General features: G+C 38.6%; 1 protein-coding gene across 1 annotated transcript; it reads left to right on the top strand.

Moving 5' to 3' along the window:
• The first annotated feature begins 19,208 nt into the window (after positions 1-19,208).
• TBX18 (T-box transcription factor 18) lies at positions 19,209-59,095 on the top strand. The gene is made up of 8 exons (XM_075864173.1): positions 19,209-19,593; positions 21,598-21,787; positions 23,670-23,771; positions 29,352-29,523; positions 37,183-37,350; positions 42,622-42,686; positions 46,150-46,244; positions 58,169-59,095. The coding sequence occupies exons 1-8, from the start codon at positions 19,398-19,400 to the stop codon at positions 58,885-58,887; spliced, it is 1,707 nt and encodes a 568-aa protein (XP_075720288.1). The 5' UTR covers positions 19,209-19,397; the 3' UTR covers positions 58,888-59,095.
• The last annotated feature ends 12,994 nt before the right edge of the window (positions 59,096-72,089 follow it).

Below are 72,089 nucleotides of genomic sequence, written 5' to 3'. Positions count from 1 at the left end.
AATCTCCTCTCTCCAGATAGACAGACACATTCTGTCCTTTTCACATGGCCTCCTCAAGTGCACAAAGTGCACACTTTTTATGGCTCAGTGATGAGCTGAACTTCAACACCTTAGCTGCAGAGAAAAAAAAAAACACCCTGGCAGAAATGGAATCATATGCCCCACTACAACCTGCCTATCATTTCATAAAAATCCAGGCCCAAACTTGGAAATAGCAAAAAAGAAAAAAAGAAAACTATTGAACAAAACCAGCACACTTTGGGTAGAAATTAAGAACAAAGTACAAAGTATTTAAACAAAAATACAAAATTATTTAATTATTTAAAAATATTTTTCAATTGTCATAATTGTGAAGTAACATTACACATAGTATCATATCATTGACATTAATACGGGTGCTATTTAAATAAGCCGACAATTAGATGCATGCATCCAAATATATGTTTTAGCACTATATCATAATAACAACATATAATTTCGGGGAGATAGTCATCCCATAGTATTTAAATATAATTGGAAAAGGCCAGATATTCGCTGGTACCTTGGAGTTTCAGGTATAGTCCAGGTTACAAGATGTCTTTTAGGATTGGATCCAGCTGACCAAAGGTCCAGAAAAAGCTTTTCTATCAGGATGTGCCGAAAAATAGATGCATGTATCCAACATTATGTTTAGGCAATTGAATAATGAGCTATTTATAATTCCAGGGAAATATTCATCCACATCACATCCATATGTACGGGAAAGACATAGAAGACACTCCCAAAGTATGTTTGGAGAAAGTTTATTTATAAACTTGGCTAGAGGTTCTTTCACTGGTACCTTTGTATTGTAAGTGTAGTCCAGGTTCCAATACCTCTTTCAGGACGGGATCCAGTTAGCAAAAAGGTCCAGGAAAGCCTCTCTCCTCCATGGTGTTTCTCACCAATTACTAATCTTAGGCTGCAATGAGCTAAGTCGTGCCTGCACTACACCTGATCGTGAGGAGGCACGAAGGGAGACAGACCTGGACAAACCCGCAAAAAGCCATGAGAAACACCATGGAGGAGAGAGGCTTTCCTGGACCTTTTTGCTAACTGGATCCCGTCCTGAAAGAGGTATTGGAACCTGGACTACACTTACAATACAAAGGTACCAGTGAAAGAACCTCTAGCCAAGTTTATAAATAAACTTTCTCCAAACATACTTTGGGAGTGTCTTCTATGTCTTTCCCGTACATATGGATGTGATGTGGATGAATATTTCCCTGGAATTATAAATAGCTCATTATTCAATTGCCTAAACATAAGGTTGGATGCATGCATCTATTTTTCGGAACATCCTGATAGAAAAGCTTTTTCTGGACCTTTGGTCAGCTGGATCCCGTCCTAAAAGACATCTTGTAACCTGGACTATACCTGAAACTCCAAGGTACCAGCGAAGGAAACTCTAGCTGAGTACTAGATACAATTTTCCTCAAACATATTTTGGGAGTGTCTCTTTTTTTCTCTTGCAAACGCATGAAGTAAATTGTATGTTGCTGAAACTTAGGAAGGGATTATTTGTCTCGTTATATTTTTGTATAAAGCCTCTAATATCTGGCCTTTTCCAATTATATTTAAATACTATGGGATGACTATCTCCCCGAAATTATATGTTGTTATTATGATATAGTGCTAAAACATATATTTGGATGCATGCATCTAATTGTCGGCTTATTTAAATAGCACCCGTATTAATGTCAATGATATGATACTATGTGTAATGGGCCCCGGTGCTAGCGACAGCCACATTCACTTGTATCTGCGTCCTCAGGACTCAGATACAAATGAATACTATAGGCTGCAGGCCACATTAGGCCTTCAGCCAATATGGCGCTGGGAAGACTCCCTGCTCAGGCCAGCGTGATGACGCCACTGCATCACGGTGGTCTGCGTAAGCGTCCCGTCTGGAGGATTATGCAGCACTCAGACAGTCACGGGAACGGGGCAAGGTAAGTACAATAAAAAATATATTTTGTAGGGAGGGCTATGTTGCAATATATGGGGGGATTGCTGTGTAGCGTTATATACAAGGGGGGCTGTGTGGCACCATATACAAGGGAGGGAGGCTTTGTGGCACTATATACAAAGGAGGGGGGCTGTATGGCACTATATACAAGGGGGAGCTGTGTGGCACCATACACAAGGGAAGAGGGCTGTGTGGCACTATATACAAGGGAAGGGGGCTGTGTGGCACTATATACATGGGAAGTGTTGTGTGGCACTATATACAAGGGATGGATCTGTGTGGCACTATATTCAGGGGAGGGGGTCTGTGTGGCACTATATACAAGGGAGGGGGGCTGTGTGGCACTATATACCTGGGTGGGGGTCTGTATGGCACTATATACAAGGGGGGCTGTGTGGCACTATATACAAGGGGGCTGTGTGCCACTATTTACAAGAGGGGGAGGGCTGTGTGGCTCTATCTACTGGGGTCTGTGTGTATGCGTTATCTACTGGGGTTTGTGTGTGGCGCTATCTACAGAGGGTCTGTGTGGCGCTACCTACAGGGGGCTGTGTGTGGTACTATCTACAGGGGGCTCTGTGTGGCGATATCTACTGGGGGATTGTGTATGGCGCTATCTACAAGGAGGCTGTGTGTGTGGCGCTATCTATAGGGGCTGCGTGTAATGCTGTCTACAAGAGGAGATGTGTGGGGCCATCTATAGGGGGGGTGTGATGCTATCTACAGGGGCTGTGTGTGGTGCTATCTACAGTGGGTGGGATCCTATGTACAGGGGGCACTGTGTATGTGGTGCTTTACAGTGTTTGACACAATTATATTCAGGGGCAGAGTGTTTGGTAGTATTTTATGCAGGGGCACAGTGTTTGGTGATATTTTATTCAAGGGCGCAGTGTTTGGTGCTACTTTATTCAGGGGTGCAGTGTTTGGTGCTATTTTATTCAGGGGTGCAGTGTTTGGTGCTATTATATTTAGGGGCACAGCGTGTGGCACCATGATAATTTTATCTTCATTTATAGGTGTAGAAATGTTGGAAAAGTAAGGTGCCGAAGACATCTGAGTGGCAAAGTCTGCAGAAATGGGTCATGGCCGGGAGAAGTTGTCATGAAGTCTGGACCGGATGGAGCAGAAAAGAGGAAAAGAAACTACTAGAATCTGAGGTGATGTCACCTGTGAGTCACTAGATTTATAGAGAATCTGTCACCTCTCCTGACATGCTTATGATAGGAAATCCTTGTATTTCACAAAAAGTCTTTGTGCAGTCCAGGACTGATAGACAAACGGGGGTTACCATTCCCCTTGTCAGAAGGATGTGTCTCTGCACAGTGTGATACTGTCAGTATGTAGGGACACAGCCCTTTGACAAGGGGAATCACAACACCCAATTGTTAATGCTTGCACAAAAGGGTAGTGTTAACAATAGTTACGGTGCAGCAGGGCGGCGGTGGGGAAAGGGGGCCCAAGTTTGGGTAACAGCCCAGGGCCTATGGTTTACTTAATCCACCACTAGTTTGATGGGCTCTGTATCTAAGCCTATCACATAGTAGGCTTAGATACAGGGCCCCAGCAGACAGTAATATTATACTGTATAAGATTACTGTATGCTGGGGCCCTGTATCTATGCCTAACATGTGGTAGGCTTAGATACAGAGCCCATCAGACAGGTGTGATCCTGTCTGCTGGGCCCTGTATCTAAGCCTACCACATGGTAGGTTTAGATACGTTGTCCATGTGTGATTCTGTCTAATGTGCCCTGTATCTAAGCCTACCATATACTAGGCTAGATACAGGGCCCCAGCAGATAGTTATCTTAAATAGTATAAGATTACTGTCTGGTGGGGCCCTGTATCTAAACCTACCTTGTGGTAGGATTAGCTACATGGTCCAACAGACAGTATCACACATGGGCCCTGTATCTAAGCCTACCACATGTGTTACTAATGGGGTTGTTTGTGGTTTTTTACAGGTTCGGATTCGGGGACTACTTCGATCTGGGCTTTTTTATTTTCAATAAAATGGTTAATGAGGGTTGTTTGGGTTTTGTTTTTTTATTTCAATAAAATATTTTTCAATGTCTTTGTATTTTCGTTTAAACTTTATTACTACCGCCTTAATAATGGCTGCTGGCTGATTGACAATGTCCATTGCTAAAGCGGGGCTTAGTGTTAGCTGTTGAAAAGGCTAACACTAACCCCCAGGGGTAACGGGAAGAGCCGAGTACGATCCACTATCCGACCATCGCCCAAGTGTAGCCGCCCCAGTGCCGGGCCATCACTACAGATGGTCGGATACTGGATTGTACCCGGCTCTTCCTGGTAAGCCTGGTGGCGGTGGGTACCAGGATATTAATGGGGGTTAGTGTTAGGGCACATTCAGACGTGGCGGAATTGCTGTTGAATTCCGCTGTGGACAGTCCGCGGTGGAATTCTGCAGCAGCTGTTTTTTTCATTTCTTTCTATACATTTTTAGGAAAGTTAGTTCAGACGTGCAGGAAATAACTGTGTGGAAATTAGGCTGCGGTGCAGAATTTTCCCTCCGCAGCATACTCTTTCCATTGCAGAGAAGAAGCGGAATTTCACTGCAGATTTCAGCCTTTGCGATGCAAAAACTGAAATCTGTGGCAAGTCCGCAGTGATATCTGCAACGTCTGAATTACCTTTCAAATATGCAAATGTTGGTGCAGATTCGTTGCGCAATTGCCCGAAATCTGCACCATGTGCAGCGGAAAAATTCCGCCACGTCTGAACATGGCTTTCGGGTTTAACGGGCTAACATTAAGCCCCGCCTTAGTAATGGACGCTGTCAATCAGCCAGTGGCCATTACTAAGGCGTTAGTAATAAAGTTAAAAAATATACAAGAACATAGAAAAAATATTTTTTTTTTAATAAAAAAAACACACACACACAAACCTCATTAACCATTTTATTGAGAATAAAAAAAGCTGTCATTGAAGTAGTCCTCGAATCCGAAGTAGTCCAACATCCGAACCTGTAAAAAAATACAAAAACAAAAAACTCCATTTGTAACACATAAAAAAGCTAAACTATTACTATACTTAAATTTCCTGGGTCCAGCACTGGCGCCAAAATGTCAGCGATCTTGGCCCTATATCTTAACCTATCATATGTGATAAAGTCTGCTGAGCCACTGTATCGAATCCTATCCATAGCTATAGTGTCAGAGTGCTACAGATATGCTGGCTCATATATACAGTGAAGGAAATAAGTATCTGATCCCTTCCTGATTTTGTAAGTTTTCCCACTGTCAAAGACATGAACAGTCTAGAATTTTTAGGATAGGTTAATTTTACCAGTGAGAGATAGATTATATAAAAAAAAAAAAAAAAAAATCACATTGTCAAAATTATATATATTTATTTGTATTGTGCACAGAGAAATAAGTATTTGATCCCTTTGGCAAACAAGACTTAATACTTGGTGGCAAAACCCTTGTTGGCACGCACAGCAGTCAGACGTTTTTAGTAGTTGATGATGAGGTTTGCACACATGTTAGATGGAATTTTGGCCCACTCCTCTTTGCAGATCATCTGTAAATCATTAAGATTTCGAGGCTGTCGCTTGGCAACTCGGATCTTCAGCTCCCTCCATAAGTTTTCGATGGGATTAAGGTTTGGAGACTGTCTAGGCCACTCCATGACCTTAATGTGCTTCTTTTTGAGCCACTCCTTTGTTGCCTTGGCTGTATGTTTCGGGTCATTGTCGTGCTGGAAGACCCAGCCACGAGCCATTTTTAATGTCCTGGTGGAGGGAAGGAGGTTGTCACTCAGGATTTGATGGTACATGGCTCCATCCATTCTCCCATTGATGCGGTGAAGTAGTCCTGTCCCCTTAGCAGAGAAACACCCCCAAAACATAATGTTTCCACCTTCATGCTTGACAGTGGGGACGGTGTTCTTTGGGTCATAGGCAGCATTTCTCTTCCTCCAAACACGGCTAGTTGAGTTAATGCCAAAGAGCTCAATTTTAGTCTCATCTGACCACAGCACCTTCTCCCAATCACTCTCAGAATCATCCAGATGTTCATTTGCAAACTTCAGATGGGCCTGTACATGTGCCTTCTTGAGCAGGGGGACCTTGCGGGCACTGCAGGATTTTAATCCATTACGGCGTAATGTGTTACCAATGGTTTTCTTGGTGACTGTGGTCCCAGCTGCCTTGAGATCATTAACAAGTTCCCCCCGTGTAGTTTTCGGCTGAGCTCTCACCTTCCTCAGGATCAAGGATACCCCACGAGGTGAGATTTTGCATGGAGCCCCAGATCGATGTCGATTGACAGTAATTTTGTATGTCTTCCATTTTCTTACTATTGCCCCAACAGTTGTCTCCTTCTCACCCAGCGTCTTACTTATGGTTTTGTAGCCCATTCCAGCCTTGTGCAGGTCTATGATCTTGTCCCTGACATCCTTAGAAAGCTCTTTGGTCTTGCCCATGTTGTAGAGGTTAGAGTCAGACTGATTAATTGAGTCTGTGGACAGGAGTCTTTTATACAGGTGACCATGTAAGACAGCTGTCTTTAATGTAGGCACCAAGTTGATTTGGAGCGTGTAACTGGTCTGGAGGAGGCTGAACTCTTAATGGTTGGTAGGGGTTAAATACTTATTTCTCTGTGCACAATGCAAATAAATATATATAATTTTGACAATGTGATTTTCTTTTCTTTTTTTTTATATAATTTATCTCTCACTGGTAAAATTAACCTAGCCTAAAAATTCTAGACTGTTCATGACTTTGACAGTGAGCAAACTTACAAAATCAGCAAGGGATCAAATACTTATTTCCTCCACTGTATATTATATACGTATATACATACACAAATATACACACATACATACACACACACATTTTTTTTGTGGGGTGGACATGTGTTAGTACAAGGATACTTACTGCTGGGACCCTGTATCTAAGTCTATCATGTGTAATACTGTCTGCTGGGGCCATGTATCTAAGCCTATCATGTGTGATACTGTCTGCTGGGGCCATGTATCTAAGCCTATCATGTGTGATACTGTCTGCTGGGGCCATGTATCTAAGCCTATCATGTGTGATATTGTCTGCTCGGGCCATGTATCTAAGGGTATGTTCACACGCACAAGTAAAAACAGCTGAAAATTAAGAAGTTGTTTTCAGAGAAAACAGCCTCTGATTTCCAGCCGATTTTGAAGCTGAGAAAGTTTTTCGAGGCATTTTTCTAGACCTTTTTGGAGCTTTTTTTCCATTGACACAGCTCAAGAAGTGATATGCTCCTTTTTACACAGCAGGTTTTTTACTCACTGTTTTTTAAAGCGGCGGTGTAAAAAAATGCCCCGTCTGAACGAACTCAGTTTTTCCCATTGAATTCAATGGCAGATGTTTGTAGGCATCTAGCTACCTTTTTTTCAGGCATATTTCAAGGTGTTTACGCCCCGAAATACACCTGAAAACTCTGCGTGTGAACATACTCTAAGCCTATCTTGTATGATACTGTCTTCTGAGACAATGCATCCAATTCTATCCGGCAGTGTAGCTCTAGGAGCCTTAGTCTTATAGATATGCTATCTCCGTTATGTATGTAAAAAAAAAAAATCGGTTGGAGGGTAAATATATGTCTCGAAGTTGTGTCCCTGATCTATTAAGATCCTAGCAACGTCCCTGCCATACAGTGCCTATACATTATGGTGCTCAAATAACAGTGCCATACATTTGCAAATTATACTTTGCAGTGCCACCAACAACATACATATATAAATACTATACTGAACAGAGCAGTAAACAATCCATGTGCTTCTAGGCGACAACATCACTGTAAAACGGCATCGAATCGGTCATGCCACAATTCTGCATAAATCCAACAGAAAAAAATCTCCATATGTCTTCCGTGTGAAATCTGAGGCACTCCTGTTCAATTTGGAATTTGTGCGCCGCTTCAGGACACCCGCTGTGCAGGCAACTGCTACAAAGCTCCATTCAAGTAAATGGGGCTGTGTTGTAGTTCCCTTCACAACGGGTGACAGGGAGTGTCACTGTGCAGGCAAAATCTACGAAGAAGCATTTATTCTGAGGATCGGTGAGGGTTCCAGCAGTAAAACCCACATGATCAGTAAGTGATGGCATATCCTAGCAATATGCCATCATTTACTATCATGTGAATACCCGTTTATTTGTGGTGACTAAAAAAAATTATTGATGAAGATGTCATAAGAAAATTCCTAAACTTGATATAACTATTTTTTAACACTGTCCATTCTGTCACTCAGTGATATAAAGAATAGAGTAAGGGCATATTCAGACATGGTGGAATTTTTCCGCTGCAAATGTTTCAGAAGATTTCTTGCGAATTTGCAGCAACGTTTTCATATTCAACAGGTAATTCAGACGACGCGGCTATTACAGCAGACTTGTCGCAGATTTGCGTGGCAAAGGCTGAAATCCGCAGTGACAATATGCCGAAATCTTCACTCCGTAGCATGCATAATGTGCATGCTGCGGAGTGAAAATTCTGCACTGCAGCCTAAACTCAGCACTGTTATTTTCAGCATCGTCTGACCTAAGTTACCTAAAAATGGATAGAAACCAATTAAAAAACCGTCTGCTGCAGACTTCCACTGTGGACTGTCCGCAGCGGAATTCAGCAGCAATTCCGCCACATCTGAAGCCTAAGGGCTCATAAGCATTAACTTTAGTTGCTGAATGCCTTTTGATGACTATAAACTGGTGCAAACGAATACACTTCGGTAGCGGATTGAATAGGATACATAATGTTAACTATCATGATCAGATAGCATGGATGTATCCATACTGCAAAAGACATGTAGACGTATCCTTATACGTGGATCATTATGGAGCACAAACTGACAAAGGGAGAGGTCATGTATCAAGTATAATGGGAACCAAAAATGATGGTAGAAATGACGGCAGTTCACAAGTCATAGTTATCAACATTCTGCTTCATTTCATACCTAGCATGTTTTTTTTTATAAATGGGATGAGTCTTAGGGTATGTTCACACGACCTATTTTCAGACGTAATTCAGGCGTTTTACGCCTCGAATTACGCCTGAAAATGACGGCTCCATTACGTCTGCAAACATCTGCCCATTGCTTGCAATGGGTTTTACGATGTTCTGTGCAGATGAGGTGTAATTTTACGCGTCGCTGTCAAAAGACGGCACGTAAAAATACGCCAGTGTCAAAAGAAGTGCAGGACACTTCTTGAGACGTTTTTGGAACCGTTTTTCATTGACTCCAATGAAAAACAGCTCCAATTACGTCCGTAATGGACGCCGCCAAAAATGCGAGTAATTGCAAAAACGTCTGAAATTCAGGAGCTGTTTTCCCCTGAAAACACCTCTGCAATTTCAGACGTATTTTGCGTTTGCGTGTGAACATACCCTTAGCAGTCTATATGCCAATAAATGAATAAACAGTGTCAGCAAAATACAGGTGTATATATGTGACAGACTAGATTCATAGGCATCATATTTAAAACAGAGGTGTCTTAAAAACACTATTGATACATGACCCCTTATGATCAGTAGAAATGATAGAACATGTCCCATAAATTCTCCTGATGATTCAGTGATTCCATGTTTATCACTACTATAAGGGCATGGCCAGACGTGGCGGAATTGCTCTGGAATTCCGCTACGGACACTCCGCAGCGGAAATCCGCAGCGGACCCGTTTCTCCATTGCCTTCCACAGCTTTTTAGTAGGGTTTGTTTGCATGTTGCGGACAATTCCGCTGCGGAGCATAGGCTGCGGTGCAGAATTTGGTGTTCGCAGCATACAATGGTTGTTGCGGACGTGTGGCGGACTGGTTGCGGACTCATTGCAGAATTTCTCCATTGACTTCAATGGAGATTCAAAATTCAGCAATGAAGTCCGCAGATGTAATGTACATGGTTATGTGTGCTGCGGAGCGTATTGGTTTTACTAACATGACATTTCTTCATTCTGGCTGGACCTATGTGTATTTCTAGGTCTACAGCCAGACTGAGGACGTCAATTGGGCTCTCGTAATTACGGGTGACTACGTGTGTGCACCCATAATTACGGGTGACTACGTGTGTGCACCCATAATTACGGGTGACTACGTGTGTAATTATGGGAGCGTTGCTAGGCGACGTCAGTAAATAGTCACTGTCCAGGGTGCTGAAAGAGTTAAGCGATCGGCAGTAACTGTTTCTGCACCCTGGACAGTGACTACCGATCACAATATACAGCAACCTGTAAAAAAAATAGAAGTTCATACTTACCGAGAATTCCCTGCTTTTTCCTCCAGTCCGGTTTCCCAGGATGACGTTTCAGTCTAAGTGACGGCTGCAGCCAATCAAAGGCTGCAGCGGTCACATGGACTGCCGCGTCATCCAGGGAGGTCGGGTTGGATGGCGAAAGAGGGACGCGTCACCAAGGCAACAGCCGGGTAAGTATGAAATTCTTTTACTTTCACTAGGGAAAGTGCTGTCCCTTCTCTCTATCCTGCACTGATAGAGAGAAGGGAAGTACTTTCACCTCAATACGCAACGGCCAGTCCACATCAATTTACTGCACATTTTAGGCAGATCCGCAACAGAATCTGCAACGCAGATTATGTGCGGCATTGATGCGGACAGTTGCGGAAGAATTCCGCCACGTCATGAGTTTTTCTGCTGCAAATATTGGTGCAGATTTGGGGCAATTAAGCAACGAATCTGCACCAACATTTGCATATTTGACAGATAATTCAGACGTTGCAGAAAACACAGCGGACTTGCCACATATTTCAGTTTTTGCATTGCAAAGGCTGAAATCCGCGGTGAAATTCCGCTTATTTTCCGCAACAGACAGTGCATGCTGCGGAGGGAAAATTCTGCACCGCAGCCTATGGTCCGCAGCGGAGTTTTCCGCAACGTCTGAACTAACTTGCCTAAAAATGTATTGAAACAAATGTAAAAAACGGCCGCTGGAGAATTCCACTGCGGACTGTCCGCAGCGGAATTCCACAGCAATTCTGCCACGTCTGAACCTGCCCTCAGTCCTCTATGTTTTGCTGAACAAAAAAAAAAAACATACTGCTAAATCACAAGTGTAGATGCCCCTAACATTTCAGCTGTATTACTATTCCTATAGTAAACATTGTTCCTCCCTATGAGAATGTTCCCTTATCAGTACAACCTGGGGACCATTTGTTTGGCAAACTGCTCACATTTGCTGCTGTGAATGGTGTCCTGGTGTCTCTTCTGCTGGAGAAAGGACATGATCCCAGCTGACAAATGTATAGATAATTGACCAGACTTCTCTGCCTCTGCGGCTGCCCTGGGAAAATAACAAATTGTGCCCACTGCATACAAGTCACAGCAATACCAGAAGATTGCAAATATTGACCTTTCTAGGCAGATAATGTCATCATATTAATGCCATGAAATCATATTGTCCATAAATGAAAATAAGATGTATTCAGGGAAATATTCACATCCATCAAAATATCTATAAATAACTGTATTTTTGCATCTGGCAGGACCGCTGGTGTGTGCTGTGATTTAAGCATTTACTCATATGGAGAATAGTCAAAATTACCTATATAGCATCTTACTTGTAACTTTATAATAACATATTGTAACTGTAATATTTAGAATCACATATATTATAGCTGTAACATGTATTATCACATATATTATAGCTGTAACTTTATAGTCACCTATATTATAGCTGTAACATGTATTATCACATATATTATAGCTGTAACATGTATTATCACATATATTATAGCTGTAACTTTATAGTCACCTATATTGTAGCTGTAACGTATTATCACATATATTATAGCTGTAACTTTATAGTCACCTATATTGTAGCTGTAACGTATTATCACATATATTATAGCTGTAACTTTATAGTCACCTATATTGTAGCTGTAACGTATTATCACATATATTATAGCTGTAACTTTATAGTCACCTATATTGTAGCTGTTACGTATTATCACATATATTATAGCTGTAACTTTATAATTACCTATATTGTAGCTGTAACATGTATTATCATCAATATTGTAGCTGTAACGTATTATCACATATCTTATAGCTGTAACTTTATAATCACCTATATTGTAGCTGTAATATGTGGAATCACATATATTATAGCTGTAATTTTATAATCACCTATATTGTAGCTGTAACGTATTATCACATCTTAGAGCTGTAACTTTATAATCATCTATATTGTATCTGTAATATGTGGAAAAAAACATATATTATGGCTGTAACTTTATAATCACTTACATTATAGCTGTAATATTTAGAATCACATATATTATAGCTGTAGCTTTATAATCACCTATATTGTAGCTGTAATATGTGGAATCACATATATTATAGCTGTAACTTTATAATCTCCTACATTGTAACTGTAATATTTATAATCACATATATTATAGCTGTAACGTGTATTATCACATATATTATAGCTGTAATTTTATAATCACATATATTATAGCTGTAATTGTTTTATTACATATGTTATAGTTGTAACTTTATAATCACATATATTATAGCTGTAACGTGTATTATCACATATATTATAGCTGTAACTTTATAATCACCTATATTGTAGCTGTGATATGTAGAATCACATATATTTTAGCTGTAACATGTTTTATTACATATATTATATCTGTAACTTTAACTTTATAATCATATATAGTAGCTGTAATATTTATAAACACATACATTATAGCTGTAACATGTATTGTCAGATATATTGTAGCTGTAACATTATAACCACATATATTGTAGCTGTAGCATCATAATCACATATATTGTAGCTGTAACATTATAATCACATATATTGTAGCTGTAACATTATAACCACATATATTGTAGCTGTAACATCATAATCACATATATTGTAGCTGTAACATTATAACCACATATATTGTAGCTGTAACATTATAATCACATATATTGTAGCTGTAACATTATAATCACATATATTGTAGCTGTAACATCATAATCACATATATTGTAGCTGTAACATTATAACCACATATATTGTAGCTGTAACATTATAATCACATATATTGTAGCTGTAACATTATAATCACATATATTGTGGCTGTAACATTATAATCACATATATTGTAGCTGTAGCATCATAATCACATATATTGTAGCTGTAACATTATAACCACATATATTGTAGCTGTAGCATCATAATCACATATATTGTAGCTGTAACATTATAACCACATATATTGTAGCTGTAACATTATAATCACATATATTGTGGCTGTAACATTATAATCACATATATTGTAGCTGTAACATTATCACCTATATTGTGGCTGTAACATTATAATCACATATATTATAGCTGTAACATCATAATCACATATATTGTGGCTGTAACATTATAATCACATATATTGTAGCTGTAACATCATAATCACATATATTGTAGCTGTAACATTATCACCTATATTGTGGCTGTAACATTATAATCACATATATTGTAGCTGTAACATCATAATCACATATATTGTAGCTGTAACATTATCACCTATATTGTGGCTGTAACATTATAATCACATATATTGTAGCTGTAACATCATAATCACATATATTGTAGCTGTAACATTATCACCTATATTGTGGCTGTAACATTATAATCACATATATTGTGTCTGTAACATTATAATCACATATATTGTGGCTGTAACATTATAATCACATATATTGTGGCTGTAACATTATAATCACATATATTGTGGCTGTAACATTATCACCTATATTGTGGCTGTAACATTATAATCACATATATTGTGTCTGTAACATTATAATCACATATATTGTGGCTGTAACATTATAATCACATATATTGTGGCTGTAACATTATAATCACATATATTGTGGCTGTAACATTATAATCACATATATTGTGGCTGTAACATTATAATCACATATATTGTGGCTGTAACATTATCACCTATATTGTGGCTGTAACATTATAATCACATATATTGTGTCTGTAACATTATAATCACATATATTGTGGCTGTAACATTATAATCACATATATTGTGGCTGTAACATTATAATCACATATATTGTGGCTGTAACATTATAATGACATATTATTATTATTTTAGATATCATCATTTGACTGTTACATTTATTAACAATTGTAAAGATGTCAGAATTGCAGCTGAAATTAAAGAGCCAAGTGCAGAGATTTTTAGGTCGGAATAATCCCTGTGACTACAGTGATGTCATTATTTTTACCCCAGTAGATAAATGTCCGGGATGGAGGTGAATTTCTTATTCATGATGCGTCTAAATTTCATTTCACCAAAAGTAAAGAGAAGGCTCCGACTAAGATCACACATTTTGCTCTGTACATGATTAATCTAGAATAGACATAATAAAGTATATCTGCTCTTTCAAGCATAATTTTGTGGACATGTACAGATGTAGTAGAGTTGAGTTTGTCAGACTGATGATCATAACAAAATACGTTGTTTTTGGTTTTCCATAGGATTGCTGTCAAGTCTAAATCATGACATTAACACTCGGAAAAACAAAACATAAAACATATTAAGCTCTGCTACATCTGGGTATGTTATAGTCTGGTCCCCCGCTTCTCCCACAAGGCACAGTCCTCTTCAACACAATGTATTTTTCCAGATTTCATTATTTCCCAAGTAAAAATGTATTTACTTCCCAGATAACCTGACCCCAGGGTGGATCTGTCATGATGATGTGATAGGTGATGAGTGTATAATTGTCACGTTATGTACTTATATAGCTATGTGCACACAGGCTGATGGTTGTCACAATGATGTGATCTATAGTGATCCTTCCTCCATGATATAATAATGTTATGACTTGTGCAGCTACTATAGTTATACCACTATGACACTTGTGCTACAGACCATTAACCTCACATAGTGATCTTGAAATGATAGTACGGCCTGTATGCTCTCTACAGACTATAAGGGCGGGTTCACACATGGCGGATTTTCACTTAAATTCCGCTGCGGACACTCCGCAGCGTTAATCCGCAGCGGAGCCGTTTCTCCATTGACTTTCACTTTAATTTCGCAGTGTTCGTTTACACGATGCGTACAATTCCGCTGCGGAGCATAGGCTGCGGAGCGGAATGTGGTGTCCGCAGCATGCTCTGTCTGTTGCGGAGCAGTGGCGGACTGGTTGCGGACTCATGGCGGAATTTCTCCATTGACTTCAATGGAGATTCTAAGTTCCGCAATGAAGTCCGCAGCTGTCATGCACATGTTATGTGTGGTGCGGAGCGTATTGGTTTTTTAACATGACATTTCTTCATTCTGGCTGGACCTATGTATTTCTAGGTCTACAGCCAGACTGAGGAAGTCAATGGGGCTCCCGTAATGACGGGAGCGTTGCTAGGAGACGTCAGTAAATAGTCACTGTCCAGGGTGCTGAAAGAGTTAAGCGATCGGCAGTAACTGTTTCTGCACCCGGGACAGTGACTACCGATCCCAATATACATGTATCTGTAAAAAAACATATAAGTTCATACTTACCGAGAACTCCCTGTTTCTGTCTCCAGTCCGGCCTCCCAGGATGACGTTTCAGTGGAAGTGACGGCTGCAGCCAATCACAGGCCAAGCACAGGCTGCAGCGGTCACATGGACTGGCGCGTCATCCAGGGAGGTCGGGCTGGATGCCGAAGGAGGGACGCGTCATCAAGACAACGGGCGGTAAGTATGAATTTCTTTTACTTTCACTAGGGAAAGTGCTGTCCCTTCTCTCTATCCTGCACTGATAGGGAGAAGGGAAGCACTTTTCCTGCAGTCCGCAGCGGCCAGTCCGCATCAATTTTCTGCACATTTTGTGCAGATCCGCAGCCGTAATCCGCAACCCGGATTAGGTGCGGCATTGATGCGGACAGTTGCGGAGGAATTCCGCCATGTGTGGTCATGCCCTAAGTTGTTGTAATATTAATTTAGTATTGTAATAAAATATGATTATTATGATTATTAATAATATAATAATAATAAGATGCTGTAGCTGTTGCTGCTGCTACTACTACTAAAATATAGTAATAAATATAATAATAATCTATTACTAATAATAATAACTATTATTCTTTATATATATATGTGTATATATATATATATATATATATATATATATATATATATATATATATATATATGTATATATATATATATATAAAATCAACATAGCAAACCTAAATAATGCTGGACATAAGAAATAAAAAGCTTCCAGTAGTTGGTGTTTGTGCTATGTTGTGAGTGAGTTTATCATCTAGTATAGTAGCCGAACATTCATTAGTTATTTCTTGGTTTATACTGATATTATACTTTTAGATTTGATCTTAATCTTTGTATTATTTGAGAATTACCCTAAACTGTGACACATACGGAATATTTTTGCTAATAATTTCTTTATTGAATTATATTAGAGTAATGTCAAAGTATTATATTATTCCGAGTCTACGGAATCTGCAGTTTAATTTTCAAGATTTTCTATTATAGTCCCAATATTGTTGGTATTTAGCTTTAATTTTACTTTACACAGTAGTTGTGAAAACAGCATTATATTATCTCTGGAAATATTCATCAATCATATATAGTTGTTGGAGCTGATGATATAAAAGTCTATAAAGCACAAACAAGTATAAGTGTAGAGTAGACATATGCAGAGCTATTCTGCAATAGCTGAAGTGCTGCAAATGTAAATGTGTTATGCCAGTCTGCCAGTTCTCTAATACCCAGAATCCCATTTAGCCCCATAGGTTGCATTTGTATACTGAGTACAGAGAGAGCATGCAGCAGCTACTACACTTTGCTGCTCTCCTATTACACAAAGGGAGTTCGTCTCCCTAATCCCTATTGTAACACTTCTCTGCATTATATAACTTTGGAGTATATCAAGTACCGGTAAATTATTTCACTTTGCGTCATAGCAATATTAAACAGGAATATTTATTGGTTAAAAACAAATACATAAATACCTGTATGGAAAAGAAATGATCAAATCAAAGCAGCGAAATCAGTATAGAAAGGAAGAAAAGAAAAAAAGCGAAATGAAAGAGAAATACACTATTAAGATATGGGAGTATTAATAATATTATAACTAATAAAATAATAACAGGTCTTTACCAAACTGAAATATGTATATTCATTATAAAAGTACACAGGTGTAATAATGTATATAATAGTAATAGTAATATTTCAAAATAGACTAATATTATCTGAGGCAAATGTGTGACAGAGAATTGAGACCGAAAAAAAAAGATGGAAGAGGGCAACATGTGTGCTCAGGCTGAGAGCCCCAGGTTGTGAGAGCAGTGAGTGAGGGGAGATGAGGGGCTGTGTCAGGAGAGCTGTGAAGTCCTCCATCCCGTTGCACCTCTACACATTTAACAACTCCCAGCATAAACCTTGTCAACCTATAAAGAGGGAGCCTTAACTTTTTATTAAGGTGCTAAATTCAAGTCACTGTGGTGGAAACAGCAATCTTCTTCAGCTTACAGGAAGGGCAAAGCCTCAGCTGCTGTGATAAAATTATACTGTAATTAGGTGAAAACCTGACTAATTGGGATGAGAATACAGGCACAGAAAGCAGAGCAGGACCAGCAAGAGGCCCACATTGTAATGATATTAGTACAGGGACTGGGGTATGTCTCCAAGATATCTAGAGCCACACAAACATATCCAGATCCTGGGGCCTCCACTGGCTTCTATGCCTTGTCCTTGTCCTTTATACTCAGTGTCATCCAGCCACCTGACACAACATGCTCAACCTTTATATTGGGTCATCTGAGCACATCATAGCTGGCATGCAGTCCTTAATGGCTACAAACTATTTCAGGCATGTGGTCATTTTGAAATGAGAAGTTCAGAATTTATCACTAGAGTGGAGAAACTGATGACCATGATGATGATGATAGTGACAAGTTAGTGACAAGAGTATAGAACACAGCAGGATTAGTGGTGTCCCTGATAATGATAGTGATCATTTCCCTACACATATATACATACAATACACAGCAGTATGAGTAGAGTGACTGATGATGAAAATCCCCTACATATAGGACTATAGAACATCGATTTATAAGTAGAGTCATTGTTGACAATCCTGTGCTCTTTAAACACACAGTAATAGGAACAAAGAACACAACAATATGAGTGGAGTAACTGAGGATCATCTCCTAATACACATAGAAAGACAGGTGCAATACACAGCAGTATGATTGGAGTTACTCATTGACGTACAGAACATAGCAGTGTAATATTGTGGTATAGAACACACCAGTATGAGGGGAGTCACTGGTGATCATTACACATTGGAGTCTAGCACACAGAAATACGGGTAGTCACTGGTGATGAATATCACACATTGGAGTATAGAGTATAAATAGTCACTGATGATGATCATTATATATAGGTGTACGGAACACACAAATATGGATAGTCACTGATGATCATCACACATTGGAGTATAGAGTATGATTAGTCAATTATGATGAATATCACACATTGGAGTACAGCACACAGAAGTATAAGTAGTCACAGATGATGGTCATCACACATTGGAGTATAGCACACAGAAGTATAAATAGTCACAGATGATGATGATGATCATCACACATTGAAGTACAGCACACAGAAGTATAAGTAGTCACAGATGATGGTCATCACACATTGGAGTATAGCACACAGAAGTATAAATAGTCACAGATGATGATCATCGCACATTGGAGTATAGCACACAGAAGTATTAGTAGTCACTGATGATGGTCATCACACATTGGAGTTTAGCACACAGAAGTATAAGTAGTCACAGATGATGATCATCACACATTGGAGTTTAGCACACAGAAGTATAAGTAGTCACAGATGATGATCATCACACATTGGAGTTTAGCACACAGAAGTATAAGTAGTCACTGACATAATGGCAGTACTGAGGGCAGCAGTCTGTGGGCAGCCGTCCTGGGTGCGGGGGTGTTAGTGGATCAGTCTGGGTAGATCTTGGTTATAACTTTAGGCCATTACATGATCTGGCTTCCCTCACAGCCTAATTAGGAAGTAGCGTCGCCCCTTGTGGAACTCTGCAGCGGTGATTGGTCAGAAGGGATGTGATTGACACATGTCAAGCCCCTCCCCGTCCCGCCGCTTTATTGTCACTAATGAGCAAGTTGTCTCCAGCGTTCTCCAGTTCTGCAGCGCTGACAGATCAAGGCTACAAATATCAATTAGCGGCTGTAATACGCCGTGTCCCCCGTGTCAGAGCTTCCTGGGAGCCCGCACCGGACACAGGGAACAGGAGGGGAGACACCGCCTGACTGTGGATTACACTTCTCCTGCGGCTGTACAGGGGGCATGTCATATATATGTGCCGTGTAATAGCGCTGCTCTATATATGAGACATGGCAGACAAGAGGAGGTCACCCTGCACCATGAGCCTCAAGGCGCACGCCTTCTCAGTGGAGGCTCTCATCGGGGCTGAGAAGCTGCAGAAGAAGAAGCGGAGGAAGCTGGAGGATGGAGCTGAGGACAGGGAGAGCTCAGAGCAGCCCGGGGTCACTGAGCTCGAACACCCTGTATGCAGCATGCTGCCCTCCTGTAAGTCTTCATATAGTTATGGCTCTGCTGCATATCAGCCTCTGCATTGTAAGGCCACATAGTAATATGTTCTTTTTACATCTTCAAGTTTTATAATAGTTGCCAAAAACGGTCTAAAACGGCACAAAATAATATAATACAATATAATGTAATATAATAGTAATATTCCGCTTTACAGCAACGTAATATAAAGTAGGTCTTGAGCTGGCGTTATTGTTGGATGGGATATAACATTGTACAAAAGTATACATAGATATGATAAAGTTATACATAGATATTATAAAGTTATAAATATATATTATAAAGTTATACATAGGTATGATAAAGTTATACATAGATATGATAAAGTTATATATACATATAAAGTTCTATGGATTTGATAAAGTTATACATAGATATGATAAAGTTATACATAGATATTATAAAGTTATACATAGATATGATAAAGTTATACATAGATATGATAAAGTTATACATAGATATGATAAAGTTATACATAGGTATGATAAAGTTATATATATACATATACAGTTCTATAGATATGATAAAGTCATACATAGATATGATAAAGTCATACATCGATATTATAAAGTTATACATAGATATTATATAATTATATCGATATAAAATTCTATAGATATGATAAAGTCATACATAGCTATGCTAAAGTTATACATAGATATGATACAATTCTATAGACATTATAAAGTTATAGATATGTCATAGATCGATATTATAAAGTTATATTTGCAGACAGTTCACTGTATGGATAAGGGGCCATGAATGGTGTTCACATTTCTCCTCAGCTGTGCCCTGAGTGATGTCAATTGTTCAGAACGCCCTGTACCTGTAGATGATGGTTGGCACTAACATTATCGGGCACTAGTTCTGCATAGTTTCCAAATCACAGACGACAGTAGTAGATGTGCTGTAGAAGAGCTATTGGGGGGGGGGGGGGGGCTGTGTTTAATAACTGATAACACGGCTGGATAACTGATGTAAAGTTTGCGGAGTTCTGATGTAATATTCTATTTTTGGAGGGTTTGATTCTGTAGAATGCCCATTGTTCACAAAATATAAGTAAGACAAAAATCATAAATAAAATGCGAGTGCTATACTGAATATAAGGCCGCCTTTACACCAGGATTTGCTCCTCTGTTTTTTTGATAAATGTTTTGTCAAACAAAAGAAGAAATTGATTCTTTTAGGGATCCCATTAATATCTGCAGAGTGAAAATAGATGTAAGTAAGCCAGTTTTACATCAGTTTGTGCCAGTTGGGTTAGAATGGTTTTATTTAAATTTATTCTTTCTGTAGGGACCTGAAAATAGAACCAGAAAAATTGGGAAACTGATACAAACTGATAGAATTTCATGCATTAGCTGTACAACCGGTTTAGAGCCGTTGCAATATATATATATATATATATATATATATATATATATATATATATATATATATATATATATATATATATATGAGTATAAGGTAAAATACACTAGTGTGATGCCTCCTTACAGAATATTTGTTGCAAGGTAGGAAAAGCTGACTAAAATATCAATAATTCTGGTACTAAAACTTATGTAGCAGTAATATTATTATTATTATTATTATTATTATTATTATTATTATTATTATTATTATTATTATTATTATTGGTAGCAGTAGTAGTAGTATTGTTGTTAATATTATTTTATAGAATATTTGGTAATTGATATAATTCAAAATGGAAATGATATCTCGGAATAGATAAATGTTCTTTAGTTATTTCCTGCAGTTATTTGGGGGCATAGATTCCAATTTCTAACTTATTTTTAGTCATTGTAGATTTATAATTTAGATCTATGAGAATAATCCGACTCGAAGATTATAGATTAATTTGTGAATCCAGTGCAGAAATTCGCAACCAGCAATGATACTTCTATATCCAGCACATATGATTTCGGTTGCAACTTTCTAGACATGTATGGTGGTGACCTGACTTTGCACTGTGTGGCCCTGCAGCTCCCAGCGAAGATGGCTATGGTGGAGTGAAGGCAGCAGCTGGCACTTGTAGTTCCCCCCTGTCCTCTCCTGTGGTGGCTGCCCCAGTGGGAAATGCTTCCTCGGTCATTCGTGTGGATCTTCAGGGAGCAGAGTTATGGAAGCGCTTTCATGAGATCGGGACGGAGATGATCATCACCAAGGCCGGGAGGTGAGAAGAGTCCAATTCATACTTTATTACTACTCACAGATAGATGGATGGATAGATAGATAGATTAGATAGATAGATAGATAGATAGATAGATAGATAGATAGATAGATAGATAGATAGATAGATAGATAGATAGATAGATAGATAGATAGATAGATAGATAGATAGATAGATAGATAGATAGATAGATAGATAGAGAGATAGATATGAGATAGATAGATATGAGATAGATAGATAGATAGATAGATAGATAGATAGATAGATAGATAGATAGATAGATAGATCTTGCTGCTGTGGATAACTGTGCAGTGAGATGATCCAACTCCACAACTATCCTTCATGATGCTGAATGTAAGGCGACTGCCAGAAGGCCAGTGACATCCTTCTAGACAAGGTTTGGCACTCACATCTCACTCTGAATGTTTCCACCATGATGTGTTTGCTGGATAAACACCATACACTGTAAATCACCTCTGCCATTACATAGGCTGCAGCCTACACCAAAACCTGAACCCATAACTGCTCACACAAACATTATGGGATATTCACCTGGAGCTGATGAGAGGACTTTGCCTTGAAAACCTCAGTTATGATCTCCAGCCAGTAATGACAGAATAAACAAGATCCAGCATTAAAGTGAAATATAGTTCTATCAGTCCAGCATACAGGTTCATGGAAGGGTTTATAGAAGTCCTCTAGCCGGGACTCTACAAAATATATCACTGAGGGACTATGAGACCCCCACTTGTGCCAAGAAAAGTTAACTTAGGACAGGAAGTAAGTTTGCTGTTAAAGTAATAGGGGGCCAGCATAGACTGGAACATCAGGATCGCTGCAGATGAGTAACAAGTGGGACTGGTGCTCGAATTCCAACCTTTCCTAGTAATTGCCATACAGGAAGAATTGCCCTTACACACTAATATATATATTTGGCCTCCTAATTCCCAATATTTTATAAAATAATTATTATAATTCAAACTAGGGAACAAATAGGCCACAGCCTCTGCAGGCCTGGATGTAACTAGTACAGAATACCCTGCGCCTCTTGTAACATTGTATGCTAATACGACACATGGTTGCAATAAACATTTTTGTTTTGTATTTAATAAAATGATTCCTGTACATATTGTTTTGCTGAGCTCACTGGGGAAAGCTGACATGTATAGATTTCCATATTAGAAGGACAGCAGGATGGGGTCCCCGCACCTAAATTGAAGCTTACAGAATGATGAAGTGAGTGCAGATGGAAAGTCTGCTCCAACAGTTGGAGACGTGTAGCAGCAGCAGCCTGTGCAGTGCTCATTAGAGCAGCTCCATGAATTGGGTCTTCTTCTGAAAAGACACGGTTCAAAGACAGATGTACAAGAAAACCTTGGTATTTTTTTTACAAGGACCTCAGCTTATTAAATATTGCACAAACATATTTGATGAAATCCATATGTTCCAGGCTACATTTCCCTGCCTCTATAGCAGCCATCTAACTGCTGCACAATGCACTGTTTGTCCAGGGGAGTCTCAGCCAAACCTCTATGTTCTACAGGTGCATAGAGGGAAATATCAGGAGGACACTTTCTTGGCTAACATTAGGCTATGTAGTATCTGACATTCATTGGAGGCTCACACTGGACACTGTGTCATCATAAATCATCCACACACCTAGGAACACACTAGAACATCAAGCACCCTGCACCCTTGTCCTCAATACCCTTCTCTATATAGAGAAACAAGAGATGTCCGGTCTAGTTCAGTTTTATTCAGAATTATTATTTATTTATTTATTTACCTATTGATTAATTTCAATATTAATTCATTGGTTTATTTAATTGTTTGTTTGTTTTTTAAATATTATTTATTATTACTATTATTATTATTCATTTCACAGGCGGATGTTTCCAGCAATGAGGGTGAAGATTTCTGGACTAGACCCTCACCAGCAATATTATATAGCCATGGACATAGTGCCTGTGGATAATAAAAGATACCGGTAATTGTTACGTTTATATATATTTGGTACTCGCTTATCCGGTTTTCAGTAGTTTGAAGACAATTCTATTTTTCATTTTAGTGTGTGTATGTGTCTATATAAATGTTTGTATATGTATGTATGTATGCATGTATGTTGTGTGTACGTGTGTGTCTACGTACACACACACACACACACACACACACACACACACACACACACACACACACACACACACACACACACACACACACACACACACACACATATGTGTGTGTGCGTGTGTGTGTTATTTTGCGGTAAAAGTTTAACAGTCATTTACTGCAGTTCTCAGAGGGTCTTATTGGTTTCACTAGACATAACGGTGTATTTGTGAATTACTAGTTTTATTTATTGCTCATTTTACTTGTCAGGGATATTCATTATGATGTTCAGTGAATATTTGGGGATTTTCTCGGTGCTCATACAAAGCACTGGAAGAAAATCGGTTACGGTTCATTGTTGATGTCTATAATGCCAGCGATTTTACATTAAGCTCGGTGCAAATCATGATGATAGTTTATTGCTTACATTGCGTATTTCCTTCAGCCCTCAATTGTATTATAGATTGAATGTTTATGAAATGTACCTTTAGATATAGATCCGTTTTTGCTCGCTGTTTGACTCTTCGGCGGTTATTGCAGAAGCTGTTGTATCTTAGTGGGGAAAGAATGAACAGTGTACTGTAGAGACGGACGTAGTTATACGTGAAACATTATATTCCAGGAGCGCAGAACGTCTTTTCCTTTTACATGTATCCATTGAATATAAATAATAACTGTGGAAAATATTACTTTTTCCGTGAACGGAGTATTCCAAATATATTTGTATTTATTCATTGTCCTGTGTTCCTTTTATGTATATTTCGACTTGCGCTGATTTGTGTTTTGTTTTTTTACAATATGTTCGATTTTAACCATTTACGGTCTGACTGTTTTTTTTAATTTTTGTGTAGACATCTTTGACTGTGGTAGACTAAATTATAGTTGACGTATAAATGATAGATAGATAGATATTTGGCAATAGATAGATGATAGATAGATAGATAGATAGATAGATAGATAGATAGATAGATAGATAGATAGATAGATAGATAGATAGATAGATAGATAGAGAGAGAGATAGATAGATAGATAGATAGATAGATAGATAGATAGATAGATAGATAGATAGATAGATAAAGAGAGTTAATAGATACCAGATAAAGACATAGTAGATAAATGGATAGATGATAGATAGATAGATAGATAGATAGATAGATAGATAGATAGATAGATAGATAGATAGATAGATAGATAGATAGATAGATGGATGGACACAGTTAATAGATAGATAACAGAAAAATACATTGTTGATAGAAAGATAGATAGATAAATAGATAAATAAATAAAGACAAAGTTAATAGATAGATAGATAGATAGATAGATAGATATTAGATAGATAGGTAGATAGATAGATAAATAGATAAAGACACAGTTAATAGATACCAGAAAAAGACATAGTAGATAGATGGATAGATGATAGATAGATAGATAGATAGATAGATAGATAGATAGATAGATAGATAGATAGATAGATAGATAGATAGATAGATAGATAGATAGATAGATAGATAGATAGATGGATATACACACCTTTAATAGATAACAGAAAAATAGATTGTAGATAGCAAGATAGATAAATAAAAAAATAAAGACAATTAATAGATAGATTGATATGAGATAGATAGATAGATAAATCGAGAGATAGATAAAAACACAGTTAATAGATGCCAGAAAAAGACATAGTAGATAGATGGATAGATTATAGATAATAGATAGGTAAATAGATGATAGATAGATAGATAGATAGATAGATAGATAGATAGATAGATAGATACAATCACAGACACAGTTAATAGATACCAGAAAAAGACATAGTAGAAAGATGGATAGATTATAGATAGATAGATAGATAGATAGATAGATAGATAGATAGATAGATAGATAGATAGATAGATATGAGATAGATAGATAGATAGATAGATATGAGATAGATAGATAGATAGATATGAGATAGATAGATATGAGATAGATAGATAGATAGATAGATAGATAGATAGATAGATAGATAGATAGATAGATAGATAGATAGATAGATAGATAGATAGATAGATAGATATGAGATAGATAGATATGAGATAGATAGATATGAGATAGATAGATATGAGATAGATAGATATGAGATAGATAGATAGATAGATAGATAGATAGATAGATAGATAGATAGATAGATAGATAGATAGATAGATAGATAGATAGATAGATAGATAGATATGAGAGATAGATAGATAGATAGATAGATAGATAGATAGATAGATAGATAGATAGATAGATAGATAGATAGATAGATAGATAGATATGAGATAGATAGATATGAGATAGATAGATATGAGATAGATAGATAGATATGAGATAGATAGATATGAGATAGATAGATAGATAGATATGAGAGATAGATAGATAGATAGATAGATAGATAGATAGATAGATAGATAGATAGATAGATAGATAGATAGATATGAGATAGATAGATATGAGATAGATAGATATGAGATAGATAGATATGAGATAGATATGAGAGATAGATAGATAGATAGATAGATAGATAGATAGATAGATAGATAGATAGATAGATAGATAGATAGATAGATAGATAGATAGATATGAGATAGATAGATATGAGATAGATAGATATGAGATAGATATAAGATAGACAGACAGACAGACGATTGTTTGACATATAGATGTAGATTGTGGGACATACAGCTTTACATATTATTTATATACACAAGTTTAGGCATTGTCTTTGTAACCTTTTGCTCATATTAGACTAAGAAGTATCTAATATCATGCAGACTTTAACCCTCTAGTTACAATATTACTTTTGATGAATGAGATACTAAAGCAGCATATCTAATAGTCTCTATTAAACAGATCTGTATGTTCTTTTTAATGTCTGGCTATTATTTCCTGGAGACAAACATGTTCTACTCATTTACTGACCCTGATCATAGTTTAATGACACCCACAACAAAATAAATGACAAGAAAAACTGTTTCTGTGAAGAAATGCTTTTCTTCCTGCAGAAGCCATCACCTCCACTCTCCTAACATTATTTGGAAATTAGAAGTGAACGGGGGCTAATACTTACCCTCTCTGTAGAGTTTATACTAGTATGTGGAGCTTTCCAGACCCTTCAGTGTAAGGCCTCCTCTACATATAGATATTTTTTGGCGTTTTAAACGGTATGAAAAAATACACGTTAAAAAGCCAGAGTTTTGTAATATGTAACAGCATTTTTTTATGACACTTTTAGTGATGTTTTTGGTGGTGTTTTTTTTTTTTCATTTAATGTCATTTTGTACTGGCTTATTTTCTGGCTTCTTTGAAGTCCTATAGAGAAACCTATGAAAAAAATGCCTGAAAAAAAAACACCTTACCCAAAGCATGCCGCGTTTGGAAAAAAATGCTACTGACCACAAAACTGCTTCAATAAGGCCACAAACCAAAACGCAGTTGTATGTAGTGAATTTTATATTTCACTATAGACTTTAATGTAACACCTGGCTGCGCTAAAAATGTAGTTTAAAATGCCATAAAAAATTCACAAAAATGCAGAAAAACGCTTTGTGAATCCACAGGATAAACATATGCCGTTTTTGGTGACATTTTTTATGCAGTTTTTTTAGCCAGTAGAAAGGCAAAGGGAATCACTATTGTATTCACTCCCGATCTAAAAAGGACTGTATAAAAACGGAATGTTTTAAAAAAAATAAAAAATAAAATAAAAATAAAATAAAATAGAAGATCTTTTTTTACACATACCATTCATTTCTGTTGTCTATATCAGTTCAATGATCAGTCCGATATTCTATTGACTTAAGTGTTGTCTTTTTGGGAAACATTTGCTACATGTTTTTACATTGAGGTCAATAGAGTATAGGTTGGACAACAGAAGCAGAGACATGCATCAAACATACTCAACAGATGCCAGTGTAAATATACCTTTAGGTGTAATTATGCCTTTAGGATGTGTTCAAGCTTTAATTTTTGTGTAGTATTTTTTTGATTTAACGGACAGATCAGTCAAGGGATCTCATTAAAGCCAGGATCACACATACAGTTTTGGTGCAGTTCTTGGCTCAGTTTTTTGAGCCAAAGCCAGAAGTGGATCCAAAAGAAAAGTATAAAGAAAAGACTTAGGGCACATTCAGACGTGGTGGAATTGCTGTTGAATTCCGTTCCGGACAGTCCGCGGTGGAAATTTGCAGCAGCTGGTTTGTACATTGGTTTCCATACCTTTCTAGGTAACTTAGTTCAGCCATTGCGGAAAATTACTGTACTGAATTTAGGCTCCGATGCAGAATTTTCACTTTGCAGCATGCATATTTTGTTGCGGAGAAGCAGCGGAATTTCACTGCAGATTTCAGCTTTTGCAATGTCTGAATTATATGTCAAATTTGAAAATGTTGCTGCACATTCACAAAGAAACTGCAGCCACATGCAAAATTAAAAACGGCTGAAAATTACGGGGCTGTTTTCAATTGAAAACAGCCTCTGATTTTCAGCCGTTTTTGAAGCAGAAAAAGTTTTTTGAGGCCTTTTTTTAAACATTTTTGGAGCTGTTTTTCAATTGACCCTATGAAAAACAGCTCCAAAAATGCTTCTTCTTTTTACGTGGTGTCTTTTTACACGCCGTTTTTTAAAACAGCGGCGTAAAAAAATGCCCCGTCTGAACTAAACAGCATCTTTCCCATTTATTTCAATGGGAAAGTGTTTTCAGTAGCGTTTTTCAAGGCGTATTTCGAGGCGTTTACGCCCCGAAATACGCCTGAAAACACTGCGTGTGAACATAATCTAATCCATCTCCTTTCTTTTGTGTCCACTGCTGTGTTTGGCTAAAAAAAACTGACCCAAAAACTGCATCACAATCGTGTGTGTGAGCGTGCCCTAGTTTCCTTTCACACCTAGTTTTTGGAAAAAGAAAATTTTTCAAAAAAACGAGTAAAAAAACATGGGGCTTATCTTCTAAGGAACTCAATATGATACCAAAGTACATTAATTTACAACAGTAAACTAATGTTCCATCATGACAAGTTTTTCCGAAAGGATTCGTCATTATCTGATTTTTCTTTATAGGTGGGCGGTGGAATGAAAACAACTGACGTCAAATTGCCGTTAGTTTTTAATCAATTTAGGACACTTGCAGAGCAAACAAATCCCCAACAAGTTTGAATGCAGGTTACATACATAGTCTATTCACTTTAACGTAAAAAAAAATATGAATAAAAAAATATGTCTCTCCAATATATATATATATTTTCAATTAAAATAATTTGAGTACATTTTGGACATTGACACAAAAAGGCATCAGTTGTCCACATGTAAATTTGTAGGTTCACCCAGCTAATGAAAACATGAATGCGCTCCTTCATTTAAAGTTTCTGTCAACAACTGCATTATTTTGTGGAAGTAAAATTTCTTATAGTGATCAAATGCGTTTTCTTATCTATTCCTTCAGCTATGTCTACCACAGTTCCAAATGGATGGTTGCAGGCAATGCGGACTCTCCCGTTCCGCCACGTGTTTATATCCACCCAGATTCCCCAGCGTCTGGAGAGACCTGGATGAGACAAGTTATTAGTTTTGATAAATTAAAACTTACCAATAATGAACTGGATGACCAAGGCCATGTGAGTATTAGTATTGGAAAAACACATATTATTTTCTTTGCTGCCTATGTTTTTGCATATAGAGAGCTACATATATTTTATTGCTATACAAATGATGTAATATAGGGCAATGTATATAGAGTGCTACAGATAGTGAAGAACTATCAAGAAGTACTAGGGACACGCTATGCTCATAGACACTAGATGGACATCTCTTTTATACAATATAACATATTGACTTAACTGGAAATTGTATTTACATTTTTTTTACTTTTTTTGATTAACCAGTGCGCAACATAGAAATCACGAATTTTCCATATTTTATGAATTAGTTTATTTTCTGCCTGGTAAGAAATTACAAGATTCCATAAAAGAGTTTAGGAAAATATAAATACACGTTTAAATGCTCTTTGGGCTTATTTTTATAACTGTGTAAATGAATGCAAGATGTGTTTACTAAATTTGCCAACAAGAGAATTAATGGGTATATGTTTACAATCTGAGACAAGGCATTGGAATTTCTAAGTTGGCTCATGAAATTATTATCTGTTTCTATCATGAAGAATGTGCTTATAAGTACAGCACATTAATGGATGAACGTGACTGGGCTTAAATATCCATGGCTAACAATGAGTCAGTGTTCATTCTAATAACTTACATTGTGTGTTTATGTTATTTATAGTATATTGTATCCGAAATTGTTTTAAATAGTCTACAAATTCTTTCTGTTTAAGAAACAGTTTCCTATTTTTGAATAAATAAAATATATTATCTCAGTTTAATTTAAGGTGAGTTTGCTGCCATTGTACGACATACATAACAATAATATTTTGCCCCATTTATCAAAACTGGCCATGTTGCCCAGGGCAAACAATCACAGCACAGCTTTCATTTTCTAAACTGCTCTGGAAAATTAAACCTAAATTTACATTTCAGCAGTTTTAGGGCCCATTCACACTAACGGTTTATTGCAGTATGTTTGTGAGGACTGCTGATCCTGAGAGCTAGTTGACAGATTGACTATTTGACTAGTTATTTTATAGGACACACTGCTGCCAAAGTGAATGCTGCAAATACTCCAGTGTGGACGTGCCCTTTTAGTTTTTTGTTTTTTTTACAATCAATATTGTGCAATCAGTAGAGTTGCCGAAACTATAAGGGGTGCAGAAGTTGCAGTCGCACTTTGGCCCTGGAGTCAAAGATGGTATTTGATGGTTCTAGATGACAGGGCTCATGCACACAACCGTTTTATAGCTCCATGCAAACTACGAATTGTACAGAGCCGTAATACAGAATCTCTATAATAATAATAGCCGTAATGCAGAAACTCCATTTACCTTTGATTTCATATGGAGGCATACATTTTTTTTTTTCATTCCACACATTGCTACTAGGGGTGAACACCTACATAATACAGTGCAGTGTGGAGGCACCATACAGCAGGCTAATATAGATCCTTATGTAGGAACATCTATATGGGTGCCAATTAGAATAATAAGAATGCCTTGATCATACTGATAACTGGTCCATACAGGAAATTCCTCTACACGGTGAAGTCATTTGGCGTATGACATATTTATGATATTTTTAGTGTTTTTTAGCTATATATGCTAAAGGAATAGGACCCTAGAATACAACTGGTCTAATGTATCAATAGTGTAGTTTGTACATCTTTATTTCCTGTTTTTTTATTTTTTTTATTTGTGACGATGAATCTGTAACATATTTATGAAACATATTATGAAGAATAGGAAAGTCTGTAGTATTTGTATTCAGTTATTTGGGTGGAAAAACCTGTTTTAAATATGTCTATGCAAATGATGGCATGTAGTGGCTGCTAAACCGAGTCCCCGTTTTAAACTGTCGAGGCTGTTGGTATTTGAGGTACAAAATGGAAAAAAATCATTAATACATACTGACAGCCACATATTTTTAACAGTCTTACTATTTACTGATGTATTCTTTTTTTTATTCTCATAACTGTTTCTGCCACTTGCTTTGACATTTTGTGAACATGACTATTCTACATTGGAATTTTAAATTAAGTAATATCAAAATCTGACGTGGCTTTGTGTTTTGCCTACATTCGAAGTCGTGAGCAAACCATACTACTGTTTCCTATGTATTATGGGCAATGGTCTTCCAGGCTATGCGAAAAATAAAGTTAGAAGAAATAGGTGTTACATGTGCGCTCATGCAATCAAGGATTGGTATATTTAGGTGTATTGAGAGGTTTCAGTTCCAAAGAATCCCATAACACATACAGATGTGTCCTGCCTTACCTTATATCATATCTCAACATATCCTGAGATGTGTGGCGCGAGATGACCAGCTTTAAAAAAAAATAATTATGTGTATTCTACATGTGTCTATGTGTGGCCAACCAGTGGTTGTGTTGTAAACAGCAATCTGTCAAGGGTTTTACTAGCGTGTCGCGATATTGTATTGAGTTGGTTTCATAAGAATTTGTAGTCCTTAACCAAATTCGAGCAAAGGTAAGGGTGAACCTATCTGTATTGCTTGCTTTTGACCATATAATGACTACATAACATTCAGAAATCTGTAGATGTGTACAGTTTTCCTAGCAATTAGGGTAAGATCTGTTAGCCCAATTGTGAAAATGTTGCTTTTTTTAAAATCTAGTATGCCTGTAAACAGAAAATCAGAAAGTCTGTGTAGGCTTCCCGTGTGTGTTACATTTTCCAGAATTTTCCCGTTTCTATCAATTACACATTTTAGTTTCCAATATATATATATATATATATATATATATATATATATATATATATATATATATATACATATATAACTCAACGATAAATGTATAAATATACAATAGGCTAGAACTCTCATTCAGACAATCTTGACAAAGAGGGGGCAAAGAGGGGGACATTTGCAAAAACATATTGGAGGAGATATTTTAACGTAACGACACCAGTTTCCTACTTCTAGTTCTATTCCACATTGGTGTGCCGCTGTGTGGTATGTCAGTCAGTATTAGAAAAAATTGCCCTTATGGGCTTTACTAACATTAGGCAGTTATACTTTTTAAGATGACATTTAAACATTTAATCTTTAGAAGAAGTCTTCTCCATAAAGACCATGAGGCACATTTACTAATACCAGTGCTCTGTAATGTAGAAATGTGACACAGCAATATTCCTTATCCTTCTTATGAACAGAAAAGTGTAGAAAAGCTTTTATTAATAAGTCAAACTTGGTGTCACTTGAAAGCTTCACTCTCTTTTACAAGCAGGAATGACGACTATTCAGCTTCTTGCACCCCCCACAGTTTGCAGTTATTGCTGGTGGAATCTGCTGACACCTGCATCCGGAATCTAGTATAATATGGCACTCATTAAAAGTAATGGGCAACATTGCAATAACAATATAGCCGTATTTGCAGTGGCTCTCCACTTTGGCTAATAGAGGGAGGTCCAATCAGGAACCCCATCTATGATGTCCATGTGACTAAATAAGGCACATGGCGAAGGTTCTACTAATAGACTACTTAAATTCTATGGAATGCCATTTTCTTCTAACCATTACTTTAATATTCAGGCTGCAGTTGTTAAAGCCATAAAGTGGAAGGAAAAGACTGGCCATTTCTGCCCTGAGTGACTTTACTCAAGGCCAAAAAATGAGAGGTGTCTAGACATGAAATGCTCGTTGCTATTAAAAACAGAGAGAAAAGTAGACACCCATCTGAATATACCGTATAAAAATATATATATATATATATATATATATATATATCCATACTCATGTTTGTACTCCTAACTGACCAACAGTTTCCAGGTTTCTACAGAAGTCAGGTCATAATATCCATATATTTCACTGTGTAAACTTCAGCAGTATACTTTACATTGTCAGTAATCATGCATCAATATCATCGATTGATTTAGGATGTTACATAGTTGAGGAGGACTTAATGGGGTCATTTTGTATGGTTTTCTCATTGCTACTAAGAGAAAAATGCCAGGCTTCCTTGAGGCATCGCATTACACCTGAGAAGTTACCAACATGAAGTCAAGGGTGACACTAAACTCAGTGACTCTTACTACTGCTCCAGGAGGATTTATGACTAGCAACTGGGATCACTGTTGGTTATTTGTGGGTAATGAAGAAGGGGACAACCATATGGTGTTATGCTGTTTATGCTATGATTAAAACACACACACAAACTCTCTCACTCACACACACACACACACACACACACACACACACACACATACACATACACATACATTATTATATTTTTTTTTTTAGAAGTGCTAATAAATTCTTGGGCCCTGTACATAGCATGAATAAACTATAAATACAAGCACGTACAATAAACATGGGCTTATTAAGTGTTAAGACTGGTACAGAAGAAAAAAAGGGCCCTGTCCATGAGATTTTACAATCTACAAGGGAAATGGAAAAGAGACAATAGGGGAGGCTAGAAGCTGCTTATAAAGGTGTACAGGGAAGATAGGGTTATTGCAGGGTATTCAGGTTGGGTTTGAAAGTTTGGATGGTAGGAGAGTACCGGAGTATGGGGGATGCCCAGGAGAAATCAGTGATTTGAGAAGCAGATAAGAGGAGAGCAGGGAATAAAGTCTTGCAATGGACTAAAGATTAGTTGTGAGTAGATTCAAGGAGATTAGGGCAGAGATGTATGGAAGAGGGAGTTTGTGAACTTGCTTGTATGTTATTTTTATTTTTAAAATGAATGCGCATGGCAATGTGTAGAAAGTGAAGCAAATGAGGCATAGTGTCACACCTGCCCACAGGTTGTGTGTGGTATTGCAGCTCAGCCCCATTCACTTCAGTTAACCTGAGATGTAATTCCAGGCATAACCCATAGACAGGTGCGGAGCTGTTTCTGGAAGGAAGCAGACATGTTTTTCTAATCCTGGACAATTCCTTTAAAGCGGATCTGTCACACATTCATGCTTCCCTGTCTGAGGGCAACATAGAGAAGTGACAGACATGCTGATTTCAGCTTGCTGTCACATATTAGGTAGTGTGCTGTCGTTTTGAGGGTTTAGTAGTTATACTTGTGGTACATTGCCAGCGGTGCAAGCTTGAGTTCAAATATATTCATATATTCACGCTCCCACAGCTTTCTCGCCACTGATTTAAACTTTTTAATAGGGAGAAAGTGTCAATCAGCGGCTGGAGGGTTGGGAGAGGCAGGGCAGCATAAATATTTGACAGATCCACTTTAACAAGGGAATTTATCTAGCTTTCTATGCCAGTTTTGTTGACGTAAAATAGTAGCAAAAATGCCCAATGAAGACGCAATTTGCATTGAAAATTGCGACTTTTGGGTATTGAGATATGTGACGCAGCATTCAGGACGTTGAGGGAACCCGGACAGGAAAAGTGAAAAGGAGCGGTGAGGTGAGTTTAACATTTTTATTTTATGTCCAATGGTGTGTGTGTGTGTGGGGAAGGGGGGGGGGGGGGTGGAATGGATAGCGCATGGCAGGCGGAAAGATGCAATAGATTTATTAAAAGGCAATCACCAGTCTTAGTAAATCTGCCCCCTAAGTATTTTACATTTCTTTCATTCACCTAGACAAATTGTCACTTGGACAAATGAAGGCTGTGATGTTGTGATGTATGAATTTCTTTTAACACACAATTTATGGTCATTATAAATGTCTTTGCTTTATGCATTATATATTTTTCTTTGGAAGTTTCTAAGGATGCACAGCAAAATTAATTTTCTCCTTTTTTACATAATTCATTTTACTTTATTTAGATGCTTTACTCTTCATAGCATTGTTTTAGAACGATTGTTCAAGCCATTTGTCTATTAGATCTAGCATTAAAAATGTTCTATTAAATCTATCATATAAATTGGATATGACCAAGCGATACTTATACTTCTGTAGATATTATGTGTCGGATGTGTTAGAAATGGTCAAATATTTACTTTCATTAGCTTCAGGATTAAATATGAGCTTAATTCTATTAAAAAACGTGAAAGAAATATGCAGAACAGATGTTAGCTGTTAACACCATGTCTAATTAAATTACCATTACGTTAAATTAGTTAATATAATAGATTATGGGATTACAATTAAAGGATTTGGTGTACAGTGGTCACAGGGAGTTTATGTTATATTTCTAAAAATCTTTTTGATATTTTATACATGTATAAAAATGGATTCATCTGTTTTTTTTTTCCACTTTTGAATTTTACTCTTTATATTGATAATATTAATTTGATTTATTCTGTTACTAAATATCAGTTGAAGTAGTATTTTAGTTTTATTTATCCTAAACTAGACGAAAGTATGTACGATATCTTTAGTCTGTACAGTCTTTATGGTTGTGAAAAACTGCCATACATATACTATGTTCATATATTTATCATTCCTATTTTTGAGGGTATGTGCACACGAGGGCATTACGTCCGTAATTGACGGACGTATTTCGGCCGCAAGTACCGGACCGAACACAGTGCAGTGAGCCGGGCTCCTACCATCATAGTTATGTACGATGCTAGGAGTCCCTGCCTCGCTGCCGGACAACTGTCCCGTACTGAAAACATGATTACAGTACGGGACAGTAGTTCCACGGAGAGGCAGAGACTCCTAGCATCGTACATAACTATGATGCTAGGAGCCCGGCTCCCTGCACTGAGTTCGGTCCGGGACTTCCGGCCGAAATACGTCCGACCATTACGGACGTTAATGTGCTCGTGTGAACCCAGCCTTCATATGTTAGAACTTTCTTTTACAGTTTTTGGTAGTGGTTGTCTTCTATTACTTGTAAATGTTAAGTCACCTGTAAACAAAACTGTAGATGATCTCTAAACTCCCTAACGCATTTCTATGCTTTCTAGAGTATAAGATTTATATCTAACTAGTGATTTAATCAGAATAAGGTTACAATTTTATCCTAAAATTAACCGCTGGACTTAAAAATAGCAGGCCTCTATTGTAGGAGCCCAATTTACAAATGAAAAATAAAGAAATGTAAGTTCTACACAGTGTCCAAAGTAAGATGACTGATGGCAGTCATTTTATTTCCACTCTCAGATTTTATTATTTGAAAAGTTTTCAAGCTCTCAATGTTGCTCAATACTATACTTGTGGCGCAATATATAAGGAGGGTGAAATTTATCTATCATGGTTTCATGCTTTCATGAAGTACATGCCATGTAGTTTTGTCTTGATACTATTAGTATAATCAAATTCTGTTATATTAAAAACATTTTTTTTTGCAATATTTTTTTTATTGGAAACAAGTGACTGTTCTCTCTCTTACTGTAAGCAAGAGCTCAAAATATTTGACATCAATAGCGTATGGCATGGTCTAAATACCACTTCTATCACAGTTTGTTCTTGATTATTCATGCCTTCCAACAAGATTCTGAAGTCGTCAGCAATACAATAAGTTAATATTAGCTTTTGAAGTTGCAGGATAAAAACCAAACCACAGTTTCAAAAACAGTTTTGATGGTCATTCAACTGTGGATAATTAGGATCAGAAAGGAATTCATAATGAATTAAATCTTATTGAAGATTTTAATATGAAATTAAATTTAAGCTAATGATTCCAATTTAATCACCTCATTACATCAATCCACATACATGATCACTGGGAAAAATATGCATAATGGAAAAAGATAATTGAAATGTTTCACTTTAAAAAAACTAAATTATGCATTTTTCCCTCCAGATTATTCTTCATTCCATGCACAAATATCAACCACGTGTCCATGTGATTCGGAAAGATTGCTGTGATGAACTGTCTCCTGTGAAACCGATTCCAGTTGGAGAGAGTGAGAAAGCTTTCACATTCCCGGAAACAATATTTACTACAGTGACAGCGTATCAAAACCAACAGGTATTTTGCATTATTTTAATTGTTACTTTTACGGTTTACATATAATAATATGATTACGCAACAGGAAAATAGTCATGAAAGATTAAAAAGGAAGTAGTAATGTATACTAAAATATATAACCTTAGGAACTCGAGCTTTAGTTCAAATGATCAATGGTGTTACATACAAGTTTATATAAATGTGTCAAACATGACATTTGTCCTACACTTAAAGCCATATTAAATGTGCTGCCATATGGTGCCTTCATACAGCACTACTTCTTGGGGACAATATCTCCATATCACAGCATCCAATTAGACATGCCACAATTCTGTTGGAATCCATATGAATTTAAGAGAAAAAAAACCATCTGTATGTCTCTATATCAAATCAGAGATATAGGAAGGTACAATACGAGCTGGTAGCCTTCTATGGGCGATAAATTAAGGCTCTGTAGAACTTGAGTGGAGCTGATAAGATTTTTTTAGTTAGGCTGCATTTTTTAAATAAAAAAATAAACCAGGTTTTAAAAACAGCAAGGATCGTGTCAAATAGATTAGATAATTTGTAAATTTTTTGTTGGTCCGACACTTTTTTTTGTAATTTCAAGCATTATTTCTCAGTTGTATGGAAATTTATGAAACATTTCTCGACCATCTGTAAGTTTGGTGCAGACGCTATAAATGGCACACGCCAAGAAAAATAATCCTTTAGACAATCCTTTTTTGCTACAAGTGTACCATGAGCTGATAAGATGATCACAGGGTACCTCACTGCTGAGTGCCTAATGATCAGCTGTAATAAGTGGAGCAAGTGTTCAATTTTTCTGCAGCTCCACCGCAGGAGTATTGAAGCTTTACACAGTGCACATTGCTTTTAATAGGCTGTCTATGTAATGCAAGCAAAGCCCAGTCCTCTAAAGTGAGAGATACTCTTGGTAGCTATTAATTTAGAACTCCCAAAAATTATATTTCAAAATAGGTTTTGACACACTAAACAATTCGGCAAATAGATATAATAGATATATTAGCAGCAGTTTTGTTGTAGAAGTAATCTTTCACCAGATGAAAGACTTAGGCCTCATGCACACAACCGTAGCCATGTGCACGGCCGTGATTTTCGGGTTGACCGGCAGCGGACTGTCAGCCGCAAGCCGCCCACAAATCGCGGGCAATGCACATGGCCGTGGCCATTATTTTCAATGAGCCCGGACCGCAGAAGACGGCCGTAATAAGACATGTCTGTTCTTTCTGCGGTCCGGGCTCCCGGGCCATGCACAGACAGTAAAAACTATGGTCGTGTGCATGGCCCCATAGAAATGAATGAAGCCGCAATTCTCCTGTGGATTTTCGGGGGAATTGCGGCCGCAAAAGCACGTTCGTGTGCATGGGGCCTAAATACAGCACTCTTCTTCAAAACATATAAACATTTAATTGAAAAATGGCAAGTAATAAACAAGAGTGTTTGCTAAGGCCTATTACCTTACAAAAGCCTAGGAAATCCGTTATCAGTCCTTTTATATGGTATAATTTTTTTGTAAATTTACAATAATGTAGATGTTCAATAGCACACAGTTTTAAACACTTGCATACCCTTAATCCCTTCCCGCTGCAGCCTTTTTTCAGATTTTCATTTTCTTTTTTCCTCCCCACCTTCTAAACGCTCTTACTTTTTTATTTTTCCATCAATAAAGCCGTATGAGGGCTTGATTTTTGCGGGACAAATTGTAGATTTTCCTGGCACCATTTATTGTACCATATAATGTACTGGGAAGGGGTTAACAATAAATAAATAAAACAATTTGTTGAATTCAGGGTTGGGACTTAAATTTTTAAGAACAGGTTCCCTACTTGGCCTGTGTGATGCCTGCAGCGTAGCGTGCCACACAAAATTATGTCTACACTAATAATCAAATAAAATATTTGTCAAGTCAGGTTAATCCCTGCTATATAATTTTGTACCGTGTTAAACTATGGCTCCCAGTACGGCCTAAACAATGGTAAGGGTATGCTGGGAGATGTTTTTCACAAATAAGAATGGTTCCACCCATCATCTCGCTGTAGACTATGCAAATGAATATAGCATCCGCCAAATAAGAGGCAGAAAAAATTACTCTCAGTGACTCACAGGTGACGTCTTCGCTGATTGTAGACGTTCTGTTTTCCTTTTCTTTTCCATTTAGCTCAAACCGCCATGACAAATTCTTCAAGCTACATCCCGTCTCTGCACAGTTTGCCACTTAGAAATATTTGGCTCCCCACCTTTGCATCAATCCTCATCCTCTATACTGAGACAATCTTGTCATAGTGTCATACATTGTGCCCACTAACTATTATAGTGTGACACACTGTGCCCACTGAAAACAATACTGCTACACACAGTACTCCCTGAAATAAATAATCTACAGCTAGTTCCCCCTGAAATAAATGATCTGTATAGAGTGCCCCCGAAATGAAATAATAATATATATATAGTTCCCCCTGAGTTAAATTATTTATACATAGTGCTCCCTGAAATAAATAAACTAAACATGGTGCCCCTAAAAAAAAATGTATACATAGTGCTCCCTGAAAAAAATTATTTATACATAGAGCTCTCTGAAATAAAAAAATTATACATAGTAATTCATAAAATATATAATTTATACATAGTGACCACTGAAAATAAATAATCTTTACATAGTGCCTCTAAAATAAATACCCTAAACACAGTGCATGCTGAAATAAATCATTTAATACAGTGCCCCTTGGAAATAAATAATCTAGAAATAGTACCCCCTGAAAATAAATAATACATACCGTATTTTTCAGACTATAAGACACACCTGACTATAAGACACACCCAGGTTTTAGACAACAGAAAATAGAAAAAAATGATTTCATATTTTACTACTTTTACAAAGAAAAAACAATTTGTTACAAAAAAAATTGTTCTGTTCCACCATATTCTGACCATAGCGTTAATATTTTTTCATTGATTGAGCAAGTGTGTGGGCTTAGTTTTTGCAGGACAAGATTTCGTTTTTATTGGTATCATTTTTCCGAACATACGATGTTTTCATCACTTTTTATTTAATTTGTTTTTTAGCGCTAAGGTGACCAAAAAACGATTGTGTTTTTTTAATGATTTTTTTTACGCCATTGATCGTGCGAGTTAAATAATGGTATATTATAATAGTTCAGAATTTTACGGATGCATCGATACCATTTTTTTTCATTTTATTTTTATTTTTTACATTGTGCTTGGGGAAAAATGGGAAAAAGTTTTTTTTTTACACTACTGAAAATTTATCTATAGGTAGACCGCTGGTACAATACACTGCAATACTAATGTATTTCAGTATATTGTCATTTTTACAGGCTCTAGCTAAGCCCTGCCGGAGGCATGGCTTGGCAGAGGCAGACAGAAGGCAGACCTGGGGGCTTTCATTAGGCCCCCGGGCTGCCATGACAACCATTGGTGCCCTCCTGATTGCATTTGGGGGGGAATTGGGCTGTCAGAGGGGGCCATCCCCCTCCTAACGGTTTAAATGCCACGGTCGCTATTAACCGTGGCATGGGGTTTTCCCATGAGGGACATTTATGACGTATACATAGAATATAGAGAAAAAGGATTTTTGAAGCAGCACTAATCCCGAGTATGGTGGTAGGACAACAGCACACGTCTTCAAATCATCAAAGTGATCATCAAGCTTGACAAAGACCCCTCACTCACTATGGGTCGAAACGTTGCCTGTCGTTTGTCGATGTCTTGACAATAAAACCACTTTGATGATTTGAAGACGTGTGCTGTTGTCCTACTACTTCTTTGAAATTTACATCATGCCGGAGTGGGTTTGCCTGGCTTGACAGCGTGCACCGTACTTCTTTGAAGTATACATAGAATATGTCATAAATGTCAGATAGTTGCGGGTCCCACCTCTGGAACCCACACCTATCTCTAGAACGGGGCCCCCTAAACCCCGTTCTAGCTTTTTATGCTCACGCTGCCTCCCGGCCGTCAGGCGTTATGGATACAGCGTAACTCCCATAGAACTAAATAGTAGTTACGGAAGTGCTGACTGAAAAGTAAGAGTGTCCCCACCCAAGTAAAAGATACTCACCTGTCCCAAATCTCATGCTGTCATCTGACGATGGAGCTCTGACTTCTTTTCGCCAGGCCTGGCTCGTGTGGAATGATGCAGATGGTGCAATGACGTAATTGCAGCACCTGCATTACAGATAAAGCACCAAATGGCAGGACAGGGAACAAATGGTGGGACAAGGAGAAAATGGCTCCCTTGCACCCACGAGTCAGTGCCCGATTATTCAATTGTATCCGCATCCTAATGATGCCAATACAATTACATCCCAGGGGAACTGGGTCGGGATTCCACTTCTTCTTGGTTCACAGAACCGACAGTTTTCTTGACAACCAGTTTGGTAGAACCGGAGAGAACCATCCGGATCCCACCCCTGGTTCAATTAGATGAGAATAAGAGAGGAGCATGCAAGATACATTTATTATTTTAGCTTATTAACATATACACACTCTTTCAAACAATAAACAGCTTACCATGAAATTGTAATTCTAAGAAGAAAAACAGCGTGACTCAATAGAATCATACACACATTTAATGTGACGTATGTGTACATATTTTTGGGGAGTCACAGATGTATTCTATTGGAATCATGTGTCTCCTCAACTGAAATCATGTTCCTTATTTATGGGAAATTTAAGTAAATAGCCCTATTAGTATAAAAACTTACTGAGAGCTCATAAAAAATGTAAAAAATAATATATGGGCATTTTGCATATGAATGCAGGAGGATTCCAAAAATATCAAAGTGGCAGGATTGTAGAGTAACATATTGACAAATATACAGCACGTTCCATGCATTTTCTATCATAGGGATTAGCTTCTCATATCATAATAATACAATAATGTGCTTTGCTCACGTCAATTCTGCATATATAGTTATGGACTGAAAGCTGCTCTGGTTATTCCATAGTGGATACATTTTTATTGTTGGGATAGGTCAAAGAAAGTCCTCTGGAATTTTTGAGCTCCATAGCTTCTACAGTAAGATAATACTTGGCATCTGCCTAGTTTGGCAAGTCAGCGATCTGTCATTGAATCTGGACTATGTTTATTGATTAAAAAGCTAGAAAATGTTGACCAAAAGTACAATATATAATGTTTGTTAAAAGTGTAATAACTTCCATTTGCTTTGTTTCATATTTATTATACACTTAGAGAATATGACAATATTCTTTTTTTTAATTTCAATTTCTTTTCTTTTTTTTCTGTAGATAACTCGTTTGAAAATTGACAGGAATCCATTTGCAAAAGGATTTAGAGATTCTGGACGAAACAGGTTGGTATTTTACTGCTTATGGTTATACAGTAATAGTTTGTTCTTTGCTCTAATATGGTGGCAAATGGAAAAAGCATATCTAAAAATATAAAGTCTAAAAGCTAAAACCCATTCACCCATGGATTATCCCAAGATTGTCCAAGAAGTTTACGTTGGTTATATCATACCATGATCGAGCCTCTTTGTCTAAATTTGACCTCTTGCCTTGATGCAGATAAGGTTTCCTTCCCCTATAAAAGTATTCATCTAGTTAAATTCAGAGTAATATAACATTAAAAAAAAAATCAATGTTGATAAGTAGCTTCACTCCAGCATGTTCAGGCATTAAAGAGGTAAATAGGTTTTTCAAATCTTGAGCCCTTAAAACTCTTAAGTAAGCTATATTTTATTAAACAAGAACACAATGACTTCATACAGTCTCTTCCAGATCTCCAGTCAAAATTTGTTTCAATAATCAAGACTAAATAGTTTAAATCATTTCCTAAATTGTCTTCCCTAAGGCTTTTCTTCACCAGGTACAATATTTAGATCACTGCCCTAGACATGCATCTAAATGCTTTGGCTAAAACAGAGTGGCTTGATGCCCCCTCCTCCCGGTATTCCGCACCCAGGTCACATACCACGCCATCTCCCACCAAGTTATACTCCTGTTATTGAAGCAAGCATGGATTGCTCTCATTTTATAAAGCGATTTGTATAATAATGTAATATATGTAGTTTGTCAGTTTACAAAAGCATAACTTGAGGAGCATCACTTCAGGTGCCCTTGTATTTATTGATATGAAAGATGGTCATGAAATATTTTCATAGGATAGAGTGCATGCATTTCCCTCCTGTGGGTTCAGTCTATTCATTTCTGGATATCCCTTATCATTTTCTTGTTCTTGTAGAAATTGAAATTTTAATATAAAATGTTCCTTTCCAAATCTGTAGAGAATGAAAAAACAAGTGCCCATATGAGTAACGTTCATATTTGTCCCTCAAACTTAGTCATACAACTATATCTTTTTGGGCATTAAAATATAGAGAGAATCGCTAACAACTATGTATACAACGATCAATCCAATGCATAAGTCCATGTTAATGTCAAGCTTAGTGCTAAATAATATTCTGCAACAGTTTTTTGTATCTTGTTTAATAAACATTTTAATAATATGCATATTTTGCAATATATGTCCATCATTTACATTTGTGGTAAATTACTGTCACAGCAACACAAAGGGAGTTGAATATAAAAATGCATGTGTTGCTGGTAGGAAATGACTTGCTTTTCTTCTTTATTGCTTTTGCTTCTACCTGGAAAAAAAAGTGTTTATTCATTTACAAAAAAGCGCTGCTTTCTCCCTCTAGCCTCTTGCATTTGTTTGATCTGCAAAAGGGTGACAGGCTAAAATCTGGTTTAGTTTAAGTGGTGATTTAATCATGGCTCAGAATTAGCTTAGTTTAAGACCTTAGGACCTAGCTTCACAGATATTACAGGTTCTGGACTACAAAGAAGTAGACTTAAAAACAAAATACATTCAGTAGAGCACAGTTCTTTCCCATATTAAGGGAGAAAAAAAACTAATTGTGTAATTGTTCTATGTTTACATAGTTAAAATTTTGTTTAGTCTCATTTTAATCTTCTCCTAGATAAGAATCATTCTGAAATGAGTGTTATTCATACACCTAGAGTTTAATCAGATATTACTCTTGTATATTGTTATATAGTTACATTTTCCATAATACATTCAGAATTAGATTTTAGGTAAATTTGATAGCCTTTAATGCCCTGCAAATCTTTAAAAAACATTACTATTTTATTTAGAAATATTTAACAGTCAAGCAATAATTGTAATTGCAATTTTAGTGCTACATCTGTTTTATCTAAATTGTATTGTAAATTTGCATTGAAACACAGTACAAAACTTCCCATTGGGTAACAGAAAACTGCACGATTTAACTTATTAAAAGTATTATTATAGAGAAGGAAATGTATACGTTAGAAATACTATATATAAAATATATATATATATATAAAAAAATAATATATATATATATATATATATACACACATATATATATATATATATATATATATATATATATATATATATATATATATATATATATATATGTATATATATATGCAAACACAGGTAAAATCAATATTTAAACCTAAGCAGTTGTACACTTTTGCAATTTTTTGTAAACTCCTTGATGTATATTTCTTAATACATTTTTTGACATGAGATTTCATCATCATTTAAGTTATAAAGGGTAATATATTGATGAGCAGGAGTAATTTTCCCTTTTGTACATTACAAAGGAAAACTGTGCACGGAAATATATTTTGAACTGTTACGTATTATACATATATTATTTAAACTAAGTATAGTTAAGTATAGTGTAACAAGAAGAGTCATACTTTTTATTGTGGCCGTTTTATAAATTTTTTCATTTTGACACATTATAAAGCATTTTAAAGTATATCTAAATGTCACCATATTAGGTCACTAGGGTTATTGTAAAGTCAGTATACGTGACCCTTTCATAGAAGGAAAAACAAAATGATCAAATGTCAGTGTATATAATACAGTTTTGTTAATTTACTAGATAGAACTCTCCTAACGATTTTAACAGCTAAAACATTCTTTTAGGTATAATGCAATTTAGTTTTATATATAGAATTTCACCCTACTTAAAGTGGTATATAGTTGCAGGGTTTATTTAATAGAAATCAGCAGCTTAAGCCGTTAAAAGATATCCTGGAGAATATTAGCAAAGTGAAAGCAAATTTATGTGGTGAGAATAAAGTTCCATTCTTTTGCTAAACTTTGAGTCTGACCCTATAAAATTTTAAATCAGGAAGGCAAAACATTTTCTTCCCTTTAAATAATTGTAAGTATTTCACTAAATTAATGTGGCCATTTGATTGCATAAATTAAATTGGTGATAAAATGTGGAAATTGTTGGAAGGCATCTTGTATAAATTATCACCCAGGCTATACTTCTCCAGGAGGTACCTTTTTATCTCCTATTTAACTAGAAGTGAAAAGTCTGGGTTACTGCTGAAAATGAAGGCATTTTTGCCCAGTTTCGGCTAATAAATGCTTTATAGCCCATGCCTGTACAATATCTGTGATCTCAGAAAAAGCTTGGCATAAAACTGTTTGATAGTTATAATGGGGTTCTAAAACTGGCATTAAATAAAAACAAATCACTTACAATAAAAAGTTTTTAGAAGTTTACTGTTAGTAGAATTATTTTTTTTTGCCATAATGTCCAGATTTTTTCACCTTTTTAAACAGTTTGTTAAAATGTGCAAAGTTAAGTAAGTCTTAGAAGAAGTCATTACTTTTCTAAGCAGCCTGGACTGCGTATTGCGGGCTGTAAACTCCTGGTGCTTTATTCAATTATATTATCACAATTTAGAATTTTTTATATATTTTTCTATATCATTCATATTTGTTTTTATTTTTAGGATGGGTTTAGAAGCTCTTGTGGAGTCTTATGCATTTTGGAGACCTTCTTTGAGGACCCTCACATTTGAAGACATACCTGGCATTGCTAAACAAGGTAAAGTTGAATACGTTATATTTATATCTGTTAATAATACTTACATTAAGACAGCATATAATACAAACTCTTGTCTATGTTGGTAAATGAGAAACTGTGGACATAGTGAATTCTAACACTTGGGTTTCAGGTCTGAAACTTGTGAATTAAAATGTGAAACTGATGTGGCAAAAGGGTCGTTGAGGCCCCTCAGATATCGGGGTCTGGGTGCAATTTAATCATCTAATAAGTAAATGATTTTTTTCAGCAGATGGAAATCTATTCTATAGTTGGTCATAAACATTAGAGAAATATAATCTAAACCAGCTGATTTTTGCAAGATCGGCCTACCATCTAATGTGCAAAGGGATCTCCCGACTCTTACCGAGCCTAATGGCAGAGGATGGGGAGAAGCGGGATTAGGCATATTGGATTTCAACATGCTCAATGTTCCTGCTGGAGCTAAGTCATTGCCAGAGGGGTCTGTTAGTGGCTATAACCCCTGTCCCCATTGAGAAAACATGCACACTCGGCCAGGAGGAATAGCTGTTGGCCAAATGATTGTTTCCTAGACAGCTATCTTTCATGTCTGGCCACCTGAACATTTATTGGACATAGTAAAGATTTTGGGGTGGGGTAATGTAATTGTTCAGTTGTTCAGAGTTTTGCTACAATCAGAACAATCAGCTACAATATTTGTGTATTGTGTTTTTTAATGACAAATGTTCTAACAAAGTATATTGTCACAATGGTGCAATTTTTTCATTTATGCCTATACCAAGGGAATTGAATCTTAAGAGAGATGTCTAAAAACAAAATCCATGCATATGTGGTATGACAAAGACATGTGATATATGCTTTACACAAAACATATATTCACTGCAATTGCTTTGTTAAAATATAGAATATTATAATAACTTCTCACAACACTGTATACATTTTTGTTAAAAGCAATGGTCTTGTTAAGACAGCCCATTTAGAAATGAATTGTTAAGGTAACTAAGCTGGCGGAGGGGGTCTCCAAATTAGCATCACCCTTATTAGCTAGTGCTAAAAGCTATGTCAATACCAGCTCTCACTTCCACTTATTTTAGTGGGCACTAAAGTATTTACACATGAATAGCTGATTTTGGGGCTCTGCTCTCTTAGCTATTATCAAGATGTCCATAAGTAGAGTGCTGTATGGCAAATTAGAAATGACACAGTGGCTCCTCATAGAGGAGAACAGATGATGGCAAAGTTCTCACTGGGTGTGTAAGTTGACCTCACAATGTAGAAAAAGAGCTCTCCAAACTGGTGTATCCATTTTATTTCTCCTTTTTAGTTAAACAGACTTAGGCTCTGTTCACATCTGCGTTGGGGTCCCGTTCTGACGTTCCGTCTGAGGTTTCCATCAGAACGGGAACCTGAGCAGACACAAACTGACACGAACGGAAACCAGAGGTTTCCGTTTCCATCACTATTGATTTCCATTTTTTCTTTTGTGCACCGGATCCGTCGTTTTGCCGGTAGCAACCTCTGGTTTCCGTTCGTGTCAGTTTGTGTCTGCTCAGGTTCCCGTTCTGATGGAAACCTCCGACGGCACGTCAGAAGGTGACCCCAACGCAGATGTGAACAGAGCCTAATAGACTGCTTTTGAGCTAAAGAAGAATTATTAAATTATATTAAAATGTGTAAACTGTGATTATTTGTAAAGCATTGGTATAATCTAATTTTAACTGCTATAAGGCTGTGTTCATACAGAGTTTTTTGCAGGAGGAAAATTCCTCCTGCAAAAACTGCTCCAGACGGTTTTTGCACAGTGGTTTGACAAAAACTCGTCAAAACACTCGTTGAGGCGTTTTTTTCCTCTTTCTGACTGATTGAAATGGGCTTTTGGAGGCGGAAACTGCCTCAAGATGGGTCATGACGCTTCTTTTTACCGTGACACGTTTTTTTTTACTTGCGGTAAAAAAACTCGTCCAACTCCCATTGAAAAAACTCGGCAAAAAAACTCTGTGTGAACAGGGCCGAAGTGAGAGGAACATTGCTGAAATTGCTTAGAATAGGAGGAAATTGTATGTTTTACTCTATTCTGTAAAATACTATATATACTTTATAGACATTGCTGCTTATATGATATCGATCTACTGTCAGTCATATACTTGAATTAAAATCAGATTTATTTTTTTTTAGAAATATTCCGAACATTCAAAATAAGTAAAAAAAAACAAAAACTATAAATACTTGGTTTGGTTAAACAATACATTACTTTTTTCAGTTTTTCATTTTTCATTAAGTGGGCCTGTCGAAGATGAAATGTACACATCATACTCCTTTTCTCTTACATTTCATGGCAGAGTATGTCATTTTATCAGGATTAATGGTAAAATGAAATCATCACATCTGGCCCATTCATATATTAAATTCAATGAAGTGATGATAGTCAGTTAATGATCAACACTTGGCGGTAACTTCTATACAGATGGACTTGATTTGGTGCAGTTTTGCTGTTAATTCTGATGAAACGGTATGTATGTTCTGTCATGAATTACTTTCATGTAATTACTAAAATATTTAACTATGATACTAGAACCTTAATATTTAACACATTGATAAGGTCCAGATGCAAAATTATATGATACTTGACCATTAGAACCAAGAGAAAAGGAAAAAAGACTGGTTCCCTTACAATCTTCTTACGTTGTAGACCAAATATTTATGAGAGGTAGCTGACTACATATACAAAGTATTTTTTATTAGTGACATTACTGCAATGATTGTATACTATTATGTTTATAGAATAACTGGTAGTGTCGGCACATTTTATTACAAAAATACGCAAATTAAAAAAATATTTTACTATGAATTTCAACAGTAGAGTTTAACAGCTAAATTCTACAAATACTGGTTTGTGTACCCCCTTATTATTATTATTATTCTACATAGTACAGAATATATATGCACATACAGAAAATTGTAACCATTTTTTTTTATCATCATGATTTAAGTTGGCTATGCCTGTTAGTTGGCAGGCTGTAATTTAATGATGTGTTATTTAACGCTACTGGAATGTTCTCATTTCCAGATTTTTCCAAGTTAACAATAAATATGGAATGTAAAAGTGCCTACCACTATGAAGGTGAAAAATATTTTTTACTGTGACACAAACAATAATAAGGCAAAGGACAGAGAACTTTAATGTGCATAAGTATTCATCCCCTGAAAGTCAATACTTTGTGGAGCCACCTTTTGCTGCTTTTACAGATACAAGTTTCTGGGTTTGTCTCTACATGCTTAGCACATCTAGATACTGGGATTTTTGCCCATTCTTCCAGACATAACTGGTCTAGCTCCTTCAAGTTAAATGTGTTGCATTGGTGTACACCAATCTGGAAGTCATGCCACAGATTCTCAGTTGGATTGAGGTCTGGGCTTTGTCTTGGCCATTCCAACAGATTTAAATGTTTCCCCTTAAAACCCTCCAGTATAGCTTTAGCAGCATGTTTAGGGTCATTCTCCTGCTGGAAGGTGAACCTCCATCCCAGTCTCAAATCTCTGGCAGACTGAAGTAGGTTTTCCCCAAGAATTGCCCTCTATTTACTGCCATCCATCACTCCTTCAATCCTGACCGGATTTACAGTGCCTGTCAATGGAAAACATGATGCTGCCACCACCATGCTTCACTGTGGGATTGGTGTTCTTGGGGTGATGAGAAGTGTTGGGCTTGCGCAACACATAGTGTTTCCCATGATGGCCAAAAACTTAAATTTTAGTCCCATTTGACCAGAGAACCTTCTACCATGTGTTTGGGAGTCTAGCACATGCTTTTAGCTGAACTCAAAACGTCTTTTCTTATGTTTCCCCTTAAGCAATGGCTTTTTTTCTGGCCACTCTTCCATAAAGCCCCACTCTGTGGTGTATGGCTTATAATGGTCCTATGGAAAGATACTTCCATCTCCGCTGTGTGTCTTTGGAGCTCGTTCAATGTTATTGGGGGTGTCTTTGTTGAATCTCTGATTTATGCCCTCCTTTCCTGGTCTGTGAGTTTGGTGGGCAGCCTTCTCTTGTCAGGTTTATAGTTGTGCCATATTTTTTGACCTCTTTGGTATGCATATTGTTTGCTTAGTGGTGTTGCCGACTCAAGGGCCTTTCAGAACAGGTGTTTTCTATACTGACATCATATGACAGACCATGTAACATGTTTCATAGCAAACACACAACTTTTCAGTCTTTAGTACTTTTTTTAGCAAGGTATTTTATTCATTCCAGTCTATTAATTTAGACAGGCCCATTACATCAAATCAAATGTAACCCTTTATCGGCATTTGACATAACTATACACCATAGTGGATGAGGGAGGTATGAAGCATGCTCATGGCTGAGCCTGCTTCATATGCTGCGGGTGTTTGTTGTGTATTGCTGTCACACTGCACTTACAGCAGTGATCGGATATAACTATGTCCCCGGACATTTAACCACAAAGATGCCACAGTAAATAGCAACGGTGTATACCTTATCTAAGCTGTTAGAAAGAGCGGGGCACCCCCTCTGCCACTCAACACTCAATAGCCCCCCTTTCTTCCCCTAACCAACTATGATGTAACTGTATGTCATATGTCGGGAAGGGGTTAAACAAGCAGTTGATGCAAACAAAAACAGCATGTCTTAAAAAAACAGCTTTAGGGTAGGAACACACACAGCGTAAACTCTGCGGATTTTCCGCAACGGATTAATTGCGGAAAATCCGCAGCGTATTACAGTAGCAGCCGTGTGGGTGAGATTCCAACAAATCTCGTCCCCACCCTAAAGTAAATATCCGGCCAAAAAAACTGCACATAAATTGACCTGAGGTGCGGTTACTTCAACCGCAGCATGTCAATTAATTCTGCGGATACGCAACTCTTTTGTTTTGCGGGTTTACCCATTGAATTCAATGGGGTGCTTAAACCCGCAACAAAGCAGTGTGTGTTGCGATATTTGCGGCGGAATCACAGTGATGCCCCGCAAAAATAGCAAGTAAGAAAAAAATTAAATAAAGTTATACTTACCCAGAGTTCTCTGCTTCTTCTCCAGTCCGGCCTCCCTGGTTGATGTTGCAGGCCATGTGACCACTGCAGCCAATCACAGGCTGCAGCGTCACATGGCCTGCAACGTCATCCCAGGAGGCCGGACTATGCGCCAAGAAGAGGGAGGGGGTAAGTATGAAAGTTATTTTTTTATTTTTCCGGTGCCGATACGCAGCGGAAATTTTGACGGAAAAACGCATCACAATGTGGTGCCATTTTTCGGATGGCATTCCCTGCAGTGTTCAGGGCGGATATGCTGCACAGCTTAACACAGTGTATCCGCACTGAATACGTTGTGTGTGTTCCTACCCTTACTAAGAAAAGAGGGCTAACATTCTTCACCTGGGATGATAAAAAACTGATATAAAATAATAGAAAATTATTGCAATGGGATGTTAAAAAACTGATATAAAATAATAGAAAATGATTGCAATGATTGCTACTAGAGGGGGTGCCACCAGTTATTAAGTGTAAGGGGGTTGATATGGGTGTATTATAAGTTTGCTTCTTAAATAAATGAAGTAATCATCCATAAACTATATTGTGTTTACTCAGGTCCCCTTTCCAGTGTAACATATTGTATATGCTATATATAAAATCTTTTTAATATCACTAACTGTGATGTCTATGAAATAACAATCAGGTTTTCACATGTTTATTGTTAAATTGACACGGTCATTGAGTTTGTCAGCATTAGGCTTCGTTCACATATCCGGCAGGGCTCCGTTCTGGTTCTGCAAACCATTTGCACCAGATCCGTCACCATTGAAATCAATGGAGATGCAAACGGAAACCATTGGTTTCCGTTTGTTTCAGTCAGGATTCCATTCTGACGGAAAGCTCAGACGGAACACTAGAGCGGAGCCCTGATGCAGATGTGAACGAAGCCTTACAGTGGAGTTGAAGATCTATTAAAAGAAATGTATAAAAGGCTCTTTAGGCCCTGTTCACACAGTTTTTTTGCAGGCAAAAAAATTAATTTGAGACAGATTTTGACCTGCCTGCACTCTCTTTGCCGCGATTTTTGCGGTGTTTTTTTGCGGTATTTTTCTGCCACGGCCAGAGTGCCGCGGACAAAAAATCCTGCGAGAACCGCTTTCTCTACCTCCTGCTGATGTCAATGGAAGTCAGAGGTGGAAACGCCTGAAGAAAGAGCATGACGCTCATGGGAAAAAAACCTCCTTTGCTTCCCATTGAAATCAATGGGTGGAGATTTCAGACGTTTTTTGGTGCAGTTTCCGACGCGGTTACCGCGGTAAAAAAAACTCAGTGTGAACAGTGCCTTAGTGTGAAAACCTTTTTTAAAATTTTACTTCTGTGCTGAGATATGATTTCTTAGAATTACAGGCCCACGGCTTGAACACTACTGAGCGATACAGATAAAAACATTCCCTTTTCTTATATGTAGTAGGTGCAGATTTGTAAAAAGTCTCGTGTCAATCCAAATCATTATTCACATCTATGTTCACGATGATGCCCTCATGTTTTCTATATAGGAAATATGTAGATGTTCATGTAGATGGTGATTTGAATCCACACCAAATATTGTTATTAGACAATCTCAGTGTGGGGACCTCAACCATTAGGTCTGCAACCTCAAGCAATTATATCTCAGCAAATGGAAATAAAATATTTAGTAAGCAGTTTTCACATTTTTAATGTACACTAAAGACGGCTATGTAAATGAAATAACAGTTTTTTCTGCCTTTACCTTGTAAACACATGAGAGTTTCAGTGGAAAGAGGGGAAAAAGTTATTGCCAGACACAACCTCTTGCTAGACTTTCTTTTATCCGGGCAGAAATTAAATTTGTTGCAGCAGCACTGTATCTAAATACCCTCAACAAGGCAGAGTAGTGCCCCCCTGGCATCCACACATGTCCCGCCAGCCTCCCCTGCTTCCATAATTTAGCATGCAATGGAGCATACAGCGATTTTTACCATAAATACCATGGATTCATAGAGACTTAGGGCCCTATTGCACGGGCCAAGAATTGGGCAAACAAGCGTTCATATGAACGCTCATTCTTGATTATTGCCCTGTGTAAACAGGGCAACGATTAGCCGATGAATGGGTATCGTTCATCAGCTGACCTGCTTGTTTACGTGACCAATAAAATGGTCGCTAGTTGACAGCACATCTCCCTGTGTATACAGGGACATGTGCTGCCAACATAATGGAAATATATGCGGATGAACGATCCTACTAACGATCCTAGTAACGTTCGCTCTTCCCCATACATAACCGATCTTTGCGCCTTGTTCTTTCGAGCTAACTCGCCCCTTGGTGCTCGTTTTTATGACTTATATCGGGCCGTATAATAGGACCCTTTCTTGTCCACATACAGTATAAGCAGAGTGTCAATCTTGATCTTACCACTAGAGATGAGTTAAACAATTAATTTTGGAGCAGTATTCCACCCATTTAAGACAATGGATGCTTAAAGGCAGATTTCTATATTAATCAAATGTCTTGAATGGCAGGAGTACAGTTCTGTAATAGGAAAAGTAAATAGGAAGTTAAATAGAACTATAGGCAAATAAGTGAACCCACATGTTTGGGTGACTCCCCCCCCCCCAATTTTATAAGGAACTATAAACAAGAGACAAAGTTAAACCTCTTTTGTCTTTAGAAGTTGAAGAAACTATAAAATGGAACAGTACAAAACATTAAAAGTTATCAAAATAGTAAAATGTAAAAAATTCCGCCATATTTTCCAGTTATTTAAACCTTTTGCCTTTCAGGAGTGGCTCCTATTAGTAATTTCCAACATTGCAAACTATCATCTTATTCAGATTTTTTTACCATATGCATGGAGAGTGAACTGTGGAAAGAAAACTGAACTGTATAAAATGAAGGACGCAAAAACAAATCTTAGTTATGTATTACTCAAATGCAGGTCCGGCCTTAGGGGTATGCGACCTGTGCGAGAGCACAGGGCACTGCACCCTCCCAACATGTAGGGGGCGCCACTGGGCTCTGCTCTCTCCTCTGCTCTTAGTTACACACACGGAGTAAATAAGAGTCGAGGAGCAAGATCAGAGGAGGAAGCTCTGCCCACAGCCCATCCGGTAAGCATGATAGATGGTAAGTTTCTATGTGTGTCTGTGTGTATATGTGTGTGTATACAGTATGTGTCTCTGTGTGTGTGTATACAGTATCTGTCTCTGTGTGTATATGTGTGTGTATACAGTATGTGTCTCTGTGCTTGTATGTGTATATGTTACAGTATGCGTGTGTATATATGTGTCTGCATGTGTTTATGTTTTTTTGTAAAAGTGTGTGTTCAATATTAAAGTAGAACAGATAAAATGAAGATATCTGTGCTGCCCTCTATATATCCTGCTGCCCCTATATACCCTGCTGCCCCCTATGTATCTTGTTGTCCCTTATATACCATGCTGTCCCCTATATAACTAGCTGCTCCTTATATACCCTGCTGCCCATTATATACACTGCTGCCCCTTATATACACTGCTGCCCCTTATATACCCTGCAGCCCCTTATATATACCCTGTTGCCCCTTGTATACTCTGCTGTCCCTTATATACCCTGCTGCCTCTATATACCCTGCTGCCCATTATATACCCATCTGCCACCAATATACCCTGCTGCCCCTATATACCCTGCTGTCCCTTATATAACCTGCTGTCCCTTATATACCCTGCTGCCTCTATATACTCTGCTGCCACCTATGTACCCTGCTGCCCTTATATACTCTGCTGCCCCTTATATACCCTGTGGCCCATTATATACTCTGCTGCCCCTTATATACTCTGCAGCCCCTTATATACTCTGCAGCCCCTTATATACCCTGCTGCCCCTTATATACCCTGCTGTCCGTTATATACCCTGCTGCCCCTTATATACTCTGCTGCCCCTTTTATACCCTGCTGTCCCTTACAGTGAAGGAAATAAGTATTTGATCCCTTGCTGATTTTGTAAGTTTGCCCACTGTCAAAGACATGAACAGTCTAGAATTTTTAGGCTAGGTTAATTTTACCAGTGAGACATAGATTATATTAAAAAAAAAAAAACAGAAAATCACATTGTCAAAATTATATATATTTATTAGCATTTTGCACAGAGAAATAAGTATTTGATCCCTTTGGCAAACAAGACTTAATACTTGGTGGCAAAAACCTTGTTGACAAGCACAGCAGTCAGACATTTTTTGTAGTTGATGATGAGGTTTGCACACATGTTAGATGGAATTTTGGCCCACTCCTCTTTGCAGATCATCTGTAAATCATTAAGATTTTGAGGCTGTCGCTTGGCAACTCGGATCTTCAGCTCCCTCCATAAGTTTTCGATGGGATTAAGGTCTGGAGACTGGCTTGGCCACTCCATGACCTTAATGTGCTTCTTTTTGAGCCACTCCTTTGGCCTTGGCTTTATGTTTTGGGTCATTGTCGTGCTGGAAGACCCAGCCACGAGCCATTTTTAATGTCCTGGTGGAGGGAAGGAGGTAGTCACTCACGATTTGACGGTACATGGCTCCATCCATTCTCCCATTGATGTGGTGAAGTAGTCCTGTGCCCTTAGCAGAGAAACACCCCCAAAACATAATGTTTACACCTCCATGCTTGACAGTGGGGACGGTGTTCTTTGGGTCATAGGCAGCATTTCTCTTCCTCCAAACACGGCGAGTTGAGTTAATGCCAAAGAGCTCAATTTTAGTCTCATCTGACCACAGCACCTTTTCCCAATCACTCACAGAATCATCCAGATGTTCATTTGCAAACTTCAGACGGGCCTGTACATGTGCCTTCTTGAGCAGGGGGCACTGCAGGATTTTAATCCATTACGGCGTAATGTGTTACCAATGGTTTTCTTGGTGACTGTGGTACCAGCTGCCTTGAGATCATTAACAAGTTCCCCCCGTGTAGTCTTCGGCTGAGCTCTCACCTTCCTCAGGATCAAGGATACCCCATGAGGTGAGATTTTGCATGGAGCCCCAGATCGATGTCGATTGACAGTCATTTTGTATGTCTTCCATTTTCTTACTATTGCACCAACAGTTGTCTCCTTCTCATCCAGCGTCTTACTTATGGTTTTGTAGGCATTCCAGCCTTGTGCAGGTCTATGATCTTGTCCCTGACATCCTTAGAAAGCTCTTTGGTCTTGTCTTGTAGAGGTTAGAGTCAGACTGATTAATTGAGTCTGTGGACAGGAGTCTTTTATACAGGTGACCATTCAAGACAGCTGTCTTTAATGCAGGCACCAAGTTGATTTGGAGCGTGTAACTGGTCTGGAGGAGGCTGAACTCTTAATGGTTGGTAGGGGATCAAATACTTATTTCTCAGTGCACAATGCAAATAAATATATATATAATTTTGACTGTGATTTTCATTTTTTTTTTTTTTAATATAATCTATCTCTCACTGGTAAAATTAACCTAGCCTAAAAATTCTAGACTGTTCATGTCTTTGACAGTGGGCAAACTTACAAAATCAGCAAGGGATCAAATACTTATTTCCTTCACTGTATATACCTTGTTGCCTCTTATATTCTCTACTGCCCCTTATGTACTCTTCTGACCTTAAGGGAAACAGCACATTTTCATATATAGTAATCTATAAAACTTTAACCAATTCATGGCAATTAATTAATGGAAATAATTATAAACTAGTCCTACTCAATGAATTAGAATATCATCAAAAAGTTAATTTATTTCAGTATTTCAATTCAAAAAGTGAAACTCATATATTATATAGATTCATTACACACACAGAGATCTATTTCCAGCATTTGTTTCTTTTAATGTTGATGATTATGGCTAACAGTTAATGAAAACCCAAAATTTAGTGTCTCAGAAAATCAGAATATTATATAAGCCCAATTTCAAAAATATTTTTTAATACCGAAATGTTGGCCTACTGAAAAGTATGTACAGTATATGCACTCAATACTTGGTCGGGGCTCCTTTTGCATGAATTACTGCAGCAATGTGGGGTGGCATGGAGGCGATCAGCCTGTGGTACTGCTGAGGTGTTATGGAAGGTGTTATGGAAGCCCAGGTTGCTTTGATAGCGGCCTTCCGCTAAGGCCTAAGTATTGAGAACATATACTGTACATGCTTTTCTGTAGGCCTACATTTCGGTATTCATTTTTGAAATTGGGCTTATATAATATTCTAATTTTCTGAGACACTAAATTTTGGCTTTTTATTAACTGTTATCTATAATCATCAATCTTAAAAGATGATGCCTCTGTGTGTGTGTTTATATTTGCCTGTGGGTATAGTTATCATATACTACATGATCTGTACTCAGAGAGTTATCACTGTGTGTTATCTGTGCTGTTACATAGGACTGCATGTAACACTACTACATTATTAGTTCTCAGAGAGTTATCACTGTGTGTTATCTGTGGTGTTACATAGGACTGCATGTGAAATCTACCACATTATCTGCACTGTGTATATCTGTGCCTGTGTGGGTATATATGGGTCTGTTTTTTAATGTGTCTTTGTGCTTGTATATATGTACTTTTTATGTATTTGTATATGTTCCTGTCTGTGTATTGCCAGTGTGTGTGTGTGTGTGTGTGTGTGTGTGTGTGTGTGTGTATATATGTGTCTGTACATCTATATATTTACCTGTATTTATATATTCCAGAATGTGTGTATGTATATTTGCCTGTATGTCTAAATATCTGCCTCTATGTATGTACAGTATATATGTTCCAGTATGTGCGTGTCTATATATGGTTTATTTTTGGTTTGTGTTTGGGGCGGCAATAGAGAGTCCCGCACAGGGCGCCATCCAACTTAAGGCCGGCCCTGCTCAAATGCTTTCAGAAAATTTAAGTGAACAAAAGGAAAATATAGTGGATATAAATGTAGATAAATATTATAAAAATTGACTAATTGATGTTGTTGTATTTTTACTTTAGGAAATGCAGGAGCATCCTCTTTATTGTCTGGACCTGGAGCAGTAGCAACTCATCCTCACTTATTGCCAGGTTCTCCCTGCTCTTCTCCAGCTTTCCACCTTGGAGCAAATACAGGTCAGCTTTGCAGTCTTTCTCCAGCAGATTATTCAGCCTGTGGCAGATCTAGCCTTGGACTTAACCGATATAGCACTTCTCTTGCTGAGACATACAACAGACTTGCCAACTCAACCAGCGAAACCTTTGGAGCCCCAAGGACCCCTTCCTATGTTGGAATGGGAAACAACACTACAGTAAATATGTCCATGGCAGGAACTGATAACGAAAACTTTGGATGTCCCCAAACAAGCTTATCAATGCAAATTTCAGGAATGTCTCCTCAACTACAGTATCTTATGCCTTCACCAACAAGCAATGCTTTTGGCAGTGGACAGCCACACCAAAGTTCTTACAATGCATTTAGACTTCATAGCCCATGTGCTTTGTATGGATATAACTTCTCGACTTCACCTAAATTAGCTTCTAGTCCTGAAAAAATTGTATCTTCTCAAGGAAGTTTTTTGGGGTCTTCGCCAAGTGGAACCATGACAGATCGTCAGATTCTCTCGCCTGTGGATGGAGTTCATCTCCTTAGTGGAACAGGACCACAAAATTTCTTTGACTCCAGGGGATTAGGGAGTCTTACACTATCAACATCTCAAGTGTCTGCACATATGGTTTGATGGAAGTATTTAATAAAGCAAGCATTTTCTTCCAGTAAAGAACTTTAAATTAATTTCTATTTGTTTGTAAATATGTAAATTTAACACTAAGAATAATGCACTAACTTGCTATTACATATCTTTTTTTATTTCTTTTTGTATTTCTTTTAGTTTGCTTACTCACAGAATAAATAACCAAAAGAGACACAACCACTCACGTAGCCAAAGTCTTCCACTAAATAAAAACCTTTCTCCATATCATTTGTAATTCATATTTTCTTATCTATTGCAATCTTAGTAAGTGAACAAAAATGAAAACGAATGGAAATTGTTGTATAATATAAGTATATTATTTTTCATTTTGGGTGGCTGTTTCAAAGTCGTTTGATACTCAAACTGTTCTTATGTCTTCTGATGACTCATGTACCTTTTTTTTTTTTTTTTTTACACTGATACTCATTAATATCTCTCTGTCTTTATACATCGATTCATAAAGTCTTGTGAAAAAAAGAACACCCCATGAAAAGCTTTTTATACAAAATATATGTAGACATAACCAGTAGTATATAAAAAAAAAATGGTAAAGTAATTAAACAAGATCTTTCGGACAGTGGAATGATTGATGTTCAATTGTTTGGATATCTTTTTAAATCCCTTTCCAGACTTATAATGAGAGAGAGAGCAAAAACCACGGCGCCACATGGTGCAGGTCAATAGGATAAGCAGGTAAAAGACGGACATGTACCATGCTTACCTAAGGACAAAGGTTTGAGCTGCAAGGATAATCCACAGGTGCTGCTGCCAGATCCAGACCGGTTACCATAAGGTAACCGCTTGACGAGATGAATGAAAAAAGGAAAAGAGAGATGGATCTTTTGGAGGCGCTGCTGCGTGGTACGATCAGAGAAATAGTTCAGCGTCGAAACGCGTAGCCACCTACTGTTTGAATAAAACAGATTTTATTTCAGAATAACTTGTCTGCTATTTCTCTGATCGTACCACGCAGCAGCGCCTCCAAAAGATCCATCTCTCTTTTCCTTTTTTCATTCATTTCCAGACTTATAGGCATGTATAACCTTCTTTGTGAAGGCTTTAGAGAGCTCTTTGGATCTAGGCATTGTGTTACCACACATTTCAAAAACAAAGAACACAACAAACGAAATGTCTGAGGTTTAAATCAGACAGGTTCCTCAAAGGACCTCTCTATGGGCGCCCATACACAAAGAGGCCGTGTGCCAGTAGTGTGCCGCGTGGCCAACAACTGCATGTTTCATTGCGATTTGCCGCAATTTTGTAATTTTTGGCTGCACAGCTTCTACAGGTGAAGCACATTGAAACTTTGTGCTTCACATGAAACAGTGTGCGATATGTATGGCACCTGATTTAGTGCACCTGATTATAATTTTAGATCTTTAAGGTGTTGATAAACCTTGATCACTATTACTGTTTGATTCGAGACCAAATATTGACAACATATGTAAAAAAATAAATACATGGTGTGTACTTACTTTTTCACGTGTCTGTATGTGCATACATGCAGGTATGAAATAATTTTCTTTGAAGTAGAGCTATACACCATAAACTATAGATATAACAATATATGGACTAACATAAAGTGTTTCCTTTCAAGTTAAAAGGTGATTACAGTGATTTATTAACACTCATGTAAGACTAGTAACCAGGGCAAGTGGTCATTTGTTCTGTGACCTCAATTTCCAAGATGCTGGCCAGAGGAAATGATTCTACAATTAAACATAATTTGTGCATGTTCACTTTAAATTTCATTGTAAACTCATATGTTATTATTGAGCACACATGTTATATTATCCAAAAGGACCCATAGGCTATTTGGGAATTAACCTAATAAGGTGACAGACCATTATGGCAAATAAACTTTTCCAAAGCTCCAAAGCCCTTTATATGGGGTTGTCATATGATGGACCACTTGGAGCGAGTTGTGGCAGTGCTTGATATTGTAACAGAACATGGGCACACTTGTGGGTCCTCTGGTCCTGCTCTCACCTGATTTCAATAGAATTAAAAGGTTATTCCCATCACAAACATGTATAGCATATCCTGTGGATTTGTCTGATATATGTGGGTACCAGGTCTGGGACCCGTACCTATGTTGAGAACCAGGATCCCCCAACCCCTGTCCCGCCACATCAAGACAGAGTCCCCTCCATTCACTTCTTCGGAAACGGCTGAAAAGACATGCTCTGCTTTTTCCGTAACTCCCACAGAACAGAATGGAGTGAGCAACGCAAATGCGCGACCACCGATCCCTACATTCTGCACATGCTGGAGGCGGCCGGTGGTGACCTCAACAGGTGGGATGGGGGTTGGGCGCCCCTGTTCTCTATGTAATCCTCGACATAGATTCGGGTCCCCGTTCTATCAGACATATCTATTAGACATTTATAGCATTTCCTGTCTTTGATTTTGCCAAAATGGGACAAAATATTTTTAAATCTAAAGGGCATGTTCACTGTCAGGCTATGCTCCAGTTTGTTAAATAATGGGTTTGCTTTTTTGGTTAATTTACATAATGCTTGAGATACACCTGCAGAGAGCCTGTTGAAATATGCATATGAGATCCAGCCCTCAAATACAGATTTTCGAAAGCCTTGACATGAGCTGTTTAATAAGACCTTTCTAGGTCTAGATTCTGTAGGACTGAAAGAAAGAAGGGGTGGTGTGAGGGGAATCGTTGCGTTCCATCCTCATGTGTGTAGTGGTGTGTCCAAAAGAGTAACTGCTTGCATGCCTGACAGGATGTGTAAGTGAGTCTCCATTTGTTGTCTCTGCCAACTTACAGTATGGTGCTGGCTTCTGTGCATGCACACCCTTGGCAGTAGTGTCTGGTAGTCAATGGAGACAATGAGGCAGATTTATAAATTTCTTTACACTAGTTTTCTAGCATAAATATATATAAAAACATACCATTCAGGCACATTTATGTAGCTCCCATGACAATTTTTGTGACATTGGCAACTGTGTTGGGAAAAGTGTGTAGTGCTTCACAATTACAATCTGTAGGACTCATTGATCAAGCTTAGTTGCCACCTTACTCTTTAGAAAAGTGGCAGAAAACAATACCAGGTCCGAACTGGCATTGCTTAAATCCTTGGACCATATTTATTGACAGGGCGTGCAGGCAGACAAATGTTTTTGGATTGTAAGAGGACATGGCTGTCACTTGGGAATAGATAGTACATTAAATTGTTTCCAATACTGGTAAGGGGAGTTGCACAGAAGTTAGTCCAAGAGGCCTGGAAGAAAGTGAGGCTGTGTTTTCGTTCACTGCAACTTGTACCACTTTTTATGATTTTTTCCATTTAACAGAATTGACTAAAATCCAAGGAATCATCCACAATTTAATGGTCATGGCGTGCCCCCTGGTTCATTGATTATGTTCTTGCACTTGATCTGCAATGTTTAACTTCCGTACATCAGAGGCAGACACAGATGTAGGTGCTTATGTGGAAATCTGATGTAGACAACTATATTAGCATCAGAGGCACTTAAAGGGGCATCTGAGGCAGGCACATAATGGGGCTTCTGTGGCACTTTTGATGGTATCTGAGGTGGACACTTATAAGGGGTACCTGTGGAAGCCATTTATGGGGCACATCTGTGGCTGAGACACTTAAAAGGGTTGTCCAGGATTAGGAAAATATGGCTGCTTTCTTCCAAAAACATCTGTCTGCAGGTGGTTGTATGTGGGATTGTAGCTCAGCCCCATTCACTTCAACAGAACTAAGTTGCAATACCAGACACAACTCATGGATCCTGGGCAACCCAATTAAGTCATCACAACCTGTTGCCTAGGCTTGTAAGATGGCCCTGCTGGGGCTGAGACACTTAAGGGTGCACTTCTGTGGTTAAAGAACTTAAGGAGTAAAATCTGTGGCCGGCACAAGCTGCTATGAAAGCTTCAGTGGATTACTATCAGGAAGTTTGAGGTTATTTAAAAATAGTAGATATATAAATTAGCAAGGCATGCTGAGCCACATACGACAGAAATCAGAACTTGCTGGATTTTTTGCAACGGTTGGGACGCGGTTGTGGCAACACGCAGGTCGCTACATGACCACATGCATTTTCTTTACCTGCGGTGCAGGAAGGGTGCATCAGCGATCTTTGGCTGCGCAACCCCTGTTGTGGCCAAAGTCACAGCGTAGAAAGGAAATTTGTATCAGCTTAATACCTTCCTGTGAACGTTTCAGAATTGTTTGAGGGCGGGTCCCTGAATCTGCAAATAGAGAGCTACCTTTATCAGTACCCCCTATTGGTAGAGGTTATGTATATATCCTCTATGATTAGACTGGGATGTCTCGGCATCGAGCTCTATTGTACAGCATTCAAAATCATACCATAGTATTGAAGGCTAATAAAAAAAAAAAATATGTGGTTGTTAATGTCTAGTATATATTGTTATGCTAGCATTTTGTTACAGGGAACCTGTGATGTTAAAATTCACTTCAATCTGCGGGCAGCATTTTGTAGAGCAGGAGGAGCTGTGTAGATCGATGTATAACTTGCAATTTATTTCATTAAACCTTTCCTCAGTCTGGCTTTAGGAGTCCAGGGGTTGGTCTAATGCATAATTGACAGCTATCTCTGTATTCACACTCATACAGGTAAAGCTGTCAATCACTGACTAGGACCGCCCACTGGACTCCTAAGCCCAAACTAAAAAGAGGTTTAAATTAATGACAAGTTATACTGAATCTTTTGCTACAAAACGATATATAAATTTGCTCACCTCCTTTTTGCTCTATAACATTCTGCACACAGACTGGTCTGCATTTTACATGTGGTAGTTTCCCTTTAAAATGTCAGACAGACATAAAATCTTCTGATGAGATAGGGAAAATTTGGAAACAGTACATAATTCATTTAGGCAAGAGGAATAATACCACATTTATTCTCTACTGCACAATTCTGTGAACGTTTGTCAGGTGCATACAACCACCTATGACTTTGTATTCCAATGTATGCAATGATATCACACTATAAGCGATCTATAGATACTAAAATAAAAAATCCATGATTACATTACCATGCAAATAGCATTACAGTTCTTTGCACATGTTTGCTCCCTTAGGTGGCAGAATTCTATGTGGCACTCAGAAGTAGAAACCTAATTTCCATTGTAACCTTTACAGCACCTTATAGCTACTCCAATGTACACCAGTCCATTGTATGAGAGCCATGTGTGTATTTTATGTAGGGGATGTAAACAGGAAAAATAAGGGTAGGCTCCAAACAATGGTTCCCTCATTCCGCTATACACACAGATTAATCTGCTAACCATTTAATGCGCAGAAATAAAGAAGTAACCTCACTGTTATGTATAACACATATGTTCTGTGTATGTATGTGTATATATATATATATATATATATATATATATATATATATATATATATACATATATTTATACATGTATGAACTTAGAGTTGATAGTATACATCAACATGAATTTTGTGTTAACAATCATGGTTTTATTTTCCACTAAAGCACATTCCAAAACATATATTACAACCTAATCGCTTGTTAACATTTGGGATAGTCTGCAATCCATTTTTAAACATACCAAAGGCTGGAATCTTTGGCTGTCATTAGATTGACACCTGTTACAACACACAAGCAACCCCTATCCATGTCAAAGGAAGAATCTGCTGGTGACTGGCATAACAAGGTCTGAGAATTGTTGCATACATCACATTATAGTATTCTGATGTCTCAAGATTGTTGCTGATGTCTCAAGATTGTTGCTGACGTCTCAAGATTGTTGCTGATGTCTCAAGATTGTTGCTGATGTCTCTTGTCTACAACATTCCAATGTCAACAAAATCCGACTGAGTGTTACAGCCGTTCTTTGCAAATTAAAACATTGTTTTTCTGTGAACGATTTGACTGATGCATTGGAATGATAATATCAGTTGTTAAATTACTGTTACAGGCTGTAAATACTGAGAATTTCTCATACATTGGATTGCTTAATTTATTATTGATAATTATATGCTATAATATTATTACCTATATCATTCATTAGTATTTAATAATGTTATAGAAATCAAATTAACAACACTGGATTTAATTTATATTATGCAAAACTTCTGATCATTTTTTGGGGGGGATTTTTTTTGTGACCTTGTAGTGAGTGTACCTATTATTTTTATAGGATGGGAAGAAATGAGCAGCTGCCAGTGGCACTTGTCTGCAGGAAAAACGATAAGATGGGGCAAGTTTCCCCAGTTGTGAATGCCAAGGAACTCAGACCTTCAGACCCAGAGTCATTAGATTGTTAGTGGATCCCACTGGCAAAATTCGAATGTCTTTGGGCATATTACTGCCTTTCAATGTTTATTCCTACACAGATTAATTGGAAATCTCCGCTGACTAAATGGTTTTCAAAAATTCAAAGAAAACACGATTTTCCAGCATTTTACTAGTATTTTCTAATTTGTTGAATGGATTCCTGAGAAATTAAAACATTTTGAATGTTGGTAAAACAGTATCTATGGAAACCAAACACTGATATAAAAAAAAACCTTACTATACAAACTACATAGGTGTCTCAATACTTCAAAAAGGACATGCTGGTGTTTAAGTCGAAAAAAATACAAATGAATATTTACATTTTCAAAGTTTATAGGGGACAGATTTTCAGAATAGATTTCTTTCTGTGTTAACAATTTTGAAAACTTTGGAAACTTCCACAAATAAAATGAGGTTTGCATGGTAGAAACTGCTTATGAGCTATGATCTGCAGAGCAAAGAAGTTCCAAGTAACCATAACCTGCAATATACCACATAGAGGGGAAAACCAAATTTTTAAAGGTTTAAGGCTTATTCTTCTCTACATTAACCAGTGTTTTTTAGTTTATTAACATTAATTACAAAATATCTCCTCTTAATCCATACTGACATATGCAAACATAGAAATCTTGAGGGATGCCAGGCCCTTGCTAACCATATACGTTGGGGGAAAATTAGATTAGACAGGAGGGATTTTACTGTATGATCCTATGGCTTCCCACACACAAAGATAACTGGGAAGGATTGATATCTCCCTTACCTCCATAGCATTATAGTGGAATGTGGATACATCAATTATATTCGGAAAGTCATTTTATGCCTATGGACAGGTATAAAAAAATATTATAAATAAGCTATATGATAATATAATTTATACATATTTCCTGTGCTGCTGTATTACAATATTATCACATAAATAGAAAGCCCTTGTCTCCTTCAAGGGATTAGAAGAGGGAAAGGGGGCCAACAAGGACTGCTTAAGGATGATTAATCGGGTGAGGGAGGCAATAGCCTTCTTCTATGCATTCCCCTAATATCTTACATTTCAATACATTATAAAAAAGAATTAAAAAAAGTACTTTGTTAAAATGATAAAAGTAAAAATATTTAAAGACTATAAATGTTAGGGATCTGCCAGGTACTACGTCTAGGTATACTCCTGGGATTAATCAATCCACACCTGAGGCCAGACCTGTTCGACTGACACCATCTCCCACCAACCAGGGTGGCAGGCTCAGGAGTGGGAGAGCCTATCGCGGTCTGGTTAGTCGGAGTTAGCTCCGCCCCCTGTCCTTTATTACCTGCCGTGTTCTCTTCCTCAGTGCTTGTAATTCTTCTGGATTCCTGGCCTCACTGCTGCTTGCTCCAGCCTGCTTCTGCCGTGCTTCTGCCTTGCTGCAGTTCCGCTTAACCTGCTTTGCTTTGCCCCTGGCTTGCTTCCTTCTCCGTGCTCACTTTGGTATACTCCACTTCATCCTGGTCCTGACTACTCATTCACCGCTCTGTTTCCTCGCGGCGTTCCGTGGCTACTGCCCCTTCCCTTGCGTGTTCCCTGTTTGTTCTCCCGTGCACTTAGACAGCCTAGGGACCGCCGCCCAGTTGTACCCCTTCTACCATTTCTCCTACGCTGACGCTATCATGGACCCCCTTGAGACCCTGACCCAGCAGATGCAGGGCCTCTCCCTACAGGTCCAGGCCCTGGCCCAGAGGGTCAACCAGGGTGACGCTGCCTTAGTGGTGCCCCTCACCTCACCTCTAGAACCCGACCTCAAGTTACCTGACCTGTTCTCAGGGGACCGTAAGACGTTTCTCTCCTTCCGGGAGAGTTGCAGACTGTATTTCCGCCTAAAACCCCACTCCTCAGGTTCCGAGAACCAGCGGGTGGGTATCATCATATCCCGACTCCAGGAAGGGCCCCAAGAGTGGGCCTTCTCCTTGGCTCCTGACGCCCCTGAACTTTCCTCTGTTGATCGTTTTTTCTCTGCCCTCGGACTCATTTACGACGAGACTGACAGGACTGCTTTAGCCGAGAGTCAGCTGGTGACCTTACGTCAGGGTAGGAGACCGGTTGAGGAATACTGTTCTGATTTTAGAAAGTGGTGCATAGCTTCTTGGTGGAACGATCCGGCCCTAAGGTGCCAGTTTAAGTTAGGATTATCTGACGCCCTGAAGGATCTGCTGGTTAGCTACCCCACTTCTGACTCCCTTGACCAGGTTATGGCCCTAGCAGTACGACTTGACCGACGTCTCAGGGAACGTCAGCTTGAACGCTTCAATGTGCTCCCCTCTGACTTTTCTGCGATCCCCCCCGAGGTCCCGTCTCCTCGCCCCTCCACGGAGGACTCGGAGGTACCTATGCAACTCGGGGCCTCCATGTCCCCTCGACAACGTAGGGAGTTTCGCAGAATGAATGGTCTCTGCTTCTACTGTGGGGACGACAAGCATCTACTGAACACCTGTCCCAGGCGCAAGAATAAGAAGCCGGAAAACTTCCGCGCCTAAGTGATCATCGGGGAGGTCACTTGGGCGCACAGGTATTTCCCGTTAATGTGAAACGCAATAAAATTTTGCTTCCCTTTCAGGTCTCGTTTGCTGGCCGGTCTGCCACTGGCAGTGCCTTCGTGGATTCTGGCTCATCTGCTAATATCATGTCTGTGGAATTTGCTATGTCTCTAAAGATGCCTTTTATTGATTTACCTTATCCTATCCCTGTAGTAGATATCGACTCAACTCCCCTTGCTAACGGTTATTTTACGCAGCATACTCCTGTTTTTGAACTCCTGGTTGGCTCCATGCATTTGGAGCAGTGCTCTGTACTGGTGATGCAGGGATTATCGTCTGATCTGGTATTAGGTCTTCCCTGGTTGCAGTTGCATAATCCCACGTTTGATTGGAATACTGGGGATCTCATCAAATGGGGTAGTGAATGTCTTATGTCATGTCTTTCTGTTAACTCTATTTCTCCCCGGGAGGAGGTAAACACGCTTCCTGAGTTTGTTCAGGACTTCGCCGATGTGTTTTCTAAGGAGGCCTCTGAGGTGTTGCCCCCCCCATAGAGATTACGATTGCGCCATCGATTTGGTGCCTGGTGCCAAGCTTCCTAAGGGTAGGATATTTAATCTTTCATGTCCTGAACGTGAAGCTATGAGGGTGTATATCCAAGAATGCCTGGCCAAGGGTTTCATTCGCCCCTCGACTTCTCCTGTAGGTGCTGGCTTCTTCTTCGTGGGGAAGAAGGATGGTGGTCTTAGGCCGTGCATTGATTATCGTAACCTGAATAAGGTCACCGTAAGGAACCAGTACCCACTTCCTTTGATTCCGGATCTTTTTAATCAGGTTCAGGGAGCCCAATGGTTTTCTAAGTTCGATCTATGGGGGGCATATAACCTTATCCGCATCAAAGAGGGGGATGAGTGGAAAACTGTGTTCAACACACCCGAGGGTCATTTCGAATACCTCGTCATGCCCTTTGGGTTGTGTAATGCCCCTGCTGTCTTCCAGAATTTTATTAATGAAATCCTGAGAGATTACCTGGGTAATTTTCTTGTTGTGTACCTTGATGACATACTGGTGTTTTCCAAGGACTGGTCCTCCCATGTGGAGCATGTCAGGAAGGTGCTCCAGGTCCTTCGGGAGAATAATCTGTTTGCTAAGACTGAAAAATGTGTCTTTGGGGTACAGGAGATACCATTTTTAGGGCAAATCCTCACTCCTCATGAATTCCGCATGGACCCTGCCAAGGTTCAGGCTGTGGCGGAATGGGTCCAACCTGCCTCCCTTAAGGCGTTACAGTGTTTTTTAGGGTTCGCCAACTATTACAGGAGATTTATTGCCAACTTCTCGTCGTCGCTAAGCCTCTTACGGACCTTACTCGCAAGGGTGCTGATGTCCTCCATTGGCCCCCTGAGGCCGTCCAGGCCTTTGAGACCCTCAAGAAGTGCTTTATCTCGGCCCCCGTGCTGATTCAGCCCAACCAAGAGGAGCCATTTATTGTGGAGGTTGACACATCCGAGGTGGGAGTGGGGGCCGTCTTGTCCCAGGGTACCAGCTCCCTCACCCATCTCCGCCCCTGTGCTTACTTCTCTAGGAAGTTTTCGCCCACGGTGAGTAACTATGATATTGGCAACCGCGAACTTCTAGCCATTAAATGGGCTTTTGAAGAGTGGCGGCACTTCCTGGAGGGGGCCAGACACCAGGTAACGGTCCTTACGGATCACAAGAATCTGGTTTTCCTAGAATCAGCCCGGAGGCTTAATCCTAGACAAGCTCGGTGGGCACTATTCTTTACCAGATTTAATTTCTTGGTTACCTATAGGGCTGGGTCCAAGTATATTAAGGCTGATGCTCTGTCACGTAGTTTCATGGCCAATCCTCCTTCTGAGAAGGATCCTGCTTGTATTTTACCCCCTGGTATAATCGTTTCTGCCACGGATTCTGATTTAGCTTCTGATATCGCGGCTGATCAGGGTGCAGCTCCCGGGAACGTCCCTGGGGACAAACTGTTTGATCCCCTGCAATACCGGCTAAGGGTACTCAGGGAAAACCATGACTCCGCTCTATCTGGTCATCCTGGCATCTTGGGCACCAAACACCTCATTACCAGAAACTATTGGTGGCCTGGGTTGCCTAAAGACGTTAGGGCTTACGTCGCCGCTTGTGAGGTTTGCGCTAGGTCCAAAACCCCTAGGTCCCGACCTGCGGGCCTACTACATTCCTTGCCCATTCCCCAGAGACCTTGGACCCATATCTCCATGGATTTTATCACCGATTTGCCTCCATCTCAGGGCAAGTCGGTGGTGTGGGTGGTAGTAGACCGCTTCAGCAAGATGTGCCACTTTGTTCCCCTTAAGAAGCTACCTAACGCCAAGACGTTAGCTTCTTTGTTTGTTAAACACATTCTGCGTCTCCATGGGGCCCCAGTCAATATCGTTTCTGACAGAGGGGTACAATTTGTTTCCTTATTTTGGAGAGCTTTTTGTAAAAAGTTGGAGATTGATCTGTCCTTCTCCTCCGCCTTCCATCCCGAAACTAATGGCCAAACGGAAAGGACTAACCAATCCCTGGAACAATATTTAAGGTGTTTCATCTCTGACTGTCAATTCGATTGGGTCTCATTCCTTCCCCTTGCTGAATTTTCCCTGAATAACCGGGTCAGTAACTCGTCAGGGGTCTCCCCGTTTTTCTGTAATTTCGCGTTTAACCCAAGGTTCTCCTCCGTTTCCCCTGGTTGTTCCAATAATCCTGAGGTAGAAGATGTTCATCGGGAACTGTGCACTGTCTGGGCCCAGGTTCAGAAGAACCTAGAGGCGTCCCAGAGCGCACAAAAGATTCAGGCTGATAATAGACGTTCTGCTAACCCCCGGTTTGTCGTCGGGGATATGGTCTGGTTGTCGTCCAGGAACTTGCGCCTTAAGGTCCCGTCCAGGAAGTTTGCTCCCCGATTTATTGGACCTTATAAGATCATTGAAGTCCTCAACCCTGTATCCTTCCGTCTGGAGCTGCCCCCATCCTTTCGCATACATGACGTCTTCCATGCCTCCCTCCTTAAACGCTGCTCCCCGTCCTGGTCCCCCTCGAGGAAACCTCCTGTTCCCGTTCTCACCCCTGAGGGGGTGGAATTCGAGGTGGCCAAGATTATGGACAGTAGGATGGTCCAGGGCTCCCTCCAGTACATGGTCCATTGGAGAGGATACGGGCCGGAGGAGAGGACTTGGGTACCTGCCCGTGATGTTCACGCTGGGGTATTGATCAGGAGGTTCCACCTTCTCTTCCCTACTAAACCGGGTCCTCTTAGTAAGGGTCCGGTGGCCCCTCATAAAAGGGGGAGTACTGTTAGGGATCTGCCAGGTACTACGTCTATGTATACTCCTGGGATTAATCAATCCACACCTGAGGCCAGACCTGTTCGACTGACACCATCTCCCACCAACCAGGGTGGCAGGCTCAGGAGTGGGAGAGCCTATCGCGGCATGGTCAGTCGGAGTTAGCTCCGCCCCCTGTCCTTTATTACCTGCCGTGTTCTCTTCCTCAGTGCTTGTAATTCTTCTGGATTCCTGGCCTCACTGCTGCTTGCTCCAGCCTGCTTCTGCCGTGCTTCTGCCTTGCTGCAGTTCCGCTTAACCTGCTTTGCTTTGCCCCTGGCTTGCTTCCTTCTCCGTGCTCACTTTGGTATACTCCACTTCATCCTGGTCCTGACTACTCATTCATGGCTCCGTTTCCTCGCGGCGTTCCGTGGCTACTGCCCCTTCCCTTGCGTGTTCCCTGTTTGTTCTCCCGTGCACTTAGACAGCGTAGGGACCGCCGCCCAGTTGTACCCCGTCGCCTAGGGCGGGTCGTTGCAAGTAGGCAGGGACAGGGCGGTGGGTAGATTAGGGCTCACTTTCCCTTCACATCCTTCCTGCCATTACAATAAAATAAACACGCACATAAACATGTACATTTAAAAACTTTCCAAGTAACTTAAAGTTATAAGTGAAATAAATATATTAGACTAGGTAATGAAATATCTATTTAGCAAAGTCTTGTCACTCCTGTACACAGCAAGATGACTATAGGAAGTGTTGGATAGAGCATGGATCTCTCAAGCCAATTGTAATGATACGGGTAGGGAAACGGACAAGTGAGCCCTAATCTACCCGCCACTCTGTCCCTGCCTACTTGCAACGACCCGCCCTAGGCGACGGGGAACAACTGGGCGGCGGTCCCTCAACTGGGCGGCGGTCCCTACGCTCAGTAAGTGCACGAGACAAACAGACAAGGGTACACAAAGCTAAGGGAAATGGGGCAGTTGCCCACGGCAACACCGTGAGCAACAAGAGAGGTGAACGAGCCGAGTCAAACCAGGAGTGTACGAGGTACCAAACGCAGAGCAGGAGAGTAGTCAGTAAGCCGGG

This window comes from Rhinoderma darwinii, chromosome 4 (genome assembly GCF_050947455.1).
Source record: "Rhinoderma darwinii isolate aRhiDar2 chromosome 4, aRhiDar2.hap1, whole genome shotgun sequence".
Classification (NCBI taxonomy): domain Eukaryota; kingdom Metazoa; phylum Chordata; class Amphibia; order Anura; family Rhinodermatidae; genus Rhinoderma; species Rhinoderma darwinii.
This window is presented reverse-complemented; position numbering and strand designations above follow the sequence as displayed.

Excerpts from the sequence above, each read along its gene's own strand:
- TBX18 (XM_075864173.1), top strand. The coding sequence starts at position 19,398 with ATGGCAGACAAGAGGAGGTCACCCTGCACCATGAGCCTCAAGGCGCAC. Across the intron at positions 29,524-37,182 it reads AACTGGATGACCAAGGCCAT|ATTATTCTTCATTCCATGCA; the intron begins GTGAGTATTAGT and ends TTTTCCCTCCAG. Across the intron at positions 42,687-46,149 it reads AGAGATTCTGGACGAAACAG|GATGGGTTTAGAAGCTCTTG; the intron begins GTTGGTATTTTA and ends TTTTATTTTTAG.